At 32.8% G+C, this 72089-nt stretch overlaps 2 protein-coding genes and 1 pseudogene across 2 annotated transcripts; all 3 read right to left on the reverse strand.

The window, feature by feature from the left end:
* Nucleotides 1-1711: 1711 nt before the first annotated feature.
* Nucleotides 1712-4496, reverse strand: LOC149539164 (peroxidase 1-like). The gene is made up of 4 exons (XM_089799129.1): nt 4145-4496; nt 3798-3989; nt 3326-3491; nt 1712-2443 (listed from the first exon to the last, which is right to left on the reverse strand). The coding sequence occupies exons 1-4, from the start codon at nt 4352-4354 to the stop codon at nt 2040-2042; spliced, it is 972 nt and encodes a 323-aa protein (XP_089655255.1). The 5' UTR covers nt 4355-4496; the 3' UTR covers nt 1712-2039.
* Nucleotides 4497-18378: 13882 nt separating this feature from the next.
* Nucleotides 18379-20161, reverse strand: LOC149539165 (peroxidase 56 pseudogene; annotated as a pseudogene).
* A 17894-nt stretch (nt 20162-38055) lies between these two features.
* LOC149539166 (peroxidase 56-like) lies at nt 38056-40292 on the reverse strand. The gene is made up of 4 exons (XM_089799131.1): nt 40080-40292; nt 39640-39828; nt 39325-39490; nt 38056-38462 (listed from the first exon to the last, which is right to left on the reverse strand). The coding sequence occupies exons 1-4, from the start codon at nt 40290-40292 to the stop codon at nt 38056-38058; spliced, it is 975 nt and encodes a 324-aa protein (XP_089655257.1).
* Nucleotides 40293-72089: the final 31797 nt, after the last annotated feature.

Genomic DNA, 72089 nt, shown 5'->3' on the forward strand with positions numbered 1-72089 from the left:
TAGAAGTAGATCATAGTATATCCACATGAGATGTTAGAGCTCGTGTGGGTCTGTACTAGATATGATCAACCATGTTCTTCTCATCACTTAGGCCATAACCATAGTGGTAGTGCATGTCAAGATCCACCTATTGGCCAGTCTATTGCTATAGAGGGAGAGGTACATCATATAGACTCCTCGACTAGTGCAAGGCACTAGAGTTCAAATATTGGCCTTGATAATGTCATTTTCAACATGACAACCACAAGTTATGTAAAATTTTTGACATGTGATGATTCTACTTCCATGCCATCTCATATTGTTCGTCCCCTTTGGTTCATCATTATTATAAGGACATGTACTAACTAGTCATGTCGAAGATGCAAAGATGGGCCTAGATCAGACCCAACAACATCTTGATATCTTGGTGGGCATGATTGAGGCTAGGGATTATGATTATTATCAGATGCCAACATCTAGATAGGTAAATCTTATTTTTTGAGTAAACTAAATTTTCAAAAGATTTTTATGTAACATGAAAATTTATATTTTTTTATATTTGATTTGAGAGATGCCTCTTGTCACTCCTTCATTGTTTCCTGAAGGGAAGATAATCACTTAATTCATTGTATTTTTCCCCTAACAATGACATTTAGGTTATGGAATTTTTATAACTTAGAAAAAAATAGTCGATACAAATTAATATTATAATTTAGTTTCCTTTCCTACTTTCTATCAGACTACAAACAACTATCTTACACAATTGAAAGCAATCAAGAATTGTATCTAATCGAAGGGATAAATCATATTGGATTTTTTCATTAATAAATCATAAAAACTCTAGGTGAAAGAGAGAGGAGAAAAATAGACAAACTAAAAATCATATTAGTCAATCTCAAATATTACATCTTAACTTCAATTAATTTTGTGAACAAAATAATATTCAAAAACTCACAACTTAAGATTCATACATTCAAACTTATATATACCTCCACAGCTCTATGGAGCTAGGCTCTTTGTTGGTGAGAATGATTAACAATACACAGTCATACAATATATAAGAGGCAACACTATTTTCCATACTAGTCAAAAAGTGTGGGAGAACATGTATGGAAGCAAAGGTGTGTGGAATCACTTCCTACACTAATCTTTTAGAGGATGATTATGCAAATTCAAATAACTATTGCAGAGATCTCAAGAAATGCATGATAACATAATCAAAATAACAATAAACTCATAACACAATGATTACTATGGAGAAACCCTTCTAGGAGAAAAACCCCACCCTCTAAAACCCGCACAATATATTCTCAAATATGGAAGATTACAATACACTTGCAATGCAAGTCCTTACAGGAGCTTATCACCACAACTTGAACTCAGACTCGAACTTAGAGAGATACACCTTCTAGCACCAGTCTTGCAAACTGAACTCAATGATTCAAGCACCTCCCCAAGTCCTCCTTTTATAGTGATTTGCCACTTGGAAACCATCTATGGTTTTACAAAACCATGGGCTAAAACCATGGGCAAAACAACCATGTCACATGTTACCCATTTGTAATTTGTAACTACAAGAATACCATTTTTGTCCATAATTTTATCCTCTAGTTTAGACTCGCATAAAAATCATATAATGAGTTGTTCACATTCTAAAAATAGCCCTTCTAGAGTATTCTAGAGACTAAACACATTTTTAACAACTCATACACATTTTTTCAACTCATAAACATGTAGAAAACTACCATAAACAAATTCTAAAATTTTCTAAAAAAATTCTAGAGTTTTCCAGTTACAATTTTCTAGAATTTTCCAAAAAAGAACTTGGAAGGTTGAGACACAATTCTCAACAGAACATTCTAGAATATAGGACAGTGATAAGCTGGAAGAGTAAATTTTCAATCTTCTTGTCTGTCTAGCCTACAGAGGGTTTTAGAAAAGATTTTTACAGGGTGGTAGTCAAATTATTTCCAACACACTTCATACTTTTCATTATTCTTATTGATCAATTAATTTTGCATTGAACAATTCAGGGCTGTTTTCACCAACGCCCTGGAAATTTAGTTTAAGAGAGCACAATGACGTCTGATTTGCCCGGCTGTTCCAGTCAACACTTCAATTTCTGACATCTTTTGCATGGAATGTTTGAAGTTTTTGAAGAACATATTTTTGTTCACCTGATTATCAACAAGTTTTTTTGCAAGAGAATTTGTGAGAAGAGCAGCATCAGTCTGGAAAAGGCCCATATTTGATTTAAGATTAGTGAAGTAAACACTATCGAATGTGAGAGAATTTGTGGGATCCACTGCTACAGAAGCTGTGTTATTTTCCAGACTGGTGCATTCCTTCTTTAAAAATTTGGCATACGCGGGGTCTAGCGAAGGATCAGTGTCTCCCTTTCCTGTGAAGTTGTAGAGCCTGCCGCTGAAGAAATTGCAGAGACTTCTTCCAATGCTATGTGCGCCTATTCACAAAAGCAATATTCATAAAATTCATAAACAAATAAAATTGAGAAGTGTAGGGGACAGAATGATGTAGCTGTGCCTCCTAGTTTTGTGCTTTTTTTAATTTTATTTAGAAAATTTAAATCACTTCTATCATTTGTTTATAACTAGATTTTAGGACAGCATTATTAAATATGATGGCTATATTATTACACTTTTTTGTCATAATTTCTAATCTTGTATTCTCTTATTCTGATGATACATCATAGAGTGTAATTGGAAAGGTTAATGTTAAGAAAACTTGCAGAATAGAATTCTGAAATATAATACAAACATTTTAAACGGGATTGTAGAAATCAGATAATGTTAATTAGTATGTATTTTGTCATATTCAAAATAGTCAAAAAACCAAAAACCAAAAAAATGGAGACCAATAGTGAATGGACCCTTGGTCTGCTGGTGAAGTTGAATGGCTCACAAAGAGCCCACCAGGAGATCAAGTATTGCTGAGTGCAAGGGATGAGGCCGGGATGAGACCGGGATCATGCCATGTCAAAATTGGCTTATTCTTCCAAGCTTAATTTCTTCCTCAGTGTGATGTTTAAGGATGACCAAAAAAATATATTGTTGTATAAACTGATACACCTATAAATAGCTAATGTAACATGAAATGATATGATATATTTAGACTAAATGATACATTCAACCTAATTATAGATATGCATTATTAACAATAACAATTATTTCTCTAATATTATGAAAAAGATTAGATATTGAATCAACAATTGCAAACATTAAAATGAGTAAAATAAACAACTCTCATAATCATTACAACCTATTCAAATAATATATTTTTCTTTTCCCATAATTAATGAATACCCAATAATTGACTTGTTAGATACCTGACAGAACAACGAGGTCCTTGACATTTAGCCCTTTCCTTGCAAAAGAAGTTTGGAGAACGGAAAAGTTAGAAAAGGGCGATGGAATGTTTGTTAAGAGCTCATTCTCTCTAGATATAATTCCATCCCTGCGCCCTGTTCTCACATGCCAAAATGGTCCTCCACTCTACACAAAATTCAAACATTGAAGTTGAAATTTGCATTAAAAAACATATTCATAGATACTGCTTTAAAATAAAATAGGACAGGCTAATCTTGAGATTAAAAAAATATAGTAATTTTTCTTAATTTTTTTTTTTGTTTTTGACTACAAATTACACAAATTCTAAGATCAAATGTTGAAATTTTTTGAAAAATCTATTACATTTTTTATTTTTTAAAAATTGATCAATTATACAGTTTGTATGAAAGATAGCTGCGTCAAAATAAAATTGAATATATGATATTGTATTATATTAGAATTTGTACTTACCCCAACTACAACAGCATCTCGGGTAACTAGGGCTAGAATGTCAGCACATGATACTACGCCTGGACATCTCTTCTCTATTTCTTCCTTCGCCTCATCGATTACTTCATATCCGCGAAGGCTCAAATTTGGAAAGGCTTCTTTCTCTGCTGCGTTATTGACCGTCGAATTCACAAGCACTGACCCATCGCAACCCTAGTTCAACCAACAAATTAAACTAAATTTAAACATTACAAACTTTTTAAACCAAAAAACCAACCTAAATCTAAACATTACAATCTATTTAAGCCCTAATTACCAAAAGAATATACCGTTAACTATTTGGGTAGTGATGTAGAGAGTGTGCTGACCCGAACAAAACAATCATGGAAATTCATTCGTAGAAGAGGAGCGGCAAGGGTTCGATCCTTGGCTATGTATTTCTTCACAACATTCCTAATTGTGGGCTCTGCCGATGGGCAGCTCTTCTTGTAGAAATGATTCCTCAAACGAGATCCTTCACATGACACACACATGAATGCAATTAGCACTGGTAAAACAATTAAAGAACTTCTCGCCATCTTTTATCTTCTTTCCTTCCTCCCAATTGATCACTCAGGTGATTGTTTTGCAAATCTAAAACATAAAATGAAAGATAATCGTAAGAAATCACATATAATATCTCTAAATTTGACCTAGTCTGTAAAGGCTGCCTGGTCGTAATTGTTTTGCAAATTTAAAACATTAAAATGAAAGATATTCTTAAGAAATCCTATATGATAGCTCTAAATTTGACCTAGTCTGTAAAGGCTGCCTGGTCGTATGAAAGAAAAAGAGAGCAAGACAAACCTTGGGAAATTTTAGAACACACCAATTTAGACAAACGCAGTCTGAGATATTTATTAAGGCGACTTTTTACAATGATGTTTCATTTGTCACCATTTCTCATGCTGACTTACCACTTCATTGTGACAAAAAGACCAATCAAATTGCGGTTGTCATTTACGACCGGGCCCATATTCTGCGTGTAGAAAGTTTGTCAATGGAGTGTCTTTTCATGGGGTTTGTTTACTGGCCGTGTTGTTTGTTGGGAAGCATGCATATGCACTTCACATTAGAAGTCAAAAAGGCTTTGGTTAATTCCCAGATAAAATTCACCAAATAAAAGAAGTTAAATATGAATTTATTTTTTATTCACGAAAACAGTCAAAAATTTTCAATTTTTTGTTGTTTTCCATCACAAAATATAGAAATCATGAAGATCAAATGTTGAAAATCTCAAAAAATATCATTGTGTCTTTGTTTTTTTTGAAATTTGGTAAAAGGTGCAATTTGTAAGAAGGATAGCCACATTTGTTAAAATTAGTTCAATGTTCTTCCACCTTCAGATTTTTAGTGTGAGCATATTTGATTTCAATTGAAGGATAACAAATCAGGACATATTTTAGTTACTTGATTTGTGTTGGAGGATAAAGAAATTTGGGTAAGCATGTATTTAAACTATTTATATCATGGTTAAAGTTCTAAAAAATGATTTTTAAATCTCATATCGTCATCTTTATCAATTATATTCAATCAATTGAATCTTAATAATTTGTTGATATACAATCTTTTATTTAATAGAATAGCCTTTTAATAAATATTAAATCTTTTTTTATATATATAGGATATAAGGTCACTAATAATTGTATTTTCTATTAAAAAACTCAAATTATTTTATTTTATTAATAATTACCAAGAGTGGCAGGTAGCAACATTGCATTGACCTCTTTAGGGCGGCCACCTTTTGGGCGGGCAGAGGGTACTTTTTAATTTTGAATGAGATTGTTAAAATAATGATACCCCTTTCTCATATTTATTACTATCTTTGCAATATCCAAGAAAGGATAATGAGGGATTATGTTAGTAACAAAAGGACGGGCTTGTTAGCCCAGGCAAGGCACTAATATTTTCGGTGGTGTCAATCTTTTTTTTTTCAACCATAGACAATGAATTTTTAAAGTTAAAAAGTTATTGATTTTTTAATTAATTTTTATCAAAATTTCTTTATTTTTTATTGGCTGATGGCATTTATGTCAAGGGTAAAAATAATTTTTTTGACATCAAAAAATGGGAAAAGAAAATTGTAGAAACTTCTTTCCACTATTTTAATATGCATTTATTAAAAGGCAGTAAAAGGATAAATATCAGTACTGTACTCTTTGTTTGGAGTTAAAATACTGTCATTTTCTCGTCATCGAGTGATTTCTTTGTCAAATCACATTCTGTGAGAAACTAAAACCAGTTTGGCCAAAAAAGAATGTGATAAATCCACATCTACACCTTTTTACAATGGAGATTTATATCAATGATTTCCCATTTTATGTTTTTTAATATTTGATCTTTTTATTTTTATTATAATATGGATCAAAGTTCTTGGGCACAATGGTTGTAGAGTTTTACTTTTAGTAATTAAATACATATGTACATATCTGTTAAAAGGAAAATTAAGATATTGTATTTCTTTTTTAATTTGACAGAATATAGATTAAAAAATATATTTAATTAAGTGTAATCTATTATTCTCTTTGTTTTGAATGTTTGCATCATTTATTTTGATTTAAGATATTAATTATAACTTAGAATTTTATTAAATTATATATATATAGAACTTCTTGAAAATTTATCAATACTAATATATAATATCAAAATATCTATATTTAACTAAAAAATTCAAAAATATATTATAAATAATTTCATGGTAATAGATGAACTCTAAATTTGAAATGATTCAAACTTATTTTCATGCTTTTGGATAAGATTATATGCTATTCTCTCTCAAAGAGGGCTAAGAATAGGTAGGTCTAATAGATGGATGCATTATCAATTTATGAATGTTGACTTTATACTAGAAAAAAAGAGCTTTCAAAATGATATTCTTAAATCAAATTAATTTTGGATAGACAATTTCATTTGTCAAATGTTCATAGTTAAGAAGTTAAGGCAATAATTGTGAAGAGCTATGCAAACTAAACTAGTTGTCCAACTATAAAAACTAAACATACTTTCCAACACTAACTATGCAAAAAGTTTCTTCTCTTTTCAACCCTACTAGCACTCCTCAAGGCAGGGACTCCAGCTCCAATAGAGCTCTTGTTTAATAATAATGATTAGATGTGGATTTATGGAGCAAATTGGAATAATTTACTTTTGTGGTGGCATGCTAAATGGAATAATTAAATTTTTTTTATTATGTTTTTTCAAAGTGTCAAAGAGACTTGTGATCTTGGCACCATTCTCATAAAATTTTATTTATTAAGGAATTGTTTAATTGAAAAAAGTGGATTGTGAAGTACTCTAATTTTTGTTGTTATTGAGGTGGGGTTATGTCAGATTCCTCAAAGGAGATGGTTGTGGAATTAGGGGAAAGCACACAAATGAAGGGCAATCATGTGTGTATTGAGCTAAGTGATATTAAGGATTGCATCAAAAATAGTGAAACAACTTGGACTTATCTGTGTGAAGGGGGTCTAGTTCCCTTCATGAAATGTATCAAGGGCTATGATGAGAATGTGTCAATACACTTCATTAACTCTTGGAATGACTCAATACAATTCATTAACTTTGGAATGACCTGTGAGTCACTATTAATGGGATTTTATTTGAAATTAATGAAGAATTGATTGGTAGAGTCAGTTTGAGAAAATTCTTTTGCCTTGATGAAGAGTCAGATCGCATGTATGGTGGTTTTGAGAGAGAAGCTTTTCCACCTCTGTGGGGTGAGGTATGTTATGTTGACATGTGTTATATTATGCTAGAAGGTCAATTTTAATTATTTATTCTAGAGAAGATAATATTTCAAAAATCAAGAAGAAATGGAAGGAGGGAAAGTCTTATAGTGTGTTTCACCAAGCCTTCATGTTCTTCCTCTATAGTTTTCATAGGGCTCTTTGTCCCCCCTTAATCCATTAATGTCTAGGTCCTCCCTCCCAACCTGTCACCTTCTATTTCTACTCCTCAAATCTCTACGGAGATTGGCTTGGTTGTTGACACCAAATGACCCAATCCCTCTCCCTCCTACATTCTTCAACATATCAATATGGAGAAAGATTCCAATATTATTCATTTTGATCTTAAGGTTGAAGTGGGTAGGAGAAGATCCCTCGGATCTAGGAAGAATTTGGAGGAGGAAAATCCTAAGGAGAAGCAAGAGGGTACCATTAGTTCATACTCTAAGAGAAGTGCGAAGAATAAGAAGCCTACTAATAGGCAGATAAGGAAGGTGGATTATGGAGTATTTAGATGATGAGAAGGATGAGACTATGAATTAAGGAACTCAAACAGGGGGTGAATGTTGTCCTATGTATAGCCACTTGAGTCCTATGACCTCCCATGTTTCTAACACTCTCTAAGGTGAGACCCACTCTCAGAAGGCTACCAATACTATAGGTGATGGTGGGGACCCTGATACTATCACTTACCATGCCCATAAACAAGAAAATGGAAAGAATAATGAAAAAGGAGAGGGGATTAACCCTAACATTTCTACGAGACTTGGTGTTCAAGGGTAATCTAAGAATCGGGTTGTGCTAGAGGAGACCATCAAGAAACTCATAAAAATATGGGATAACCTAGATCTAAGGTTTAATGAGGTGGCCAAACACACTATCAAAGTGATGCACTCAACTGCCACCACTATTTATCTACTTCATGCTTTAAAATGTGGATTTGTTTCCTTTGCTAGTGTGGACACTACAACCTTGTACTAGTTCCTAACAAATTATTAGCTTCATGTACTACTAGAAAGGCTTGACAAATAGAAGAAAGAGAGCTAGCTCTATGTGCTTTTGTTTCTTTTTTGATGTTTTTCAATTTCCTATGCTCTACCCAGATGAGCTTCTATTATTATCTTGGTTGGACTCAACTAGTTTATGTTTATGGACTCTATTTCATTTATGTAAATTTTTTAATTTTAGTATGTTAGCCAGCCTATAGGCTATAGTAGTTGTAGGAATTGGGACATGTTAATGTGGAATTTTTTTATATATTAATAAAGGGGGTAGGATGATAATGTGTTGCAAGAGACTTTCTATTATTTTTCAACTTGTTGTTTTGGGTTAGGCCCCATTTTTGGCTACTACTTAATATCAAAAATAATTACAAAGAATCTATAGTCATTGAATATTTGTTTAATATTGTCTTTATTTTTCTTACGTATAGATATGGACACTATATTTACATAAAAATATATTTAATGTATATGAAAAACAATATAATGCAATTAGCCAAATTTAGAAGTATAGTAAATTACAACTTAAAATAAATATAAGTATTTTCCTTAAAAAATCATAAATTGTTCAAAATATTTATGTGTAGCAAAAGATGAATTAGTGAACCATATATTTATCTCTTGTCCAGTTTCTTGGAACATGTGGATGAAGATCTTTAAAAAATGAAACATGTGCTGGAAAATGCCAAAGAACATTAGGGTTCTCTCACAAACATGGAAAGTGTTTAAAGGTAATGTTGAGAAAACTTTTTGGATGTTGGTTTTCCCTCACATTTTGTAGAACCTATGGAAGCAAAGGAACAATAGGGTGTTTAGGGGCTTGTCTAAACCCTATACTATTATTGTAGAACATATAAAGAAGATTATCATTGGGAATCACAGTAGTATATTTAAGGAAAATGTGGATTTTGAAGCTGGTGGTAAGTCTAGCAAACTGAAGGATTTAAAAGAAGATCACAAACGCAAAAGGGAAAATGCAAGATGGGATTGCCCTCCTCTAGGTTGGATTAAACTAAATATTTATGAAGTTGTAAAGGGAAATTTAGGTCTGACTGGATGTGAGTCTATTGCAAGGGATGATTAGGGAAATATGATAAAAGCCTCGATGGTTCCTCTTGGCATACAAACCAATCACCTAGCAGAAGCTATGGACCTTTTGCAAGACTTAAAAGTTTTGCAAGTAGTCTCCACATGAAGCGAATTTGATAGAAGCTAGAATTTGCAGAACATATTAAGTAGTATGTCTAAATCTTTGGTACCTTTGTGGTATATTGGAAATGTTATTAAGGAATCAAAAAGTATAGTAGTAATTTTTTATAAAGTGTATACATCTCATTTATACATAGAAGAAAATAGTATAGTAGTCAACTTTGATTAAATCTATATGTCTCATTTATATAGGAGTCATCACATCTTAGAATCATGTGGATGAGATGAATAATGTCGTTAAGGATCTTATTAATCACAATTAAAAAATGTGGTCTTTTCACTTATTTCCTTACAAAATGAAAGTGCTTTGGAAAATGAAACTTAATTATTTTGGCAAGTACATGAGTTGTAATAGTGTGGTAATGAAAGCTTCACATATTCTATGGGTTATATTTGTCTTGTTTCTTCTCAGTGAAGTTAATCAATTTGATAGAAGTTCCATGAGTTCATCTCTGCAACTAGAAAATATGGGAGGGATATTGAGAAGAAGGGAACTTTGTAATTATGATAAATTGAAAAAGGAGAAGCAAGTTTGGAAAAAAATTAGAGGAAGGGGGACTAGTTCCCTACATGGAAAAAATGAAAATGGTAAAGCTAAAGGTTACAAAAATGTTTAGGAAAGGTTGATATAATGGAGAGGTTAACCTAGGTGGGTGAAAATTTATGCTTAATGTCATGGTAATGGCAAAAATAATGGGTCTCGATGCCCAAAGGTAAGATCTTCTTCAATGACCTTAAGCATTTAGAGACGGTTGTTTAGAAATTTCTAAATGATACAGATGATAAATTGGTTAAAGAAAAAGGTGGATTTATACAGTGTCATCCATTAAATTGCTACAAAGGTTATTTTTTACTATAATAATGGAGTATGTTTTTCTTGATGGGAGATATGATATGATACACACATACCATTTTGTGTTACTTAATCATTTTAGGTACAAGAAAGGGGTTTGTTTTCCTTTCCACCTACATTTCTCTCTATCTCACAACATTAAAGCCTAAAGTTCTAAACCATGTAAACCTATTTTATATGAGGGCCTAATGAGAATGATTAATAGCTATTAAGAAATTAGTCCGTGGCCCTGTTTTGAGAAAAAATCTAAAAAAGGTGGTAAGTCTGAAGTTTTGGGAGATATTTTGGGAAAAGATAAAAGGATTTTAGGAGAATTAGATATGGGTACCCCTAGTTCTTCTCAAAGGAATAATTCCCAAGTTAATTTAATCTTTCTATCATTAAATAATTATTTAATCAAACCTATGTTAATGGGCCGATTTATTTAGTATATCTCAGACCCATTTTTATTTAATTGTTTCTATAGGTTTGGACATCGGCTATCTTTGTAAACCATCGGGAAGTTTCTCCAAGGGGTATTTAAGCATGGAATGTAGGTAGTAGTAGGTATGTGATTGGATTATTTCTTTGTACTATGAATTCATGTTAGAGTTCTAGATTTTTTTCCATTTTGGAAGTGAAAGATCTTCCCTACTTGACTTTTCGATTTCGGTGGGATTTAACCCTCACCCTATTCCATCTATATTGTTTCGCTTATATTTGAAAAATCAAAGTGCTACTATTATTCGCAACTATATTATAGACCTAATTCCAAATTGATGTTTTGTGCATATTCAATCTTTATGGTGGATCTTACTTATTGGATCAAAGGCTATTAACATCCTTGCATGTTCTTCCCACCATCATCCACCATAAACCATCTAGTTGTAGTCCATACGACTACCTCGTACACTGTACGACCATCCTCCCAACCGTACTGTCATCCAACCTACACCATACAACCATCCCATTGCACATGTATGACCTCTCAAACTGAACCATACAACCACCTCTGGTCCCACCGTATGACCACCTCTTCTTCCCACCATATGGCCACCTCTTCTCTCACCGTATGACTACCTCTACACCCACCGTATGGCCCTCTTTTGCAACTGTACAACCCTTTGTTGAAACTATATGATCCATTTGCTATTATCATATGGACATTGGTTGATACCGTACGCCAACAGAGTTTCTAACAAAAGTAGACTATTATAGTGGTATCAAAGCCAATGATTCTTCCAGCCTGTGGAAATGAATGTAAGTATATACCCAAAGGAGAAGGTGAAATAACCTTGTTGATAGAATGGAAAATCATCAAGATCCTATGACAAAACTCATCAATCTTTTAAGAGAGCTCAGCAAAAACCAAATGCATATCAACAAAACCCAAAGGCTTATGTAGGAAACACTACAAAAATTGGTCGATGGAAAGACAACATGAGAATAAAATGGGCATAGCAATGACTCTATTTCAAGAAGGAAAAACTTTCAACCCTCTCGCTCTTGACCCTCAATACCCATCTTCCTTCCAAGGATGAAAGCACCACAGAAAGAAAGGGAGCCCACTTTTAAGGAATACAGGAAAAAATTTTAGAAGATTGGAGGAACACAAATATGGAAGGTGATATCTCTTATAGAGACTATTTTGATCTAAGAATGAGATATTCAAGTGGGGGAAATCATGGTTATTTTAATGATGATCTCAGAGGAAAGATCAGAAAAGTAAACTTATCACTATTTGATGGATCTAAGGAAGAAAGTAACCAACATGAGAGAATAAATGCCCTGATACAAAAAGTGGGTTCCATTGCCACCCTCACTACAATGGCTGAAAGTAGTGTCTTTAGGGTTCAAGGCACACTTCATGGGAAATGAGTCACAGTCATGATTAATAGTGGCACCACACTTAATTTCATCAATTCATATTTGGTCACTAGTAAGGTTGCATGTAGTAGAGCATGGAGGATTTTAGGTTAAGGTTTCTAGAGGAACCTTATTACCCTACACTCATGTGATCCCACGGCTAAAAATTTCCATGGGAAACTATACCTTGACAGATAATTTCTTTTTCATAGATTTGGTTGATACATATATCATATTGGGCATCTAGTGGATGGAGACCCTTGATCAGTACACCCAAAGTTTTAAGAGGATGGACTTTTCATTCGAGATAGATGGTAAAAGAAATGTCAAATAAAGGATCGAGGGAAGTCACAATCAAGAAGATGGAGGCCATTTTTAAACATGATAAGATCCCAGCCGCTACAAGTAAAGACATAACAATCAACACCTTACCCCATTCCTTGGACAAATGGTGGGCCCATCTATTGGTCAAGTATTCCAAGAACCATTTTGCATGCATGTCATTTGATGGATGGCTATATACATGATGAAAGATACAAAGTTATTGATGAATCATTTACTACGATGATAAGATCTACTTGGTATCTGACTCGAAACTGAAGAAGTTGATTACAGAAGGTTTCCAAGCATTGGATTTGCATTTGCTTGAGGACAAATGAATTTTGAAAGGACTGTAATGTTTCCATCATTAAATAATTATTTAATCAAACCTTTGTTAATGGGTTGATTGATTTAGTATATCTCAAACCCATTTTTATTTAATTGTTTCTATACGTTTGGTCATCGGTTAGCTTTGTAAATCATCGAGAAGTTTCTTCCAAGGGTATTTAAGCATGACATTTATTTAATCAAACCTTTGTTAATGGGTTGATTGATTTAGTATATCTCAAACCCATTTTTATTTAATTGTTTCTATAGGTTTGGTCATCAGTTAGCTTTGTAAATCGTCAGGAAGTTTCTTCCAAGGGTATTTAAGCACGACATGTAGGTAGTAGTAGGTATGTGATTTGGATTATTTCTTTTTACTATGAATTCTTATTGGAGTTTTGGATTGTTTGTCATTTTGGAAGTGAAAGATCTTCCCTGCTTAACTTTCCGATTTTAGTGGGATTTAACCCTCACCCTATTCTTTCTGTATTGTTTGGCTTAGATATGGAAAATTAGAGTGCTACTATTATTTTCAACTACATTATAGACTTGATTTTGAATTTATTTTTTGTGCATATTCAATCTTTATGGTGTATCTTACTTATTGAATCAAAGGCTATTAACATCCTTGCATGTTGTTCCCACCATCCTCCCCTATAAACCATCTAGTTACAGTCTATATGGCTACCTCCTACACTGTATGGCCATCCTCCCAAATATATGGTCATCCAACCTGCACCATGCATCCCTCCCATTACACATGTACGACCTCTCATACTGAACCATATGACCACCTCTTCGCTCCCCGTACGCCCACCTCTGCTTCCCACCATATGACTACTCTTCTCCCACTATACGACCACCTCTTCTCCCAATATACGACCCTCTTCTCCCACTGTATGATCCTCTACTGCAATCGTATGACCCTATACTATAACCATACGACCCATTTTTTGCTACTGTACAAACATATGTTGCTACCATACACCAACAAAGTCTCTGACAGAAGAAGAACATTATAGTTAACTATGCTAAATCTAGACATGAAGAAAATAAAAGAAGAAATAAGTAGAAAGAAGGAAAAGAAGGGTCTAAGGGCCATCGAAAAGTAGTGCTAGATATAGATAATTTGGAAGAAATTGAAAAATTATGATTCTTTTAAAAGATAGTTTAGGGTTGGTAATAACCCTTTTCATCCATGTGCTTGGTTCATAAGGAGTTTAGTACTTTTGATGAAAACAAAGAAAAAGACACCTAGACCACTTAATGGAAAGTGGAAGGTGAAGGTCTCATAGAAGCCATTAGTCCAGTTGACTATGATGAATATGTTGAGCACGACATAATAATGCTTTTGCATAATGTTGATATAACGAGGTTGAGAGCTAGGAATAGAGTTAGAAACCTAACAAAAAAATGGATAAGGTCTTCTGGGAGGAAAAAGAAAAAAGAAAGGAAAGGATTTCTATGTTGAAAGTGGTTGATGAGGAGGAGTTCAATGTCAAATTAATAGAAGATATTAATGATATGGTGGTTAATCCTCCTCATCATATTTTACAAATGGTAAAAGTGGTCTCCCTGTATACTCTCAGACTTGACAAATGGGCCTTCCATTCCCTTAAAATGTTGAGCCTTAAATGAAGAGCCCTGGAAGGTAAAATTGATGAGATACAAAGGAAAGAGGAGAGGTTGTGAAGGAGAAGGAGGTTGAGATGAGGGGTAATGTAGAGCTGATCAAGGAGCTTTAGAGAAAAATTATTAGAATAGAAAATGTGACCAGAGATGCTCTTTCTAGATTTTAGTGTCTTCTTGATGTCATCATTGATTGTATGAACAAAGTATTGGGAAATATGGATTTTAAAAAAAGAGGTAAATCTCATGCTTGACCTAGAGGAAGATGAGAAGGAAATGGATGAGCTAGAACTAGTCAATGTACCTACTACACTCACTAATGGGATAAATTTATCAACAATAGCATAAATTTCAAGTCAACTCGACCATCCCAACTACACTTACCGCTTCATCTCTACACATTGATCCAAACAAAGTTACCATAGAAATTCTATGAAAGAGGGTCTTCAACATAGCATACATCCAAGACCTAGAGCTCATAATCTCAAACATTAAGTATGATCTTACAATTCCAAATCCAAGATTCTACCAACAATGGGTGGTGGGAAGCAGAGCAGTTTTATCTTACCCTATTCTGAAAGTAGAGGATATGAATGGCTTTCTTGAATGGACCTCAACCTGGACTAGGAATCTTGATTTCATGTTTTATTTTCTTCATGTCTGGATTCCGCCATCCCCAAACTGGATTGGCATCTTTATAGTAGATGATCGTATTGGAGAATGGAAATGGGAATAGGATTAGGCTCTAAATAATGAATTTGAAGAAACTTCCTTCAATAGTCTATCAAGAGAACTAAAATTGTTGTGTTGTCTTAGGATGTATAATGGGTCACTTCTAAATTTAGATTACCTCTTATCAAGTTTAACATCTCCAATTTCATAAACATGACTTTGTATAAATTGGTATAGATTCAAAAATGTCAAATGATACATTAATCTACCTTTAATTATGTTTAAGATCTTTTTGGAGATTACGAATTAAAAAATCCTCCCACACATGTAAATAGATGAGTGAAGCACAAAAATTTAGTTGTGCTATTCTATACCAAATTCTAATGACAGATATTATGGCCTATTCACATGGCATTAAGGTATGAAATTAAGCCACATTTAATAAGAATTCAATCAAAGTAGTAAGAATAATAATTATAAGCATTAATGATTGTGAATAATCCTTCCTTTGGTCTTTTTAACCATCACGATATGGTTATCAACTCTCCTATTTAAAGAATCCCACCTTGCATTTGCAGCTCAATGTTTATGGCTGTTCTTTTTCGATTTAGGCTAGTTTGTAGATGTTTCCATGGATATGCCTATTTGCAAGAGGTCTGGGAAAAGGGAGATGTCAATTTTAGGGGTATTAGTGATCTTAGGATCTATAAGATGGTTAGTCATAACAATGATATCGTAATTAGGGCTATCAAAATTGGGGTTGGGGAAAATTTCTCATAGTTAATGGATAGACAATAACAAACACACACATTGTAGCCATGTTCATTGCTACTATTTTGCAAGTAGATAGGGATAAAGATTCCATCAGGGATTTCTGTAGAGTTGTCTTTAAGAAACCCATTATCATGAGCTCGATGTTGTATTGGAAAACGTAGATGACAACCTGTGTATCCCAAAATAGAGTGAGTAAGGGATTAATAATCGCCCTGTCCAAGTTTTTATATCCTGGAGATAAAAAATTCAAATAAAATTTGCAGAAAGAGAGGAAGAAATCACGTGTAATTGGATGTTTCTAATAGGTGCCACCAACAAATGCATGTGTGTCGATTGGAAAGGCATGGAGTGGTATCCTCAAGAGGAAGGATTTATTAACTAAGCCGAACTTGGGTTAGGGCATATTCTGGTCTGTTCACTATCATTACTACTTTGATCTTTCAAGACGCGTGTCCTTTTCTTTCTTTAGGTTGGCTCTTCTCCTTTGGGGTTTTGGTCTATTTTTTTGGTTTCCCATGCATTGTTATTTTCTTTTAGCCTTCATCTCTCTCTCATTTTTGTTCTTTGGGTGTGGCCTTGTCCGTAGGGTTGGCCAAATTTTTTTCAAGCCTTGGCTTCTTTCTTTGTTTCCTTTTCTGGTTTTTTTAATTTTTGGGCCTTAGCAAGTAATCTTTGGGTTTTCTAGGGTTTGTCCTTAGATCTATTTTGACTAGTATAAAAAATGTAAATAAACAAAATATCAATTATATAGGCATATTGAGATAATTATATGGCTTTATGGGAAACCTGTTTCTCATTTATTTGAGGATTGACATTTCTATCTTGTGATTTAAGCGTGCCCTAAATTATAGGTTTAAGATCATATTAGAAACAAATATACTGTGGATTATTTTAAAAAGGTCAAAATACTTTCTAAATTTTATTTTATATGCATTAGAATGCATTCAAATTATATATATTTGCTTCTTTGTTGGCTCCTAGTTTCATTGGTTAAGTTTGTTAAGTTTGTTGGTTCTTTTGGTATAATTAAATCCTACAGAAACTTAGGATTGCCCTCATTCTTTGGGAATGGTAGATATTTTGTTTGTTAAACACAATCTACAAATTTAAAACAAAAAATTGGAAGAATGATTGAGTAATGGCGATTTGAAACTTGAATGTTCAAGAAATCAAAAATTGTGGATATGGTATGATTTATGGATGGGTAATTGATTTATGTTTCCTAACTTCCCTTCACAATACAAAAGCTGGTTGAATTATGTTGTAGCCCTCTATCTAACTCACAAAATTTGGAATTCTTTATCATTCACTAATGATGGCATATAGGTATCGTTAGTATTGCATACGTTCTTGTGGGAACAATCCCAAATAGATATCTAGGTTTGAATGTAATCTTTATTTATATTCCCATTGGGTTCTAGATGATAGCTAAAGATTTAACTATCTCTTAACATTAAGTAGGCTCATCCCTATGTGCATCTTATAGCAGACTTAATCACATTCACTAAAAGGCCTAGTCTAAATGAATTTTAGGAATCTCAAGTTTATACAACAAGTTTATAATTAGTATTCATTTAGGGTTGAACAAGTGTGTTACTGATTTAAAGGAACCGCTTTTTTGGATAAATGGAAACAAGATTAATATACTATATATAGAAAAATCTAAAGAACAAAACTAAAAAAGATGATGACCATGTTTTTTATTGTACAGAGTAATTATGTTTAATCATCTTATTCCAATCACAAAAAGGACTCATAGATTAATTTTAACTCAACTACTCTAAATTGGCATCAATAAATAAAGGACCATAACTTCTAGAAAAAATCAAATCATCTCCTCACATACTAAGCTGAAACATAATTGATTATATTAAGAATATTAAGAGGGAAGAAGGAAAGATAGACTAGAGGTAACCACTATGAATTATAAAAAGTAAGGTTTTAACAAAATAGGTTCTGTTAAAATGAGTTGCTGATATTTATATGTTTCTGCTACTAATGAGAAATATTATTGTGCAAAGTCAATTGAACCAGTTATATGGACACTAACTATAATTTGATATAACTTCTAACATCGACTTTGACCAAGAAACTTGTGCAGATTAATCCAAGGTTAGCATATAAAGAAGATGTTGAATAAGGAAAGGAGACACAAAAGAATACTGTCAAATTATGAGGGAAGGCCCTCATCAAAATATCAATGTACATTAGTTGACGAAAGCACAGCGACTTCTGATTTGTCCCGCCGTTCCGGTGAGTACTTCAATTTCAGACGTGTTGAATGGAGTTTTTGAAATTTTCGAAAAATAAGTCTCTACCGTTCAACTGCTCGTCGACGAACTCTTTGGAGATGGAATTTGTAAGAAGAGCGGCGTCAGACTGAAAGAGACCTCTGTTTTGTTTGAGATTGGTGAAGTAATGGCTATCGAATGTCACTGAGCTGTCGGGATCCATCTCTACTGTCGTCGTATTATCAGCAAGGCTCCTGCATTTATTCTTCAACAGTTGAGCGTAGGTTGTATCGAGGGAAGGGTCCATGTCTCCTTTGCCCGTAAAATTGTAGAGTCTGTTGCTGAATAGATTGCAGTGACCGATTCCAATCGTATGTGCGCCTATGCACAATATTCGAAAATTGCAATGGAAATGTGTGAGTTTATAATTTAATCAAAAATTGTAATTTTATGATTAATATTTTCAGATTTTTACAATTTATTTGAATTGTATGATTTATTTTTAAATTTGATTGTGTATGTCTATTCTATTCTTACATTCTCTTATCTTGATGATAGGTCATGGAGTGTGATTGGAAACAATTAAGTCAGAAAATAAATCATGCATTTTATGATTAACTAGAGGTGAGGATTCAGTAATTGAGGGTCATCCTTAAAACATCACATTCAAGATATTGGATAAAGAGCCAACTAAATCTTAAATATATATAAAATTGTTTCGAAAATAAAATAAGTGTTCCCCTTAAGTTTAGAAATTGTAAGTTAACTTTGACTATTTTTTACATGGAAAAAAAATTGAGACCAATTGTATGTATTAGGATCTTGCAGCTGGTGAGGCATTACATGATTTCTTTTTAAAGCAAGAGATACTTTTTATTCAATTATAGATAGTTATCTTTAGTCAAAAAAAGAAATTTGAAGTCAACTGTAATACAATGTTATCAAATATATAAGACATTAAATCAGTAAAATATATATATATAATTAATTTCTGTTAGCACAATTATTATAAGGTGTTCAAGATACTAGCCTTTCTTGACTAATTCTTTTTATTAAAATTAAATTTAGAATTAATTGTATAAATTTGAGAACATTCGATTAAGCAATTGTTTTTGAAAAATAAACACTTGGATCATATTTCTTCTTGTTCTCGTCATGAATGAGAAACTATAATCAATTCCTGAAATATTACGAAGATTATGGGAGAATCTATGATTTACTATATACCTGACAGAACAACTAGGTCTGAAATGTTTAATCCTAGCAAAGGATGCCTGGAGCTGTGACAAGTTGAAAAATGGAGAGGGAATATTGTTCAAAGCTTCTTTCATAATTGATACCATTCCATCCCTTCGTCCAGTCCTCACCTCTCACAATGGTCCTCCGATCTGATAAATTATTTGAAATATCTAGTATTCTCTGTTAGAGCATCAGATTATTCTGATATCTTTTGTATGACTTATTCATTCTGTCCAAATCATATGGAATATAATTGAACATAACATCCCTCTATGTATTTGAGCACTTGAATTACAATAATCATAATGAACCAAAAATATACTCACATTATAAAATATATATATTTCGTTCTCCTCCTCTTGAATTTCAGCGTCAAGTGAGCAACAATGAAAGGATGAAAGGATATAGCTACCAGCAAACCTGCAAACATGGTGTATGCAATTTTAAATGGAACTCGTTGACATTGAATGTAATCTCTGTTCATAATATTTGTTAAGTTGTCAGTATCAAGTGTTTCCATGAGCAAGCAAAGGAAAAGAAAAGAAACGTTGCTTTAACAAACATAACTACCTATAGTTATTTATCAGAGTCAACCATACCATAGAACTTAGCTTTAGCTTGTGCCATCAGTTTTTATTTCATTTCGATTATTATATTTAATTTATATAATTACCATGTACCAACTTTAAGGCATGCACTTCGCCGGTAAGTAAATATATAAATTGAAGTTTTATGGTTACGCACTAAAATGGTACCTCCTTCATTATTTTTTTTGGTTAAATTATGTTCTTTTCATAATTTTTCTTATTTTCCATAATTAAATACGAAAACTCTACTTTAAATTGGCTTAAAGGAAAAAAAAATTGTTCATAGAATTTTATTGTCCAAGTTTTTTTTAATAGTACATAAAATTATAAGTGAAATCATTCCAACCTAATTTCATAAGAGAGGTGTCCATCATCAATCCTATGAACTTCAAAACAACAAATATATCTTCAACAAGAGCATGCATTTGTTCATTTATTTTCTTCCACATGAACTAGCTTTCGGCATTACATGTGCAATTAGCAATACCACACCCCAGTTCGCAACTAGCGTATCTTTGACAATGTTTTATTATTTCTCTCCATAAGAAGATAAGTTCTTTGTGCCTTCTCAATAATAAAAAGGTTGATGGTGATATGTGAGTGACAAGGATTCATACACTAGGTTAGGCGACATCACCCTTGACTTTGTTGAAATATTTAATGCTGCAAGTTGGTTGCCCCTGGAGCCAAACACCACCTATCACCTTGATGGCCTGAAAGAACGGTCAAAAATATTAATGCATGGTAGGTGAGCTCAAATTCAAAATGAGAGGGAAAACATTTTTGGCAAGAGAAAAAAAGGAATGAATTTGATTAATTCGAGTATGCAGAGGTTTTGGATTAGTTGTAGAGAAAAGAAGTGCAAGAGCACAAAGCAAAGAAGGAAGTTGATCAGCAGATCAAGTCAGAGTTCAGAAGATAGAAGGAAGTTCTAGTTTTGTGTTTGGAGTTGCAAGTGTTGGATCCTTTTGGTTATTCTGTAAGTTTAATTGATTCGACCTATGAAGTAGTGATTGCTCCAAGCTTTCTTGTATGCAGCCATTAGAGCTGTAAGTTTAAAGTTTGAAGTTTGAAGTTTTACTAGTTTGAAGATTTTAGATTTTTCTAGTTGAAGCTGAATGCTCCCAAATTTGTAATAGTTTTGTTGAATAGAATATAAGCAAGCAAGAAAGTAGACATACTTGGCAATCTATTTCTTTTCTTCTATTTATCATTGCATAGTATTTTGCATTTGAGAAGTTCATAGTTGAAATCTTCCTCCTTCAGCTCTCTGCATTTTAATGGTAGTCTGGTATACTGCTCACTCAGTCTAGTCTTTGACTAAGTTTTATCTCTGCAATTTGTGTCAAGCTCACTCGGCATACCTTGTTGCCGAGCTTCACCTTGCAAAGGTGACCGAGCTCACTCAGCATACACTATTGATGAGTTGCCCCTTTGTGCCAAGTTACTTGACTTTCTCTTATGCCAAGCTTACTTGACACCCACTTCCTATCACTTGGCATCCATTGGTGCCGAGAAAAATTGTCACTTGGCACCTTCTTGTGCCGAGCAAAATTTTAAGTGTTGTGATTTATTCCTCACATGGTATCAGAGCTTTGAGGCCTCACATCCACAGTGAGTTAGGGCATTTTTTTTTCTAGGATATCTGACATGGTAGGAGATGTAGGAAAGATATGCAGTAGCCACCGTCCTTTAATAGATAGAATTATGATACATGGGCAAAGAAGATGAAAACTATAATGGTAGCTAATGATTTGTGGGAGTTTGTGATAAATAGATTCAATGATGTTATAGTCCTAGCACTGTATGTTTCCCTCAAAAACCCACAAAAGACTCAGTTGAAAGAGTCAAGGAGAAAGGATGCCAAGGCATTAAGTCTAATTGAGGCAGCAATGACAAAGATAGTTTTTTCCCAAGATTGTAGCAAAAAATTATGCAAAGGAAGCATGGGATATCCTTGAGACAAAATTCAAGGGGATTGATAAGGTCAAAGTAGTGAAGCTACAGATGATCAGAAGAGAGTTTGAGAACCTTTAGATGAGGGACAATGAACCTATTGTAGAGTTCAACTCACAAATCTCCACTTTGATAAACTAGCTCAAATCAAATGGAGAAGATTATGAAGAGCAGAGGATTGTGGAGAAGATACTAAGGATTTTGCCTCAGAAATATGAAAATCTTGTTATGACCATTGATGAGGCAAAGGACCTCACCACATTGATCATGGATGATTTTATGGGAACTCTTCAAACCCATAAGCACCAAATAAATAGATCAGCAACAATCTCCCAATAGCAATCTTTCAAGGCTCAAGAAAATTCAAGAGGCAAGGGGGGAGAAAGAAATGGCTCTAGTAGAGGCTCAAGAAGTAGAAGTCATGGAAGGAATGGTCAAAGGAATGCTGGTGCAGAAAGCTCAGGACGAGCAAGCAACCAAGAGGGAGCAAGCATCTCTCAAAATAGCTCTAGAGGAGGTAAGAAGAATTACAACTCCAACAAGGGAAATGTTGAATGCTACTACTGTCATAAGTATGGGCATTATGCAAGTGAATGTTGGAAGAAGTAGGGTGATCAGTCAAAGCAGAATGCTAATGTGGCTAATGTAAACATGAGAAATGTAAACAATCCCATAACCTTCATCATGTGTAACATTGGTGAAGAAGACAGCCTTGAGGTATGGTACCTAGATAGTGGTTGTAGCAACCACATGAGTGGTAACGAAAGTTTATTTTCTTTCATTGATAAGACTTTTAAGTCTAAAATTAAGATGGGAAATAATGGAATCATTCCCATAGTGGGCAAAGGATCTATCATGGTCCGCACCAAGGAAGGTGAGAAGAAGGAGATACATAATGTGTATTTTGCCCCCGATATGAAGCACAATTTGATGAGTGTTGGACAACTCATTCAAAATGGATACAAGATGCTGATGGAAAATGCCAAGTGTGTCATTCATGAGAAGGATGGGAGTAATAGATTACTTGCAGCAATCCAAATGACAAAGAACAAAATGTTCCCATTGAAGATAGAGACATGTTTCTCTTCTCAAGTCAGTCTTCCACCTCCCAAGCATGCATGTACAACAATACATCAGCAATCAACTCTTAGGAGCATGATTGAAGACCCCTCAAAGCTTTGGCATCTCAAGTATGGACATCTTGGCTTTGTTGGTTTAAATTTGTTAACCAAGAAAAGAATGGTAGATGGTTTGCCAAGCATAGTAGATTCTTATGACAAGTGTGAGACTTATATTTTGTTTAAGCAACATAGACTTCCCTTTAATTCTAAAAATTCTAGAAGGGCCAAAGCACTATTAGAATTAGTGCATTCTGATTTGGTAAGCCCCATGCAAACTACTTCAATTGGGGGAGTACTTATTTTATGATATTCATAGATGATTTCAGTCATAGAACATGGGTGTATTTTTTGAAGAACAAATCTAAAGCATTTGATAAATTTGTTGAATTTAAAGCCCTGGCTAAAAAGAAATGTGGGCACTTTGTAAAGGTCCTTAGATCAGATAGAGGAGGGGAGTATACCTCCAATATTTTTGTAAATTTTTGCAAAAAAAATGGCATAAGGAAAGAGCTTATAGCCAGTTATACTCCACAACAAAATGGAGTGCCTAAGAGAAAGAATAGGACCATTTTTGAAATGGCTAGAAGCATGATGAAAGAAAAAGGGCTCTCGACTGGATATTGGGGAGAAGCTATAGCAACAGTAGTATATTTGATTAACATGTGTCCTACAAAATTAATTTGTGACAAGATACCTCTTTAGGCTTGGTCAAGGAATAGATGGACAGATGAACACTTGAGAGTGTTCAGATGTGTATCATATACACATGTGCCTAAACAACAAAGGCAAAAGCTAGATGACAAAAGTGTGAAGTGCATCTTCATAGGGTATAGCTCAGAATCAAAGGCCTATAAACTTGGCTCATCATTGGTTTTGCTAAAGCCATTGCTCATCAAATATGATTCAATCCTGTTGTACCATGCTTGTGGAGTTTTCTTGAGCCCATATAGAGCTCTCTTCAATCTATACACTTTGTGTTCTTCACCTGCAACTTCATAACTAGGTGGTTGCTCCACACAAACTTCTTCTTTCAATACACCATTCAAGAAGGCAGACTTCACATCCATTTGATAGACCTTCCATTTGTGTTGGACTATAATTGCTATGACAATATGCACGGTTTCCATTCTTGCAACTGGGGCATATGTCTCATCATAATCCCTACCATACTACTTCTTGTATGCCTTGACCACTAAACATGCCTTATGCCTATCTATTTTTCCTTCAGCATTGCACTTGGTCTTGTAAACCCATTTCACACCAATTACTTGCTTCTTGGGAGGCAAAGTAGTTAGCTCCCTTGTCTCGTTCCTTTCAATAGTATCTATTTCCTCATCCATGGAATTATACCATTTCTCTTTATTCATAGCTTCCTCAAAATAAATTGGATAACTATGAGAAAATAATGCAAAATTTACATTCTCATCATAATCTTCCTCATACCTTTCATCTTGGTATATCTCCCTTAGACTTTTAGTCTTTCTTGGCAATAGGGAGGCAAGAGTGGGATCTTAATTCTTAGTATTGCTACTACTCCTATTTTGCATACTAACTTGGGGTTTTCTTGATGTGCTTGGAGCTATTGCTCATCTTGTTAAGGGTTGCTTCCCTTTTTTCCTTTGTCTACAATCCATGTTAGCTAATCCATCTTCTTGCTGATCACCAATGTCATCTTCTTCCTCTTCAATAGTAGGCACTTTGCTTGAAGTGCATGAGGATTCATGTGAGCTAGAAAATTGATTTCTCAAGATTAAATGAGACCAGAGTTCTGAACCTCAATAAGGGTGAACCAAGTGAGAAACGAGAAACCCATATCTAAGGGAATAGTAAAATACTAACCCAACCTAAACTAGGAGAAAATCACAGTAAGTGGTCATCACTCTTTGGTTTCAAACCTTTCTAGGTAAATCCTTTTCTCCTAATATAGACAATATTTCAAAACCAACCAAAGGGGTTTTTTCTACTTTGATTCTTGATTGTCTCATTGGCCACTCGGTCTTGGCTATGAGTAAAAATACAAAAATGTGTCACCCTTTTACAAAGGAAAAGGCTAACAACATAAAAAGTGTTAAACTTTAATGACATAAAAGTGATATTTTTATTTTGAATTTTAAGACAGTGTAAAGTGATGAAATGTGTATGAATGGATGGAGTTTATGCCTACTATTTCTTTAAAAAAATTAAAAATTGAAAATAGTATTTTTTAAAATTTTCAATGAAAATTTTTTTAATTTCTCAAAAATACTGCAAATAGTTCCCAATGCAAAAAAAAAAAAAAAAGTTTTCACATCTAATTGTAAAGCATGTTTTAGATGGCATATGTATCTAGCACTATCAAAAAGAAAGATTAAATTATGTTGTATATTTTGCCTATTATAGCTATTCAAAATTTGACTTTTTAGAAATTAATTATTTTTTCATTCCCATGATCTTTTCCATAGAGAATCTATGTCAATAAATGAATAACTTATATATTTTTAAAGAGGACTCTCTCCTCTAGCACAATTGATAATCTTTTAAATAATTGGTATCACCTAATATTTTTTATGTTTTTCCAAATGCATAATTTCTTGAACATTGAAATACCTACTTGGACTATATTGTAATTATTATATATGACATTTATTCAAAAAAATATAAATAAAATATGTGCATAATTTTGACTCTGAGTTGTACCAAGTGGATTTTTTTTTTTTTTTTTGAAACCCTAATTATGATGTTGAAATAGGTTTGTAAAGTAAAAGGTTTTGCAAAGTTGCAATTTTTGGTAGAAAAAGTGCCACATTGGATGACACATAGGACATTCTAGCCAAACTCGATTCAACAATACTCAGTTTAGCTAGATTATCACTGAGCCTACATGGTAGCGTGCTCGCTTAACTGCCTAAAATGGCTTCAAAACTTTTTTTTTTTAAAGTCAATGTATTTTTTTGAAAATAATAATAATAAATTTTAAGTTTTTTAATTTAATTATATTATTTTCAATAGATCTTTTTTATTATTTTTAAGTGACTATTTATTTTTAATAGTTTTTAAGGTACTTTTTAATTTTTTATGTATTTGATAAGTGTTTTTAATTTATTTAATAAAATTTAATCATTAACATTTATTAAATATTTTTTTAATATTTATTTTCAAAATTTAATTTATTTCAATTACTTGATTTTGTAAATTTTCTTACTAGATTTTAATTCGATTGCAGACTGATGCATAGTTTTGTTGCAGGCATGAACACTAATGCCAATGGACTAATTTGCTTCCAAAACCTGTAGAAGGTAGTGAAGTAATAACAAAGATAAAACAATATTATTGAACTCAAAATTTCCTTTGATCCTTTGATGTGCTTGTATTAATAGATTTTGATGCTTTATTTACTTCAAGAAAATTGGTATATTTATCAAGTAGAAAGGGTGTGGGGATGAATGTTCATGTCTCCATTTAGATACATGACCATTCATCCACACACCTATTCGGAGATAACTAATCTTCACGATTTGTTACAGACTATAACCAAAGTAATCAATGTATAACCAATCATTAAGATCTGTGGCCTAATATAAAAGATAGATCAATAATCATCTAAATATCAAAGGAATCAAAAGCAGTTTTGATCATGCCTTAATGATCTCAAAAAATATATATGTCATCAGTTTCAAATTATGAATGATCATATACAACATGTATGTATGCATATATGTATAACAGTATGTGCATCATATTGTTGTACATATATACATATGTATATGCTAATGAAAGTGATGTCAGACTGAAGCTACATGCATTAACACTCCCTCTTAGCTAGGGAAGACAAAGTACATATATATATAAGTTTTCCTTATTTAAAAATTAATAGAGCCTCTAGATATATTTAAGAAAATCAAGTCTCATGATAGTCTTTCCAGTTATGGTGTGTACATAGATATCAAGTCACATGATATCCACCATAAAAGATCATAATATATCCATAGATATTATGTCACATAATATCCACCATGAGTTTGAACATATTAATCTTCAACAGATATCAAGTGACATGATATCCATCAACATGCTCTTTTAAATGTCATGATTTCTCCATGAATATCAAGTCACATGATATTCATCATATAGTAATCTAATAATCATAAAGTTATCGCCTTATATTATTAGAATCAACATTTCATTATAAAAGATTTTCACCTTTTAAATAATGAACATAGGGTAGGCACATGAGTCAACACATTTGACAAAAGAGTTTACACTTTAAACATCTTTATTTACAGATTTAAAAAGTTGAGACTCAATCTCATAATATTACATTTCAACCAAGCCAAGTTTCTTTCTAAAATGATCAACCTTCACTTTAGGAAGAGCCTTGGTGAGAATCTTAGTTGTTTGATCACCTATATTAATATATTCTAACTAAATAGCTCTTCTTTCCACCATGTCTCTTATGTAGTGGTAAGGAATTTCTATATGATTGGATCTATCATGAAATACCAGATTCACAGATAACTTGATACAACTTTGGTTATCACAGTGAATATTGGTAGGTTTCATAGGCTGACAAAACAAGTTAGAAAGCAACTTTCAGAGCCACATTACTTCTCTAGCTCCCATTGTTGTTGCAATATACTCTGTCTCGATAGAACTCTGAGAAACTGAAGCTCACTTTCTATAGATCCAAGAAATCATAGCTGATCCTAAGCTGAAACAACATCCTGATGTGCTTTTCTGGTCTTTTATAATTCTAGCTCAATCAAAATCAGTATGTCCATGTAACTCCAAGCTGGTATTCTCATATTTAAGTTCATACCCAATAGTACCTTTGAGATACCTTAATATATGCTTCAAAGAAACAAGATGAATCTCATGAGGTTCACACATGAACTAACTTAATGCATTCACAACATAGTAGATATCAGGTTGAGTATTTAAAAGATACATCAGGGACCCAATTATATGTCTGTATAAAGTGGGATCAACTAGTCAGGATTCAACACTTGCTTCATTTAGCTTGTGTAGGTTGGTTTCCATAGGTGTAGACATAGGTTGACAGTCCCACCTTCCAAATCTTTTCAAAATATTAACAATATACTTCTTTTGATGTAGAAAGATATTCCCATACTTCTGATATACTCCCAAACCAAGAAACTAGTGAAGAATTCCTAAGTCCTTCATTTCAAATTCAAAAGCCAAATCTTTCTTACACTAATTAATGAGATGGTCTTCCCCTATAATCAGAAGGTCATCAGCATAAATAATTATAATTAGCATATCACTTTTAGTTACATTAAAGTAGAGATTTGGATCAGCCACATTCTTGGTGAATCCAAGGCTTAAAAGGTATTTTCCAATCCTTTCATACCAAGCTTGGGGAGGCCTGTTTGAGTCCATATAGAGCCCTCTTCAATTTACATACATAAGAGGCAGCATCACGAGTAACAAATCCTTCTAGTTGTTCCAAGTATACTTCTTCCTCAATTTTTCCATTTAGAAAAATAGTTTTTAAATCCATTTGATGGATTTTCCAACCTTTGGGTGCTGCAATGGCTATTATAGCTCTAACTAAGGTGTACCTAGAAACAGGTGCAAAATTTTCTTCAAAGTTGATTCCTTCCTTTTGAGAAAAAACGCTAGCCACAAAACGAGCTTATTGTTTTTCAATGCTTCCATCTATAGCATACTTAACTTTGAAGAGCCATTTTGAAGACAAAAAAAATTTTCCCTTGGGTCTAGAAACTATATCCCAAACATCATTTTTTATTATCGACTGATACTCTTCCATCATTGCATCTCTCCAAGCTTGGTGTTTAAGTGCTTCTAAAGTACTTGAAGATTCAAGGTTGGACAATTACACATGAAAGAATTGTATGTCAATTTTCTAGGTCTCTTACTTTCCCAAAAAGTCCTTGAAGGTGTTGTGAATCCATCTCCTTTCTGTATAATTTTCCTTGCCCAAAGTGGCCTTTTAGAATGATCAAGACTCTCTTCTTGAATCTCAGGAAGTATCTAGGTTTTATTTGAAGTCTCTTTGGGGTACTCCCTCTGAATCTTAGGAGCAAGAATCTCTTCTTGGGATGTGTCAATTGTAGCTAGTTCATTAGAATTTTTGACTCTTCTGAAGGCAATGTCTTCTTCAAAAATGACATCTCTTCTTAGTTTTATTTATTTCTGTCCAGGTATGTAGACTCTATATCCTTTTACTATTTCACTACAACAAATAAGAATTCCTTTTCTTCCATAAGATTCTAACTCTTTCCTTTTTCTCATTAGGTAAATGAACATACATAGGACATCCAAATATCCTTGAGTGACTAATGGTGAGTTTCTTTCCTGAAAATGCTTCTTCAAGGGTATTTTTGTCCAAATATGAGTGAGGACATATATTCTAAATATAGACTATTGTATTAGATGCTTCAGCCCAAAATGACATGCTCAAACTTTGATAAAAAATCATAGCCCTAGTAGCTTCTACAATAGTTCTATTTTTCCTTTTAGCAACTCCATTTTGTTGAGGATTTTAGGGGACTATGAACTCCCTCTTAATCCTAGAAAATTTGCAAAACTCTTTAAATATTTCAAAAGTGTACTCTTTCCCATTATCTATTCTTAGAACTTTAATTTTCTTTACTGAGGAGGTTTTAGTGATTATTTTGAATTGTTTAAATTTAGAAAGAATATCTTCAGATTCTTTACACTTAAGGAAGTATATGCATGTCTTCCTTAAAATATCGTCAACAAATATCGCATAGTACAGGAACTCTCCTATAGATGGTAAAGTCATGGGTCCACATAGATCATTGCAACACATCTTAAGTTTTGCTCAAACTATGAGGGAATGAATTTTTACTGTTTTTCCCTAAGGCACAACCTTTGTAGGATTCATTGTGAATATGGTTTAATTTGGGCATTCTGGTTACTAAATTCTTCATGGATGTTAGGGCAAGAAAGTTGATATGACCTAATCTTCTATGTCATATTTTATTTGAATCTAAAGTCTCATGCAAAAGTGAAAAGTTTTTCTTAGTGCATAGCTCATTTAATAGTCCTTGTTGTACTCCTATTGGTAGAGCCTTCTTTATGGTTGAATTCTTAGGCCAAGCTAGTACCTTACCTTCCATGATTGCAATTCTATAACCGTCATCTTCAAGTGCAGATATTTATATTAAATTCCTTGTAATACCTAGTACATAAAGAACTCCAGAAAGCTGAATAGAATTTCTTGATTTCAATTTGATGGTGTAGGTCCCAATTCCTTTTATGAAATGTGCAAAATCATCACCAATTGTAACTTCTTCATCTATTTCTATTTGCATGCTTTCTAGGTTATCCTAATATCTAGTGAAATGTCTTGAAGATCCGTTGTCAACTATCCAAGTGTTAGATTTGGTTGAATTTGATTGGACAATGTTGAATAGAAGGTATATTTCTCATATTCATGTCCTTCATTTGATTTATTAGATTTGGTAATTGATGCTTGAGGTTTAGATCGATTGGGACAATTTATCACATAATGTCCATATAGATCACATCTGAAACATTAAATTTTGGACAAGTCTTTCTTCTGTTTGACGCTCCTTTTCTATGAAATTTTCCTCATGAGTTTGGGCATTTTTTCTGGGTATTTGACATGGTAGCAACCACCATCCTTTAATGGATAGAATTATGATACATGGGCAAAGAAAATGAGAACCATTATGATTGGTAATGATTTTTTGAAGTTTTTGATGCCTGGGTTCAATGATGTTACCGACCCAACACAGTATGTTGCTTTCACAAACCCATAAAAGACTCAGTTTAAAGAGTCAACACGGGATGCAAAAGCATTAATTATGATTGAGGCAAAAATGAAATAAACTATTTTTCCCAAGATTGCAGTAGCAAATTATTCAAAGAAAGCATGGGATATCCTTGAGACAAACTTCAAGGGGATTGATAAGGTTAGAGTAGTGAAGCTACACATGATTAGAAGGGAGTTTGAGAACCTTCTAATGAAAGATAATGAACTAATTGTAGAATTCATCTCAAGAATCTCTACTTTGATAAACTAGTTAAAATTAAATGGAGAAGAGTATGAAGAGAAAGGATAGTGGAGAAGATATTGAGGAGTTTACCTCAAAAATATGACAATCTTGTGATGACCATTGAGGAAGCAAAGGACCTCACCACATTGACCATGGATGAGTTGATGGGAACTCTTCAAACCTATGAACATCTGATTGATAGGTCAACTATATCATCCCAAGAGCAAGCTTTCAGGGCTCAAGAAAATTAAAGAGGTAGAGGGAGAGGAAGAAATGGCTTTGGTAGAGGCTCAAGAAGTAGAGATCATAGAAGGAATGGTCAAAGGAATGCTGGTACAGAATGCTCAAGACGAGCAAGAAATCAAGAAGGAGCAATCGCTCTCAAAATAGCTCTGGAGGAGGTATGAAGAATTACAACTCCAATAGGAGCAATATAGAATGGTACTACTCCCATAAGTTTGGGCATTATGCTAGTGAATGTTGGAAGAATCAAGGTGATCAGTCAAAGAAGAGTACAAATCTGACTGATGAGAATATGGGGAATGCAAAAAATCCCACATCCTTCATCATGTGTACATTGATGAAGAAGGAAGCCCTGAGGTATGGTACTTGGACATCAGTTGTAGCAACCACATGAGTGGTAATGAAAGATTATTTTCTTTCATTGATAGGAATTTCAAGTCTAAAATTAAGATGGGAAACAATGGAACCATTCCCATTGTGGGTAAAGGATCGATCATTATCCACACCAATCAAGGTGAGAAGAAGGAGATACAAAAAAATTATTTTTCCCTAGGTATGAAGCACAATTTGATGAGTTTGGGATAGTTCATTCAAAATGGTTACAAGGTGCTGATGGAAAATGACAAGTGTATCATTCATGAAAAGGAAAGGAGTAAGAGAATACTTGGAGCAGTCCAAATGATAAAGAATCAGATGTTCCCCTTGAAGATAGAGACATGCTTCACTTCTCAAGTCATTGTTTCACCTCCCAAGCATGCATGTATAGCAGTACATTAGCAATCAGCTCTTAAGAGTGTGATTGAAGACCCCTCCAAGCTATAGCATCTCATGTATGGACATCTTGGCTTTGCTGGTTTAAATTTATAGTTGTCCAAGAAAAGAATGGTAGCTGGTTTGCCAAGCATTGCAGATTCATGTGACAAGTGTGAGGCTTCTATTTTGGGTAAGAAACATAGGATTCCCTTTAATTAGGGTAATTCTAGAAGGGAAAGGACACCATTAGAATTGGTGTTTTGATTTAGTTGGCCCTATGCAAACCACTTCTATTGGGGGGAGTACTTATTTTATGACATTTGATGATTTTAGTCGTAGGACATGGGTGTATTTCTTGAAAATAAAATCTGAAACATTTGATAAATTTTTTGAATTTAAAACCCTAGGTGAGAAAGAATTTGGACATTATGTAAATGTCCTTAGGTCAGATAGGGAGGGGAGTATACCTCCAATTTGTTTATAAAAATTTTTAGGAAGAATGGCATCAAGAAGGAACTTACAGCCAATTATATACTCTATGGCAAAATGGAGTGGTTGAGAGAAAGAATAGGACCATTGTTGAAATGGCAAGGAGCATGATGAAAGCAAAGGGACTCCCAGTTGAATATTGGGGAGAATTTGTAGCAATAGTAGTATATCAAATAAATAGGTGTCCTACAATGGCAGTCTATGAAAAGATTCCTCTTGAGGCATGGTCAAGACATAGATGGACAATTAAGCACTTAAGAGTGTTTGGATGTGTAGCATATACCCATGTGCTAAAGGAACAAAGGAAAAAGTTGGATGAAAAAGGTGTGAAGTGCATCTTCACAGGTTATAGCTCATAATCAAAGGCCTATAGATTGTATGATCCAATCACCAAGAAGACCATCATTTCAAGAGATGTAGAGTTTCTTGAAAATCAGTCATGAGATGGCTTATTAGATGAATCTTCATAAACTTCAAGAAAAGTGTCGAGTATTGATGAAGAAGATGAATTTGGTGATCAGCAAGATGATGGAGCAGTAAATATGGATATTTGTAGACAAAGAAAAAAGGCAAGCAACTTCTAACATGTAGAGAATCAACTCCTAGCAACTCTAGATAGCCCCAAGTTGGCATGTAAAAATAGTAGCAGCAACAATACTAAAAATTTAGATCCCACTCTTGCCTCCCTATTGCCAAGAAAGACTAAGAGTCTAAGGGAGATATGCCAAGAAGAAAGGTATGATGAATATTTTGATGGGTGTTAGTTTTGCATTATTTTCTCATAGTGATCCAATTTATTTTGAGTAGTTAACTATTTTGCCTCCCAAGAAACAAGTAATTAGAGTTAAATAGCTTTATAAGACCAAGTGCAATGTTGAAGGAAAAATAGATAGGCATAAGGCATGATTAATGGTCAAGGGGTATAAGTAGTAGTATGGTAAAGATTATGATAAGACATATGCCCTCATTACAAGAATGGAAACCACGTGTAATGTCATAGCAATTGTAGCCTAGAATAAATGGAAGGTATATCAAATGGATGTGAAGTCTTCCTTCTTAAATGGTGCATTCAAAGAAGAGGTATATGTGGAGTAGCCACGTGGTTATGAAGTTGTAGGTGAGGAATACAAGGTGTATAGATTGAAAGAGCTCTATATGGGCTCAAGCAAGCTCCACAAGCATGCAATAGAAGAATTGAATTATATTTGATGGGAAATAGTTTTAGCAAAAGTGATGGTGAGCCCACTCTCTACATCAAGGCAGCATATGGTAAGGTCTTGATTGTAGTTTCTAGGCATAGAAGTAAAACAAATGCATGATGGCATCTTCATCTCTCAAGAAAAGTATGCAAATCAGATCTTAGAGAGATTCAAAATGTACAACAGTAAGACAGCCCCAACACCAATAGTAGTAGCTCTAAAGTTGAGCAAGGAAGATTGCAGCAAAAGTGTGAATCCAACATTATACAAGAGTATGGTTGGAATTTTAATGTATTTAAAAATGAATCAGCCTAACATGATGCACGCAGTTAGTTTGATTTCCAAATTCATGGAAACATCAAAGGATTCCCATTAGCAATTGAGAAAAAGAATCCTAAGGTATGTGAATGGTACCAAGGGATTTGGTATTTTTTACATTGAGGATAATGATTTCAAGTTGGTTGGTTATATTGATGGTGATTAGGCTAGAAGCCTAGAAGATAGGAAGATCACTTCTGGGTACATGTTTCATATGGGCTTAGGTGCAATATCATGGGAATTCAAGAAGCAACCTATTATTTCTCAATCTACAATAGAGGTTGAATACATAGTAGCAAATGCAATAGCATGTCAAGCTATTTGGTTAAGGAGAATCTTGATAGATTTAAATGAAAAGCAAGAGGATGGAACCACAATCTTTTGTGACAACATTTTTTCAGTTACATTGTCAAAGAATCTAGTCTTCCATGGGAGAAGAAAATACATAGAAATTTGATATCACTTCATCAAAGAGTTGGTGGAGAATGGAGACATCAAAATGAAATTTTACAAGTCTAAGCAACAGCTAGCAGACATTTTCACTATGCCATTGGGCATAGCAACTTATGTGCACCTAAGAAGTAGTCTTGGTGTAATTGATTTGGATCTGGAGTGATCCTAGCTTGTTTGACTTGGGACAAAGGGGGAGTGTTAAAAATGGTCAATTGCCCTTGATCCAAATGCGCACCTACCTACCTGACACATTAAACTCGATAAGTGAGTTTGAAATTTGAAATGAGAGGGAAATTTTTTGAGACAGGTTAAAAGGAAAATATGCTCATTCATTCAAGGGTTAGTAGATCTGAGGAAGAAATAGAAGGAGAAGGAATAGCAGAAAGTTCAAAGAGCAGGAGGAATAGGAAGAAGATAGATGTTTCAGTAGTACAGTCTTTGATCTTCTAGTTCTCTGTAAGTTCATCTTGATCATCCTATGAAGTAATGATTGCTCCAGGCATTATTGTATGCAACCTTGTTGTGCTATAAGTTTATATCACAAGTAGAAGTTGTAAGTTAAAGTATTTTGTTTCTGGTAGAAATCATAGGCTCCCAAATTTGTAATGGTTAAATCAATTTTTTGAATAGAATGCAAGCAATGCAAAAGGCATATTAATCAATCTCTATATGTTTGGATAGTTGGTGATTTCATTTCTATCGATTTCATATTAGGCTTAGTATTTGTGATTTTCTCTGTTATAACCTCTATGTTTTAATGGTGGAAAAGACCAAAAAATAAGTCTGTTATTAACTTTCTTAGTTCCTTTGTTAATCGAGCTCTCCTTGTGCTAATTTGGTCAACATATATTTTTTTGTTCCTGCTGAGTCACAATAGAGCTTTACCAAGCTCACTCGGTCCCTTCATCGACTGAGTTTACTCAGTCATAGTGTTGGTCATGTGTTGAGTCTGTCGAGCTCCACCTTCCTTTGGTGACCAAGTTCACTCGAGTCCCATTGTTTCCAAGCAACTCAACATTTATTGTTGCCAAGTAAACCTCCACTCAGCTCCTTAATGTGTCGAGCTTACTTGGCATCCATTGCGTGTCACTCAAAATTAACTGTTTATTGAGAAAAAATTGAAGTTGTGAAGCTATTTTTTTCACATTCTCTATATGTGAAAGACCGGTCTATTACACAAGCTTTCTTGTGGGAAGAAATAATGTCACAAGTTTGCACGTTTGTCAATACTTCTATATTCAACCATGTGAAAAACAAAATGGACTGCATATATTAAGATTAAATATCAGTGTCCTTAAAAATTTAATTACTTATAAAGTAAGCAATCATGCAAAGATTTCATTTCATAAGTTCTGATAATGTCCAGCATCGAGATCACAAAAATGCTAACTTAATAGAAAAAGAAAACTGAGAGAAATGAGATTACACAAGATCTTCTTTGAAACTTCACATGGCACTCAATTCAGGATTGTTTTCAACTATGCAATGAAAGGTGAATTCATTTCTAAAATAAATATAGACTTCACCCTTGAAACTTATCTGTGGTCCATTAAAATATTGTTCTCATATTCATTGAGGTAAGATATTTATGGCAGTACAAGGACACCCAAAGTTACTTATGATATTTGGTCTTATTATTTATTAAATATTGAATATATTTTTTAATTTTTTAAATAAATTTTTAAAAACTTTAGATTACCTACATATTACAATTTGTAGGCATTTTATTTATGTTAAGCTATAAAATTCAAAAAATCAAATTATTCTCCAATGTATCCCACTTTTAGACATCATACGTATTTTAATCTATAAGGGTCCATTTGGCTCCGGGAATATAAAAATGAGAATAGGAATACTTATTCTTGAATAGAAAATGGGGTTACGTATTCCTATTCTTGTTTGGTTCACCCAGAATTTGATGCAGAATTCACAGACTAAAAAATGTATGTTTTCTATAATTAAAAAAATTGGAATAGGAATACGTATTCCAATTCCACCTATTTAGGTGGAATAGAAAATCCTCATTTTTGGGCCAAAATTGGAATACTTATTCCTATTTTATTCCTATTCCAATTCTGATTTGGTACGTCCAAATAGAGAATTCAAAATTTTAAGAATATACATATGCCTATTCCACTTGTATTCTCGTTGTCAAACAGGCCCTAATTAATTTAAAAATAAGAATATGTTTGTTCTAAATTTTCCATTAATTAGAAGCACACTCAATGTTGATAGTCAAAGATTGGGAATTTATACCATAAAATTTATTTATATTCCTTTTATATATCACAAGATTAACTAGGGCTACACATTTTTAAATATAATCAAATTAAAATAGTTAAGCAATTTGTAGGGTTTTTACTTATAGAGTGGATAAAATGCTTTTACTGGAAGTAATGCTACCATGTCAAGGTTAATGTGGTTAAGTGCTGGGAAAAGAAATCAAATGTGACATTTTTTCAGTGATTGATGGTCTTATTAGGTTTTAATTCAAGGTGGCATAAATAAAGAGAGATATTATAGGTTTTAATTCAAGGTTTTAAAAAGTCAACTTATCCATTTCATTAAGGAAATGATAGTTAGATGGATAGGGAGATATAGGGAGAGATGAGGGGAGGGATGAAGGGAGAGTGAGTGAAATGAATAATAGAAAGCGTATCAATAGAGATAAAAATGAGGGAAATATGTGTGTGTGTGTGTGTGTGTGTGTGTGTGTGTGTGTGTGTGTGTGTGTGTGAAGAACAAAGCATGAGATAGAGAGGTAGTGAGAGAATGATGATAGGAGATATGCAATGACATATTTTAATATAAGTATATTGAGGTAGCCTTTTCTTTAATTCTTTCAACATAAAAAGGAATTCACAACTTCAAGTTTGGCTTGAAAAAAACTCCAACCAAAATTGAAAAATCCATCTCTTCAAATAGGTACATTTTACTTATGACATTGAAAAATCCATCTCTTCAAATAGGTACATTTTACTTATGACATCTTTTAAATAAGGATTAGTCAGCTTTTACATGTATATAGATAACACTATCAACCTAATCATTGCAGCCTTATACCATATATGTTTTCTCACTAGTTGAAAATCTATCTTAACTCCACCAAACATGTGGAATATCAACCTAAATATTCTGAAAATATTTTATTAATCTGCATTGAAAAAAAATCAAATTGGAAAAGCCCGTACAATTTTAACAATCCCCTTACAAATTACATAGATAATGCCTGCATGAAGACAGACTTATTGGTCGGTGGCTCCCTCGTTTCCATGTTTTTGAACGCACATTAGTTGACGAAAGCACAGTGACGTCTGATTTGTCCCGCCGTTCCGGTGAGTACTTCAATTTCAGACATGTGTTGAATGGAGTTTTTGAAATTTTCCAAATATAATTCTCTACTGTTCAACTGCTCATCTACGAAATCTTTGGAGATGGGATTTGTAAGAAGAGCGGCGTCGGACTGAAAGAGACCTCTGTTTTGTTTGAGATTGGTGAAGTAATGGCTATCGAATGTCACTGAGCTGTCGGGGTCCATTTCCACTGTGGTCGTATTATCAGCAAGGCTCCTGCATTTATTCTTCAACATTTGAGCGTAGGTTGTATCCAGGGAAGGATCCATGTCTCCTTTTCCCGTAAAATTGTAGAGTCTGTTGCTGAATAGATTGCAGTGACCGATTCCAATTGTATGTGCACCTATCTCAGCATATTAAAAAAAATTGTAATGAAAAAGAATGAGTTTATAACTTAATCAAAAATTTAATTTTATGATTACTTAGGCGAGAAGATTTAGTAGTTCAGGGTATTGGCTAAATAGTCAACTACAACTTAAATGTATAAAAAGACATTTGGAGAAAGAAATTAAGATTTTCTATATGAAGAAAGAAATTGAGATCAATTGTATACGTTAGTGACTTGTGCAGCTGATGAGACATCACATGATTGCTTTTTCAATATTAGATAGTAAATCAGTAAACATAGATATTAAATTAACATCTGTTATCACTATTATGAGAAAGTATTCAGGGTAGTAGCTCTATTTGACTTCTTTTTTTAAATGAAAAACAAATTTAGAATTCACTATATAAGGGGCTATGGTTCACAAGACACAATACTTGGTAAAGGTTTTGCAAATGAAGTTGCAAGCAAGTGGATTTAACTATGGAGGAAACTCTGGAGTTAAGCGCACTTTCTGGAGAGTACTAGGATGGGTGACCTACACAAATGTTTCACCTCCGAAAACATCACCTAGATCCAGTGAGTGCTAAGTGTTCCATTCATTCTCATGAAAGATGAGTTCATGCCAACCACGACTCATGAAGTATAAATGAATAAATTTGACTCAAAAACTACACTCTTAAATCTTATAACAATATCACAATTTAGAAACATCTATTTAAACAATTATTTTTGAAAGAAAATATTACTCATATCATGTTTCTTGTTCTCATCATAGCATTTATAAATTCTTCTCATCATAGAATTTATAAATAGAAAACTACAAGCAAATCCTGAAATATTACGAAGATTATGGGAGAATCTATGATTTACTATATACCTGACAAAACAACTAGGTCTGAAATGTTTAACCCTTTGCTTGCAAAGGATGCTTGGAGCTGTGAGAAGTTGAAAAATGGCGAGGGAATATTGTTCAAAGCTTCATTCATAATTGATACCATTCCATCCCTTCGTCCAGTCCTCACCTCCCACAATGGTCCTCCGCTCTGATAAATTATTTCAAATATTTAAGTTAGTATTCTTATATATATATATTCATCTTCTTCTTTTTCTTTCTTGACTGAATCCACATACTCTTAATCTTTCAGATAATAGAAAGATTACTAAACATGATAAGTTGAGCTATGTTTATTACCGCACAAACCACAGCATCTCGTGCAACCAGTGCGATGATGTCAGCACATGAAACGACGCCTGGACATTTCTTCTCTATTTCTGCTTTCACATCATCAATTACTTCAAATCCGCGCAGGCTTAGATTTGGAATGGCGTCACGCTCTGCATTGTTCGTTGTTGAATTCAAAAGCACTGACGCATCGCAACCCTAATTTAAAATCACACCTTTACACATCAGCTTTGCAATGTCTATATATTGATTATTGACAGAGAAAAATAAGGATTAAAGAAAGCAAAATGTACTGGTGATTATAAGATTTTGTTTTTCAGCTTTTGTTCTTCAGAATCTCTATGTTTTATAATTGAAAACGAAACAAAAATTGAAAAAAAATCACTGGAAAAAAATTTGACTATCAAATGAGGGGATTAATAATTAATAATGAATATTGTATTACTGACTCGCACAAAACAGTCATGGAAATGCATGCGCAAGAGAGGTGCAGCAAGAGTTCGATCTTTTGCAATGTGTTTCTCCACCACTGTTTTAACAATCTCCTCAGCAGATGGACAGCTGTCTTCATAGAATTTATTACTCAGCTCAGATCCCTCACACACAATTACGATTGCCAAAAGGCCAACAACAACAAGAAGAAACCACATATTGCTCGACATCTCTGCTGTCTTGTCTTTAATTCGTTGTAGTAATTGTATGGAACAAATACTGAGTAGGCTTTCAATTTATACCATCCATAAGGAAGCTAACTTTACATGTATTCAGCACTAATATTATATATTATTTAAGTACATGACGTTTTGGTTGGTTTGATTGGTCATCAGTAACCATGTTGCTTGGCATCAAAGATTGCCATGAATATGGATAACGCTGACTAAACCTAAATTATCCCTTGCAATCTTCTAATCTTCTAATGTGGTGTTTTATATTGTTCTCTGTTAGAGCGTCAGTTTATTTTGATATCTTTTTTTAATGACTTATTCACTCTGTCCAAATCGTATTGAATATAATTGAACATACCATCCCTCTATGTATTTAAGCACTTGAATTACAATAATCACAATGAACAAAAAATTCAAGTTTCTCACATTATAAAATATATTTCGTACTCTTCTTGTTTGTCAGCGTCAAATGAGCAACAATGAAAGGATGAAAGGGTATAGCTACCAGCAAACCTGCAAACATGGTGTACGCAATCTTAAATGGAACTCGTTGACATTGAATGTAATCTCTGTTCATAATAATTGTTAAGTTGTCTACATCAAGTGTCTCCAGCAAGCAAATGAAAATAAAAGAAACGTTGCTTTAACAAACATAACTACCTCTAATTATTTATCAGAGTCAACCATATTTTGGGTTCACTTCAATTATTATATTTAGTATCTATAAGAGGCATATACCAACTTTGAGGCCCGCACTTCCGTTCAGTAGATGTATAATTTGAAATTTTATGGTTATGCACATAACTGGTACCTCATTTTGGCTGCTTCTTTTCGCTTCATTATTTCTGTTAAACTTGGTTTTTTCCATAATTTTAATTTATTTTTTTAGTATTTGCAATATTTAAATAAGGAAAATCTACTTTTAAATGTTTTAAAGTCAAATTTTTCTTATCTATAGAGTTCTATTGTCTTGATTTTTTTCCTAAATAGTACATAAAATTTCAAGTGGAATCATCATCCCAAACCAATTTCATGAGGTATCCATCATATCAACCTTATGAACTTCAAAATAAGAAGTATATGTATAACAAGAGTATGTTGTTGTTCATTTATTTTCATCCATGTGTACTACTTTCCCACATTACATGTTCATTTATTTTCATCCACGTGTACATGTGCAATTAAAAACACAAGGTCTTGTTAATAGAATTGAGAATTTGGAAAGAAACACCTCTATTTTGGTCAACAATTACTGGAAGTTATTGGAGGTCATGGTAGAAAGTATGAATAAACTTTCTGGAAATGTGGATATGCAGGCGGACAACGTCATGGTGGACTTGAACGAGCCTAATTGAATGGGAGAGACATCGGGTAAGAAAAGAACTAAATATATTACCAGGAAGTTGAAGGCCAAGACCAATGAATAGATCAAAGAGGATGTAAAAGTTGTTGCCAAGAAGATTAAGGAAAAGAAGAAGGAGATAGCGCATGAACCAACATAAAGTTGGGTTGGTTCAATTGTCCTCTAAATTTTTGTCTTTTGTGTTTTTACACATAGTATAGTCACTTGGTTTTGGTGCTCGTGCTAGTCTCAGTTTGTTTACTGGTCTTTAGTGGGTTAATAGTTTTCTAGGCATGTTGGTTGTCTACTCCAACACTATTTTTTTCTAATAAACTTCAACTTTTATTTTGTAAAGACAATTGGGGTTTTGGGTCCCGTGTAAAATACTTTTTTTAACCCTTAATCGAAAATAATACCATATTCAAGTTTGCAACACCTAATGTAGATAATGAAAAAGTGATCAAGCTTAATTTGCTAGACCAACTCATGAAGTTTTGAGTGAAAAACTCAATATTTGATCGTACTTTCTTGTTTCTCTCCATAAGTAGACGAATTTTAACAAAGAAAAAGTTTTCGAAGGAAAAATTGTACCTTGAAATAGTAAAATGGTTTTTAATGATCTTTGAGTGATGAGGATAGTGGTTCCCCCTTTTTCTATCTTGATCTTGTGATTCTTGACTATTTACCATAGGGTCATAGTTCCAACATTGGATATTTGTTTATGGGGTGGTTTTAGTTATAGGTGTAACGCCCCACTAGAGAACTCAAAAGGTCAAGACTAAAAGCTTCTAATTTTAAGGGATAATAGGTTCCCTAACATTGTCCTTTAACATATTTCTTTGTTTCTAAATTCAAGAGTTAGTTTTACACATCCAACCTACTCAACAAGTATTTCCTAGTTGTAAGTGACTTGTTTGTTAATCACTTAATTTCCCTTTAAAGTAAATGCACAAATTTGTGTCACCCCTAGAGCTAACTTTCAGATTCTTGCCAGAACCATTATGTCCATAATAGTTTCCACCATATCAAAATGGCACTGACTAGGCACTAAATGGCATCTATGTGTGTAAGGAGGTTTTGGCCAAAACCCTTCTGGCCAGACCTAGTCCTGTTACAATAGAAACCCCAAAAAACTATATAAATAAAAAATTGTACATTAGTTACTCATTTGAATGAGAGGCATTCCTAGGATTGTGGGGGCTATAGTTGTGTTTTGGTTGAAAATAATACAACAACTTCTGCTTTTTTAATTTTAAAAAAAAATTATGTTTTATTTTTATTTTTTAATTAATATAGTAGTTTTATCTATAAAAAAATTTAAAATTAGGGTTTTAAATGGTTAAATTAATTTTTTAATAAATATATATTTTATTAGGTTAATTTCTACAAATATATATGTTATATTGTCTTAATTATTTGATTTTGTAATATATGTCTAATATTTTGTGTAATATTAGGAAATCTAGAAAGGTTTAGAAAAAATTAGAAAAGATTACAAATGAAAAGAAAATTTTATTAAAACTAGAAAATATTAGAAAAATTTGAAAACTTTAGAAAATATTAGAAAAAATTGATAATATTTGAAAACATTATTTCCTTATTGTTAGAAGAATTAGAAAATTTTTGTTCATTATTGTTAGAAAAAATTAGAGAAAATAATAGAAAAATTAGCAAACATTACTTCATTATTGTTAGAAAATATTAAAAAAATTAGACAAAACTTTTGAAAATGCTAAGTATAATACCCCAAAATTGGCTTCCTAAACCAATTTTGTTGATTAGTCTCAAAACATCAATATGCCAATTAAAAAAGTCCTAATTTAATAGGCATTTCTAAATCTCTTTCACTACTTAACATAAGTGTTAATTGTAAAAAACCCTACGTTTGCAATAATTCTATACTCTTATTTAATTCCTAAAAAATGACTTGGTTTAGCTAATAAACCCTCTTGGTTGAATTAAATTAAAAGTCCTAATACATTTAATTTAATTTAATCACCCCTTTAGGCTAAATAACACATGAAAAGGAATTAAATACATTTAATTAAATATAATCCCTCATTTCAATTATTGTATTTAATTATTCATTAATTGAGGAAATCATCAAATATGAGGTAATAGTTAATTAAAATCTCAAATATCTTCCAAAAATATCCTCTTGAGTTAAAAAATGGAAACTTTGATTTAACTTGAAAAGAAAGCGAAATAAATCAGTCAACTAACTCTCAACTAAATCTTATTTCCTAGAAACTCTCAAAAGTTTCTCTCTCAAAGAGAAACTTTGATTTTGAACTAGACTCAGTCAATCCCCACCATTCATCTAATTTGATATCTACCATTGATTTGTTCTAGGTTTCTATAAATTGGAAACTTCTATCTCTCATAGAGAAGGATGCAATTTGTGAGTAACAAAACTCTATTAATTTGAGTATTCACTATTTGTGCATTCGAGCTATTTCATTGCTAATGCTTATTTTCTTTATAGTTTCCTAACACTTTCATTCTAGATTAATCTTCATACATTTAGTTTAAATCTTTTCTTATTGTTCTTAGATTAACTTGCACATTCATAATAGCTTAGCTTCATTTATTTGCATAGAAAAATCTTAAAAATCTAGCTTTATCTTGCATTCATAATGCCAAATCCTTCTATCTTAGTTAGTCTCTGGTTACTAAGCTCTTGATTTTGAGAGTGTACATTCAAATCCCAACTAGATAGAAGGTCACAGGTTGCCATGACTGGATCTTTTGGGATGAACAATTTGATGTTTATTCTTGGATGAATCCTTCATAGAATGACCATGTTGAAGTGTACATTACTGACTACAATCAGCACATACATTTCTCTAACTTGGAATGAAAAATGTCACCTTATCCAAAATGCTTCATGGCACATCATCATAGCTAATGACTTGTATAGAAGGGGTTTGGATGGTACACTCCTTAGGTGTCTAGAACCCAATGAGTCTAAGATTGCATGAGCTGATGTACATGAAGACATTTGTATATCCCACGCAAATGGCATGGCACTAGCTCAAAAACTTATTAGAGCTCATTACTATTGACCGAAAATGGAGAAAGAAGCTATCTAATATGCTAAATTATGCAAAGAGTACCAACTTTATAGTCATTTGATTCATGCTCCAACCAGGGAGATGATTCTTTTCATCACATTGTGGCCATTCCAAAAATGGGCCTTCGATCTAGTGGGTTAGATTCACCCGTCTTCCTTGAATGGACATAAGTTTATCATGATAGCTACAGACTAATTTATGAAGTCGATAGAGTCAGTATCTCTTATTGAAGAAAATAGAAAGTATAGTGTACCCTCCTCAATCATCACTAATAATAGGGGCAGTTCAAAAACAAGGATCTAAAAGAGCTATGTGCCAAGTTCAAAATCACACAGCATTGTTCTTCCATCTACTACCCCCATAGTAACAAACAAGAAGAAGCATCCAATAAGACTAGCTATCCTTAAAATTCTACACAACACAGTAAAAAAATATAGAAGGGATAACACCTTCAAATCAATCTTTCTTTGTGGGCTTATCATACCTCCATTAGAACACCTACTTAGGAAACTCCCTTTGCTTTGGTATATGAAGTGTATGTTGTACATTTGATTGAGGTCAAAATTCCTACTCTATGAGTCTCTCTGAAAGGCCTTGTCACTAATGATGATTATTGAATAGCTCAGTTACAAGAGGTAAAAAAATGGTTGAATGTTGACAAGTAGAATTTGATCATCTAAGAGCTTACCAAAAGAGGATTTCCAAGAGCTACAACAAGAAAGTAAAACCAAAGTGGGTGGGCCCATTCTGAAAGAGAACCCAAAGAATTAGCAACATTGAGTATAGAAGGCTAAGTTTGAGCCACCAAACTAGCTTGGTCCATACATCATCAGTGCAATATTTGGATCAAGCACCTACCAACTATCTACCACTAAAGGAGAATTGCTTAAAGAGCTGATCAAAACCCCTCACCTGAAGAGATACTCTAGTTGATACATTCACAGAAGCTCTTTTGTACATAGCTAAATGTCTTGAAAAAAAAATACAATATGCAAAAAATCCTAAAAATTCTATTATCCTGGTGAAAACCTAACAATAGGTGCCTTGATAACACCAAAAAAATGAAAGAAAATACCCAAAAAAAAAAAATGAAAAAATGAAAAAAAGAACAAAAAAATCAAAAAAGAAGAAAAAGTGTCACTAATGAAAACCTAGCAAACAAGTATCACGGTAACAAAAATAGAATCATTGCCAAGATGGTGAAAACTTGGTAAACATGCACCTCTTGTTCAAAATGATTCATTTATCATTACACCTCCTCGCTCTTGTGCAGTTGTATTTTTTGCTTTCACTTTCCTTCTTTAGTTCATTTTTCTTGCTTATGTATAGCTTTCAGTCATGTTTGAGAACTGTGTGAACCTTCATGGATTTAAATCGGTAATAACCTAGGGGAAACCTACCAATCTAGGGGGGCAATGTCCTACATTCTTAGGGAGTCTCTTATGTATCACTTACTCACTATCGTAGTTGTGTTCATTCGGCTGTTGATGCTCGATTTCTCACAAACACTTTGAACATCAAACACATGACATCAATCCCTTGAGTCTAAAATTGAAAACTAAAAACTAAAATTGTGTGAGCTAATTTGAGATTTTCTTTTTGTGTTGTTCTTTTTTTTGTTCCATTCCCCTTTGAGTAACTCCAAAATGTATATCTTGACTAGAGGAGAAAGGAATAGAAACATGGTATTTTTCTTTGTTTTCTTCTTGCTAGCTTAGTGCCAATGATCTCAAAGGTCCAAATAAAAGGGGTGTCTACTATAAGTCCCTCTAGATTGTGTTGGATGGTCATGTGTACCTTGAATCATTTTATCTAGACACTTTTGTGAGGTTGGTACTTATCCTTTTCTATTTGAGAAACTTCTCTATGCTATTGTAAACATAGATGTCAATCATGTGAAGTGAATGTAAGAGTTACTATAGCTACATCAAGAAGACTTTTATCCTAGGTTAGGAATGATAAAGGGTCATTGTAGATAGAATACTTATTGTTCATTAGCTTGAGAAGGATCTATTTCATGTCTGGCATGCTTCTATGCAAGAAACATTCTGGTCATCCTGGCATTTATGTCTGATGCTTATGTTTGCTTGCTAAATCAACATGAAAAGATGTTCTGGTCATTATGGCTTCTTGTTCCTTAATGCTTACATCTAATTCTAAAAAATATATGATTAATGTTATATTCATATTCTCATGATAGCATTATCAATGAGGATTGTATGACATCCTATGGCCTTACCAAAATTTCTCAGTGATGTAAACTATATCTCAATGGTTAGTGACCAAGTCATAAGATTGCATTCATTATAGGTTTGTGGGTGGTCCCACAATAATGGTTCCCACTTTTAGGCCAACTTTGATGCTAAAACATATATTTTTAAAGAAATCTTCACTTCTAAATGAGTATTACTAAAACCCATAAAGAATTTGAAGATTATGTAAACTAGTAATTTTTAGAATTTTCTTTTTAATTTCTAACAATAATATTTAAGTTTTTTTCCTGAAGTGGTTGAAGTCTATTTTTCTTTCTCCTTTGAGAAGTGGTATATATGAAAAAAAAACATTTATAAAGAGAGATGATTGTTTTCATCAACATAACTTCTTTTTTTTAAATATGATAATAATAAAATTCTTTCAAGACTAGAATGGTAACATTAATACCTAGCAACTTTAGTTGGTTTCATTCAATTTGTTAAAAAATGTAGATTCTATTTAATGGTAAAGTGGCATTAATGATAAATTAGATATAGGTTTATTTTTGTCAATATAATTTCTTTTGTATAAATCAAAATGGATTTTTATTTTTAAAGGTAACAAACATACCTTTGTACCACATATTTTTCAAAACTTATTCTCTTATTTTCTATTTTTCTCAAAGCTTCAAATAGAGACATGTGAAATGTCCAAACAACCTATATTTAATATAATTACAAGTAAAAAAATCATAATAAATACAATGTATATTAAAATTATAGTCATTACAAAGATTTTTCAAGGTACAATGATATGATTTTTTTTTTAAATGAACCTACTTAGCGCTTGTTTGAGCCCTCAGAAGGGAAGAATTTGAGAAGAAAATTTAAGAAATTTATAAAAATCTATATTTTGGGGGCTTTAAATGAAGCCCTTATAGAGCCTTTGAATGAAGGGAGCTTCGAATAGAGCCCCTTGGGGTTATGTGGGTGGCCCAATGGGGGCTTCCAATAAAGCCCTTTGGGCACTTTTTTGCAACAATAGGGGAAATAGGGGCTTCAAATGAATCCCTAGGAGCTTCTACTGAAGCTCTGGGGCTTCATTTGAAGCCCCTATTTTAACTAGGGGGCTTCATTCAAAGCCCCTATTTTGACCAAGGGTGATTGATTCAAAGCCTCGAGTTTGACCAAGAGGCTTCATTTGAAGCCCCTAGTTTGATAAAGAGGCTTCATTGGAAGCCTCCCTAGAAACCCCTACGCCAAGCTTTAAATGAAGCCAAGGGCTTCAAATGAAACCCCTAGTCTTAAGGCTTTGAATGAAGCCCTAGGGGTCCTTCATTTGAAGGTAAGACTTATTTCAAAGCCTCTTAAAAATGGAATTTGTGCATTCCATCTAATTTCTTCATGATGGAAAGTGGGAACCATTATTATCACCTCACCCTTGCATCTCATTTTAGACTTTTACTTTAGCATGGTTCCAATGGCTCATTTGGTTGCATATAATGAGATGAGAGATAGATGACTCCCTATATGCATCACGCTTTCATCCTGACTAGACAATTGTTTAATCCCACACCCGATCTTCAAAAACTTGATCGAGCATCTATCATGAATAAACAAGGAAGAAACCTACATGAGATGTTATTAAGCATATTCCATTTTGCATATACATCCATCACTATAAAACAAGAACATAAAAGGAATATCTACATATTCATTTGAAACTCACATCATATTAATACATAGGAGAAAATAAAACATTTCATCATGCACACATCTCACATACATAAAACAAAAAAGAAGACATCATAGAACTACACCTCATCTACTGCATATACATCCATAATAGTTGCATAATCATATAGGAAAGTAAATATAACATCTATGATACATCTTAGGTACAAATCATGAACACATGACATATGCAAGAAAATCAAAATTATCTATCATGTGTGTTTATCAAATGTCAAAAATGGATGTGATAAAAAATGAGTGCTACTTGAGAACTATTGATGTTATGAGTTCAAAATGATAAAAATGTGATGCTACTACATTAGGTATGTTGTAGAATACATAAAAATTCAATAGAAATAGGAATCTAGCTACATCCCTCCTCCTCATCTCTTGGAGGTAGAGTTGCTACCTATGACAGAGGTGTTGCTTCATTGGAAGCTCTGATGTAGTCTTAATATATTGCCATGCACCTCTCAACAGGCACTTCCACTACTTATGTTGCATAGTAGTATGCTACCTTAGCTAATTGATGGAAGGCATCATCTCATGCCTCTCCTATCTAGATCTACAACTACAAAATCTCACTCCTAAGCTCCCCTAACTCATGACCTCTAAGATCATAAATCGCATTATCGTTCTCTACCAACTGTGCATCCCTCATTGCTACATGTATGTGTAACTGCTTGATCTGTTGCTAAGAGTTCCTTAATCTATCATTTTCTCATTATAGAACATCCTCTCCGTGTGCTAATATGTCTCTTGTAGATGGGCCCTATGGCAGTTGGTCCAATATGTCCCCATCTCATCCCCCGTCCTTTTATTTCTCTCCTTGAGCTGTCTGCTATGTTGTCTCATAGACCGTCTATCTCTGGGTATCCTCTCCAACTGCAACTAGGGTGCCATCTCCCTTGAGTCTAAACATGAGATATATGTTTTGATTCATTATTTCTAGAACCAAGATCAAATCTAACCTCCTAAGAAGGAACTAGTTGGATCACTCTCAACCACTACAGAGGTATTTGTGCCTATTGTACATCTAGTTGTTGTGCTCTACCAATAGCTCTCACAAGATTTGTGAGCCTTAAAAATGGATGAGTCACCATATAATCCCTACTTTCAGGAGTGGATCTAGCATCTGTAATCTTAAAGAAGTATTTTCATCTCATGATAGAAATCGCACGATCATCTACAATACATCTCCCATGATCTAGTCTTAGAAACCACCCCTTCTTCACCTCCTTGATGAAGCAGGCATAACTACAATACTCCTACAAGATATCTTTTTGGTACCAAAACTATCTCTAGATAGGGGTCAAAGAGAATCTCTCAATCTATTGTACTAAGCATCCAATCAATGGTTGAGATACCAAAATATAGCCCAACTAAGAGTGGGCCTCATCCCATGACTCTATGTCTCTCCATGGCCTCAATGTAATTAGCATTGAATTTTCCAATTGTTGCTACCTATGATTTTTCTTACCCAACCAGGGTTCAGTTATCTCTCCACTATAATGACATATATAGCTTTTAAATGCTATCAGTGATCCTCAAAGATAAGCCTCACAATGGGTAGATGCTCGTAAGTCTACACTTGTAGTACAAACATTGTTGTTGTCATGATCTTTGCACGATATTATATGACCTCGTACATCTCATAAGAATATAAGACAAAATGTAGTGGCCCCATCCAAAGTGAGTTGGATGATTTATCATCCTCTATAGCACCCTACCCCACCCATATGTGAGGTCATGATGTCCTTTGTCTAGCAATAAATAAATGAAAGCTCCCAGAATAATAGTCAAGTGATTATTATCCCCATATCTGTGGATTAATGCATCCCATGGAATAGCTTTACTTAGAATCATATCATCCTATAATATCTCTCTAAGGGCCTCTACCCTAGGTTGTGATTATGAATCAAACTCTATACAGGGACTATGGAAGGGAATCCTCAAGATTTGATAAATATCCTCAAAAGTCACTATCATCTCACAAAGGGGAAGAGGGAATGTGTTCATTTCACTATGGAAATGCTCTGCAAGTGTTGTGAGAAGACCATGATTCACCTAAATATTGGGATATCACATAGATGAAATAGGCCCAAAGTATTAATATATGCTACCTTTGCATTAGATAGCTATCTGAAAAGACCTTTGATAGGTGGATACGCAAAGTAGAAGATAAAATTTGGAATGTCTACCTATAGTAGAAAAATAACATGAAAAGATTTAGTGCTTGGTCATTGAACAGCTGGTCAAAGAAGTACAAACTATGCAACACTCATACACATAGATCTTACAAAAGACTAAAGTAACTAGAAGATGAAATCTACAAAAAAATTAATGTTTACCAAAGAAACTAACTCTCATTTTTCATGCAAGTAAACAAGATTTTTAAAAATGGCCCAAAATCTTGCGTGAGAATTTAGTAGTTCCCACATGAATAAAAATTACCATGTGATCTTTGTCACTAGGTGATGTAACAAAAGACTTACTCTAAGGCTCTTCAGGTGATAGATGGGTATCCTTGGTGTGAAACTTAGGGGATGCTCATGTGAGACTTAGTGTTGTTTTCCAAGTCTCGCAAGAGTTTTCTCACTATGCAGCATGAGTAAATGCAAAATCTAAGATAAAAATGTGCAAAAAGCTATGAAAAAATTAACAAAAATGCAAAACATTTGAATTGGTGAAGAGGTATTCAAGAACTTACTAGAGATGGGTAGTCTGTGATTCGGCTATGACATATGGAAAGCTCGAATCAATGTGAGTGCACAAGAACCACCATGATGACTTAGAGTTCAAATCACAAAAGATAAATAAGAAAATTATTTGAGAATGACCTTTTGAGTCCTTATATAGGTTTTGACCTTATTTGAAAAAGTGCTTGGGTTGGAAAAAAAAAACTCACCCCTACCTAATTTGATGGTCCTGGAACCATTTTTCGAAACAAAATGAAAATCTAACACTCATAATTATCTCAAAACACAATTTAAAATTTTGGGACCAACGTGATAATGGGTTTCTATTATTTTTCCAAGATTCACTTAAGCATTGGAATAATGGGTTTCTATTATTTTTCCAAGATTCACTTATATGCACCAAATAGGCCTAGTAGACCTAGTTGAATTAGGCTTCCAAAATGATTTTTTCCCTCCTAATGTTGAAATTGACTGAACAATGCTAGGATCTTTTCACCTTCCCTGACACCCATTTAATAGATTCAAAAAATTTCACAAAATGGGATGTGAGTATTCCCATTAAGTCCCTCAACCCAAATTTAGCCCTTTTTAGCCTAATTAGGCCTTCTAACAGTCACTTTCTTCTTTGAAATTGAAATTAGTTTCAATATCACAACCTTCTCTAACCAATTCTTAAAATAGGTCTATCAAAGATGAAAGAACATGATTCTAACCCCTAATCACACTACACCATCCATTTGGCTATAACTAAGGGTTCTTTTCTCATCTCCCCTGGCTCAACACCAGACAATTATGGGCCTAGGGATTTAGTGTAAAAATACAAAATCAATGAAGATTAAAAAAAAAAAATTTAAATTTGGACTTCTACATCCTAACCTAACATTCTACGAAGGCATGTAGATTTCTAATTGTGGAATGTCAAATTTTGAGCCATTTCTTCATCATAACCTTGATTTTAGAGGGTTTGTGACTAGTTTGACTTGAAAATCCTATAAATTTTACCTATAAATTCTTCAAAACTTTTATAAAAAAAAAAATGAAAGATGACTCTCTAATCTAGAACCTCCAATCGAATTCACTACCATAAGGTACAATGTAGTATGAAATATATATGGAAAGAACACAAGAAAATAGAGTAAACTTTTAAAACTTATCTTGAATAATCAACCAACCATCAAAACCAATTTTTTAAAGCCTTTTCATTCACTTGGATCATGTATGATATTTCTTAATTTCTTGTCAGGTCTAATGTTACATTTTCTTTATCTTGAGCAAAAAGATACAAAAGTTGTCAAGTTGCATCTTTGACATTTTGTTACAACTCATTATGGAACTTACTCCAAAGACTCCAAAACCTTTTAGGATTCATCTAAACATTATTTAGGACCTCTTACATGAATAGTTCTATAGTTTGATTCACTCTTGACTATACTTGGTGGATTTACACCTCAATTTGCTCCACAACTTTTAGGATTTTCAAGTCAAAATTGCACTCCATTGGCTCACTCTAACTAAATTAGTTTCTAAATGGATTGTATTAAACAAAAATAACTCAAAACACACCAAAAATTTCAAAATACCTTAGGTGCTCTTGCAACATAGTCCTAGGCTAGGAAGGAAACCATTTCTCATGAGTTATCATAACTTGAATAGTCTTTCTATGCTTTATATTATATATGACTCTTTCATCCAAGTTCCTTTAGCATCTAGTAGATTTATGCACTTCACTAAGTATTCTTTGTATACACCCATTCTAGTATTCTTCATTGTCTTATGATCCAAAATACATTTTGACTACATAGGCTTAGGAGGTGGTATGTATGTCATCCAATATACTTCTTTCTTTCTTTTGCATTTGTGTGGAGTTATCTATTATATTTTTACCTTTATAGATATATAAATCACTAATATTGAAGATGGGTGAGAAACCAAAACCAGGAGGCATCTCTACTTGATATGTATTTCTTCCAAACTTGTGTATTATTCTCAAAGGCCTGATTTTTTTATTAGTAGCTTAGCTAGATCACCCTTGGGAAATCTCCTCATTCCTAAATAGACAATTACTAAGTCACATACCTTGAAATTTAACTCTCTCCTTGACTTATCTATCTGGGCTTTATATTTATCTGCACTTTGTTGTAATGCTTTCCTGACTTGTGCATGGGTGTCTTTAACATTCTCTATAAAGTTTTCCCCCAAGTAATTTCTCTTGTCCATGGTTCCTATGTCTCTCAACTCCATACCCTTGGTATGATATCCATATAATATTTCAAAATTACTCCATCATGTACTCATGTTCACTGAGTCATTATATTATTCCTGAGTGATGACTAAATCATGAACTTTTACATGTTATTTGGTCAAAGTTATTAATAGTTTGCCTAGTGACCTATTCACAACTTCATTCTTTCCATATGACTTTGATGGTATGAAAAATAAAAACCCAAATTGGTTCCTAGCCTCTTCCAAATTTTCCTCTAGAAATTTCCAACAAACTTTGAATCTCTTTCAGTGACTATACTTATTGGAAATCTGTCAATTCTCACAATTTCTTTGAACAATAGACCTAAAATATAGGAGGCATCATTGTTACCTTTGCAATGTATGAAATGGGCAATTTTAATAAACCAATCCACTACCACATACACATTGGCATAGCCTCTTACTACTTTGGGCACTCCTAATATGAAATCCATGATACATAACTCCCAAGGCCTAGTAAGTATAGCTAAAGGTGGGAATATATTTGTATTGGATGAAGTTCCTCTTTCTTATTAACAGATATCTCATTTCTCAACAAAATATCTAACATCCTGATTCACTTTAGGTCAAAAATAGAATCTAGTCACTTGCTCAAGTGTTTTATCTATGTCAAAATGGACTCCAAGGCTTCCTTTGTATTTTCCTTTGATGGTTTTTCTTCTCATAGAGCCCCTTGGTATATGTTATTGTTATCCTTTGAAAAGTAGTCCATCCCACAATATATAGTCATCATACTCAACATTAAAGACAATAAAAACATTAGAGAAAAAATTATGAATGTCTGCAAAATCTTTGTCTTCAACATAGAGACTTTTGAGTGATTCCAACTCTATACTTTGTACTTTAACTTTTTGTAAGGCTAGCACCCTACTACTCAAAGCATCAACTACTTCATTTGTATTTCCCTTCATGTTTTTTATTACAAAAGTATAGGCTTGAAAATATTCAACCCACTTGAGATTTTTTTGGTTCAACTTTTCTTGTCTATTATGGAAGTTGAGGGCATGATTATCATTGTGCATTATTAATCCCTTAGTCATCGAGTAGTTCCTCCATTTCTTAAAGACTTGCACCATTGCATATAGCTCCAAATCATAGGTAGGATTTTTTTTTGGCCTCATTTAGGTTCTCTATTCAAAAGAAATCCACAAGGTGATCCTCTTGACTCAACATTGCTCCTACAATCAACTATCTAGTGTCACACTCTACTATGAATATTTATTATTGTCAAGAATTTTAAGGCATGAAAACTCTATTACCTTCTTTCTGGGTAAGTACACAAAGATGAGTCTCAATTCTATAGAAGTTTGTGGACTTAGACATGCTCTTCTAGAAATGGGCACATGTATTAGGCTTAGATGCTTGATCCAAATTTCAAAAAATGGGTGCTAGTTTTTGTAAAAAAATTTAAAAATTTAAAATGGGCACTCAATTTTTTATTTTTTTTAAAGGGTGCCCATTATTAAAAAATTCAATTCTTTATTTTTTCGGGGATATAAAATGAGTTTTACACATTGAAAATAGTTTTTCAAAATGGGTACCCATTTTTTGAATTTCAAAAATAGCTCCCCATTTCTTACATGGGGTGGGATTTTTTTCTCTTGCCTCGAACTTCAGTTTGGGATTGGCTTGGTGAGACCAAGCCAATGCCTTCACCTCTAAAGATTTTCCTAAGGCATTGAACTAACAAATTCAGGCCTTGCAATAATTTTTAGAGGGTCTTTCTGATCAAATTTTTTTACGAAAGAAAAGCCCATTAGAGTTCTCACTATCTTGATTTCAGAAATATAAATTTTATAGTGTTATGATTTTATTTACTATTTTTGCATTATTTTTTAATCAAAGGTGTTACCTAAATGTAAAATAGCGAGGTTCACTAAAATTTTAATAACTTTTTTATTTTTTGGTTTTTCTTAAATTAATTTATATGTCATTAACTACATACAATTCTTTTGAAGTTTTAAAAAATTTGAAAAAAGTGAAATATTGTTCAAATTATGGTGTCCATACATGAGAGGTTTTGAAATTTATCTTTATGGCCAATTAAAAATTAAGGAAAAATATTCTCATCAATATTTGGTGTGTTAGGTAACTTTCTTTAAAAGGATTTACAAAAATTAATTTATTAGTGTCAAATTATGGTGTTAGTACATGAGTGTAGTATGGTCCTGAAACAAGCATTTTCAAAAAGTGGGTTTTAGAAATCCATACCAAAAAACAAGTCTATCATATGGGTACACAAATAAATTACATATTCAAAAAGTAGCTTCCAATCACTACAATCTTTATTTCTTAAGTTTATTTATAGTCAATATCTAAATGCCTCAAATTTTGACATCAATTGATGAGAAATTTCAAAAAAAAAATAAAAAATACTTCCACTTTTTGCCCAAAAGTGAGTCCCAACTTCTTGCACTTACACTTTTTAGCATTTCAAAACTCTCATCATCTCTAGGAGCCAATACAAATTGACATTTAATCCCCTATTTGATGGTATTGAGTATAACTAAAGTTCCTTATAAACTTCTATAAAATGGGGACAACTCATGAAAAATTCTAACATCTCTCACTATCCTTGTTGTAGTCCAATTGAGTATTGATTATACTTTAGAAGGATCTAAACATCCTTGACATACAACAAAGCCAAGGTATACCAACTCAGTTTTGAGAAACTCGCTCTTTTCTAGGTTGATCATTTTTTCTTAATGCAAGTTCCTTAATACAATGTCCAAGTGTTTCAAGTGTTCCTCCTTAGTCCTACTAAATATTAGTATATCATAAAGATAAAAAATCACAAATCTACCATTGAAATCCACAAGTACCTCATAAAGTTGCTAGGTTTATTTTTGAGCCCAAAAGGCATCACCAACATTCATATACACATTCATTGGTCTTGAAAGTTGTTTTCTACTCATCCCTTAGTCTGATTCTTATTTGATGATATCGTGACTTTAAATTCACTTTAGAAAAGTAGTTTTCACCTCCTAGATAGTCCATCAAGTCATCAATTCTAGGAATGGTAAACCTATAGCATATGGTGATCTTGTTGATGGCCCTTGAATGAGTGCACATCCTCTACTTACCATCCTTTTTGGGCACTAGTATAGTTGGAACTACACATGGGCTTAAATTTGTCCTTATGAGCCCCTTATCCCATAGTTCTTACACTTTCTTCTCTATCTCTTCATTTTGTGTAGGGGTCATCTTGTATGCATGCTTGTTTGGTAGAGTATAGTCTAGAATAAGGTCTATTTGATGGTTAAAATCCCCCATTTGTGGCAGGGTATCTAGTATCTCTTTCAAGCTATGTCTTTGTACTAGAGTCCAATATTTGTTTTATCTTTATAGGTACTTCAATGGGGGTTTTAGTCCTACATTCCTCCTTTGGTTTCACTATGATAGAATATACTTTCCCTCCTCCACTTTTCAATACTTTAAGAAACTATTTCCCACTCATCATCATGATAGGAGATCTTGCCAACTTATCTTCCACCTGATCAGGAAAAGGATCCATTTGAAACTTTTACCCCCCATGGTTATCATATAGGAGGTCTATGCCCCATCATTCATGGATTTAACATCATAGTGGCATGGATGACCTAATTAAAGGTGACATGCATCCATAGGAAGTACATTTGATATAACTTTATTCGGGTTATATTACCATATCTCAAACTCTACATAGGCTTGTTCATCTACTCAAACAACTTGACCTTTATTCAACCAAGATATTTTATAGGGGTTTACATGGGGCAGTCTTTTCAATTTTAATTTCTCTACCATCTCTAAAGACACAATATTTTTTTAACATACTCTAAATCTACTATGAACTTACATACCTTCTGTTGGGATTTGCATCTAGTTCTAAACAAAGTCTTTCTTTGAGGAGGCTCTTTTATTTTGGGTACCTTCAAGAGTGTCATTTTTAACATTAGGTTCTCTCCTTCAAAAAATGGTCCAATTTTTCCAATAGGTGAGGTCAAACTAGTAGTTTATTCTTCTTGAACAATATGTGTTCTCCTTTCACTCACATGTGAGCTTGAAGCTTTTTGATGTACAATATTCCCAATTTGACCACACTTATAATATTTTCCAGTAAATATTTACATAATGATGTCTAGTCCTCCAAACTTGCCTTTGGATTTTTTTCTAATCCTATAACCTCCTCTCTAAGAAGATCCTCTTCCACTACTCTCTTCACTACCTTCTACTAAAATGATTTCTCCACTCTTATTAAAAGATTGTTTCCTAACAAAAGATCCTCTTCATCTATATACTATGTTATCTCTTCCTCTCTATTTTTACTCTCCTCTTCTCTTGTGTTTATCCTCTACTCTCAAATCTGGTTAAAAACATGTGTGCACTGTATTAGGTTCCAAGATATTGATTTTATCTTGGATATAATTGTTTTAGCCCATTTAGATACCTAGTCGATTTCTCTACTTCACCTTCTTTCCTTTTTTACTCAAATTGAGTTTTTGGAATTCCACTATATAAAAGATAATATCAAAATCCCTTAAATTAAATTTTCATAACTTCCTACACAATTGCACCCCATAATCAATAGGAAGCTCAATTAATTTTTTAGTCTAATTTTCATCCTTTCCCAAGAAGTGATTTTCTTCTTCCTAGCATAATTCACTCTCTCCTCTTGCATATTAGACTTGATCCCTTCAACCTTTCTTTGGATACACTCACCTTCTTATCTTCATAGACTACTTTAAGATCAAAATGATTATTTAATGCATTAATCTAGTCTAATAACTCCTCCCCATTGAGATTACCATGAAAGATGAGTAGGCCATAAAAATGATCCTTACTAATTGACTTAAAAGAATCCAAAAAGACCTTTTGTTCTTTAGCTAATTTAGGGGACACAATGACTTTTATTGAGGACTTTATTCTTCTTCTTCCTCCTCTTGATCAATTTCATCTCCCCATTTTATTAATTTTACCATCTCCTTACTCCTCTCTACTTTGACTTATTTCTATTGTACTTCTAACATTTCTTGAACTAGCTTCTTCAAAGCTTTAGTACTTAATTTTTTTGGAGGCATTGTTCCAACTTTTAATTCCTTAGGGAACATTAATTATTTAGTGTCCATCATACTCTATAGTTTCACTTCAACTTGACTTTGATACCAATATGATGCAGAGGCACTTGTGGGGTTAAATAAGTTCACAATCCCATTAGTTTTTCAAGATTCAGTTAATACCAAATATTCCTAGTAGACTAGTTGAATTAGGCCTCCAATTTGATTTTTTCCAACCTAATTTTGAAATCAACTAAACAAGGCTAGGATCTTTTCACTTTTCTTAACACCCATTTGGTAGATTATAATAATTTCATAAAATGGGATGTAGGTTTTTTCATTAAGTTCCCTAACCAAAATTTAGCCCTTTTTAGCCAACTAATTAAGCCTTCTAATCATCAATTTCTTCTTTGAGTTTAAAATGATTGTCAAGATTACAACCTTCTAAAACCAATTCTCATAATAGGTCTATTAGATACCAAAGAACATCATTTTAACCCTTGATCACACTACAACATCCATTTTCCTATAACTAAGGGTTCATTTCCCATCTCCCTTGGCTTAACACCACATAGTGATTAGCCTAAGGCTTTAGTGTAAAAATAGAAAATCAATAAATAAGAAACTAAAACTACCAAAATTGGGTCCTATGCATCCTAACCTAATATTCCATCGATCCATGCAGATTTATAATTGTGGAATGTTAGGTTTTAAGCCATTTCTTTGACAAAACCATGATTTTAGAGGGTTTGTTACCAATTTGGCTTCAAACTCACAAAAAAGTCATCTGTGAACACTTAAAAATTTCAAACAAAATGAAAATGAATGATAACTCTCTACTCTACAACCGCTAATCAAATTCACTACCAAAAAGTACAATGTAGTACAAAAAATGTATGGAAAGAACATAGGAAAATAAAGGAAAATTGTAAAAAATATCTTGATTGATGAACCAATTATCAAAATCTATTTTCTAATAACTTTATGTTCTCTTGGATTTGTTAGTATAGTTCCTAACTTCTTGTTAGGTTCAATGTGACATTTTTTCTATCTTGAGCAAAAAGATGCAAAAGTTGTCAAGTTGCAACATTGCAACTTTGACATTTTGTTACAACTCTGCATGAAACTTACTCCAAAGGTTCCAACACCTTCTCAAATTCATCCAAAAATCATTTAGGACCCCTAAAATTACTAACTACATTTTGACTCACTCTTGACCGTACTTGGTAAATTTACACCTTAAGTTGCTCCACATCAACTTTCAGGATTTCCAAGACAAAATTTCATTCCATTGGACCAATCTAACTAGATTTGCTGCCAAAAATAGATCTTATTACACAAAAATACTCAAAAAACACCAAAAATTGCAAAAAAGCTTAGGTGCCCCTACACCATTAAGAGCCTTTATAGCAAATTAAGACTCTTTAGGATGCATTAGGTCCTATTAGAATACCCTAGTACCCCTTGGAACCTCGTAGAACATATTGCTTATTTTACAATACCCTTGTGATACACAAGTGGTTCTAACATATCAAAGTTTTCCTAGGACACATTAGGACCACTTATGACACATTACAAGCCTTATGATACATAATGGGACTTGGTGTATATAAGGGAACTAATAAATGTGTGCATATATCTAATTTAATTCTAGTTTTAGTTAAATTTTAAAAACTTATAAAAAGAAATGCCACCCCACTTAGAAATGGGGTTATATTTTAGCTTTAAAATGTCACCCTATTTTATAATGGGACCCTATTTCTTGGAAATGTAATCTACCAACATACACTTCAGGAACAAGGTAACATTTTATAAATGTGGCCCTATTTTACAAATTTTGAAATTTCCCTCCAAATTTCCTTTGGACTTAAGCTTTGGAAATGTCTTGTCCAACCAAACCTAAGATTTGGATCTAGTTTGACCTGAATGTTGGAGGACATTTCAACCTACATAAAAATTTTACACTTTGGACATGAATTAGACTAAGTTATCTACAGAATTTCTTAACAAAAGAAAATCCCATTATACATCAACGTACACAAATTCTAAATATGTAAATTATTTATATAATTTAATTTTTCTCTAAATTTTTGTTGAATTTCTAGTTAAATAGGTTTTTAAAACTCTTGAGAACATGGTACTTTATTATTTTAAGAAATTTTTTATTTGAAAGTTCTTTGAAAACATTACATGACATCAAACTAGAGATAATTCTAGACGATTAAAAAGAAATTAAAAATCATGTGTCTAGGTCACAATATGATTGTTGTATATAACACTTTATCAAAAATAATTATGCCTAATAATATATATATATATATAATATAAAAATACAAAAATAAAAAAGTAACATCAATCTTAACTAAGTTACATACCATTCCCTGAAATAATTCAAAGAAATATTTTCATTTAGATAAAAAAAATTCTTGATGTACACACTGACATGGTATGGTCTTGAAACAAGGACTTTTAAATTGTAATTTTTTGTAATGCCTATTCAAAATTAAAATTTATCATCTTAGCATTAAAATAAATTTTATATTTGGAAAGTAGGCCTTGAGTTGTATAGCATATATTGCTAACTTATTTAGATTCAATCTCCAAGTGCTTCAAATATTGAGCTCAAACAAGATGAAACTGAAAAAGAAAAAAAAAATAGATCCACTTTTTGGCCAAAAATTGGCCTCAACTTCTTACACCCTCTAGGTGTGGTAGAAAAACTATGAATAGTTGCAAGAGGATAGAGAATATATGATATTCACATTCAATAATGAGTACAATTATTATTGTTAGATGTTTTACCCTAGGGATTAATCATATTTTTATTATCATTTTATTGAGGAAAACTATGAGAAATGTAACAATCAAGAATGCGGGTATATGTGGGTGCATTCAACTTTATGCCACTTATTGATATTAATAAATTTGATGAAGATGAAGATGAAAATTTTAATGAAATTTCATTGATTTCTTCTAATTATGACCATATTTTAGGATTGGTAATAATTGTTGAGCATAATTTAAATTTACACATATATATCCACATTTAGATTGAGTTAAGTAAATTTTTCATGTATGAATTTGTGATGTAGGAGACATCTTTCTAGTGATTGTAGAGCTTGGAAATGTAGGAGGAGCTAGTTAAAAGTTATTGTATTGAACTACAAAGAGGATTACATTAATTAAACCTAAATAAAGTGGTTTTTTTTTTTCTACAAGTTTTAATGCTTTACATTTTGAATTTATTTGAATATGTGTTTTTTTTTTTTTTTTTTTTTTTGTGTGTGTGTGTGTGTGCGCGCGTGCGTGGGCGCATGTGCATGTATGTAGGTAGGTAGCTCAGTACATATTCATATAGTTTAATTTTTAATTTTTTTACGTTTTTGGACTTCTTTGCCTCTAAATTGTTCTTACTTGTTTCTTTATTGTGTGCATCTTATAATAAATAAGTACAAGTTGAAGGAGAAGCTTGGGTAGGAGGATCACCCCAAGTTGAAGAAATGGATATTAGAGAAGGCTCAACCTAAGTTCTAGAAATAAATGTTGGACAAGGATCAATGGAATCCCAAGAAATGGATGTTGGAGAAGGGTCAAGATCACTTCCTCCTACTAGTATGGATGAAGATATAATTCTAGCTCAAATTATAAAGAGAAAAATGAATTGTAGAAAGCTACGCTATTTACATGAAATGGATGAGGAAAAATTGAGATCACTTGCTAAACAACCTTCACCCTTGAAGAGAAGGTCAATGAATAGCATGAAAAAGGAAATAATGGCTTAATTTGATAGAATTGAAATAATTAAACAAGACCAATTTATTTCAATTCTACTTCTATAAAACAAGTTGTAAGAGTCAATAAATTTGTTGCAAAAGTATTATTTTGTTCATCAAAAGGTCATTTAATGAGAATGCTATTTTTCAAAGTGGGTAGCTATTATGGTGCAAATGTGTTATTAAGATGTGCAATTGGATTTGGATGGTGTTGATAGTACATTTGAAGTACATCCAATTAAGAAAGAGTATTGGTTTTATATTACAGGATGATAAAGAGGATGCCACTCATTATGTAGATCATTGGATTGTAAAAAAATTAAAATTAAAATAAAGGGACGTGCTAAAATTGAAAATATTTTTTTTTGATTAGATAGATGAATAGAAAAATTAAAATCACCTAGGTTATTTTATGCATTATGTAGATACCATCATAATGTAAACATACCATATCTTTGGAGTTTCTTTGAGATTGGACATGGAAATGGCAATCGTGATATTGTTGTAGCTTGCATTAAAAGTGTTTTATGAAAGTAGCAAATGAAATATCAAGGGGTTGTATAAAAGATACACATCATGTTGTTGAATGGTGTAAAACACATTTTGCATTCTACTACGATGCTAGTACATCACCAAGAATGAGTCAAGTGATAACACATATAGTACTCTTTATAGGCATAGATATATAAGAGTGACTATCTTCAGATAAAAACATCTCATAAACAAGTAGCTCTTCACCTTGGACTTCCCCTTGTACAATATACAAATATTTTATTTGATCATATCCTTAAAGACAAGGTATACAATATAAATTGACTAAGATATTAATGGTGGATCACCTTATCCTTCTAATAAAATGACCTTACATTGAATGAATAGTTATGACTAAATTTCTATATTTTACCTTTGCCAAAGAAATTAATGATCTTATATTAATAAATTATAAAACTATTAATTTACATAACTTAAATACTGAACTGTAAGTCAAATAATTTAATTTAGTGGCTTATCACTTTATATATATATATATATATATATATATATATATATATATATATATATATATATATATATATATATATATATATATATATATATATATATATATATAAGATCCTACATCTACTGCTATTGTAGGTTGGAAGATAAGTATCAAGTTACTAAAATCTAAGGGCTACCTAAGAATATATCAATGGTCTAAGTGATGAGAAACATGCAAAGGAGCAAAGGAGACGAATCAATCATTGTAACTTTATAGCTTTAAGCCAAATAGATGAACAGGTCTTTGAAGAAGCTTTACGCTAAGATGGAATGAACAGATCTGAGAAGGGTTGCATTATTTACTGATCCTAAATTAGATTAAGCTCAACTAAACTACTAGAAGAAAAACATGAAATTTATCATAGCTTCCTTAACTAATCAGTGAGAACATTGAAACTTACAATATTATTTGAAAGATTAAATTTGAAAAAATAGAATAATTTTAAGTATTTCAAAAATCAATTTTGACTATCTAATATTTTCAGATCATAAATCAGTGATTAGGGTATAATACTTACAGCTTTAATAATACTTTTATGTTTTGGTAATCTAAATATTTTTTGTAGATGGAGGGTTCAGATCTGTTAGGCAGTTCAAGGCCTGCAAGCTACCAATCATCCGTCAAAATCACATAGGCTACAATTCCCAGCCTCATCCCTTATGATGTCGGAGCCTTGCACTGATCCATGGTGAGTCATTCAACTTCATCAATAGACCAAAGACCCACTGACCATATCCCAAATATTAAAATATTGTCCAACCAAAAAATTTAAAGCTACAAGTTTTTTCACATATTAATAAAGTTGGCATAACCTTTTGATATCCAACCAGAATAATAGTATGGAGCTGATAAATATAAATGAGTATCTCTCACATTTCATTTAAAAAGGAAATGCAGAATCCAAAACCCTCCTACTCATTAATGATAACACATGAAAAAAAAACTTGGTCTCTGAGATTTCCAAAAAAAAACATATAATGGATTGCCTCTGTAATAATTAATACAGATGTTGTAGTTATGGATCGTGAGAGCAAAGCAGCATTGTGATACATCGGCGTATGATGTACAATTTGGCCCTCGTCTCATTCACCTTCCGTATGCAACGCCTTGTAAAGCAAACCTTCTCCTCCTTGTTATCGCTGGATGACGATGAACTTTTATAATAAAAGGAAGCTTTGCGGATTTTCTGGTTGGAGGAAGAAGAAGAATTATTGTTCATAACAGAGACACACATTTTGGGGGAAGCAGAAACAAGCAGCACATGAAAAGAATGAGTTGAATACATTTCTCCCTCGCAAACTCATATTTATGACAATCTCATGTGAAGAGAGAATGAAAAATGAGCATGCAAACGTGGACGGTGGCGGAATTGCATGCAATCCTACTTGGTGAAGGAAAGCTTTGTAAATTGTTAAAATCAGATTTTGACTTTGAACATGGGCTGTGCTTCATTGGGACTGGGAAGTTGGCAGGAGTTGAAATTTGGGTTCTCGAGGGGCATCGCCCATCAATTCAGTCAATCATGCAGTTGGCCTCGGGACTATTCAATACCTGCTTTGCATTTATCAACGGTTTGTGGGTCAAAGTCACTTTCTTTTTCAAGTGGAAGCTAGGGGAAGGGTTTGGGGTCTAGTAGTGATAACATTCTAGGTCATTCTTTATATGATAACTTAAACTTTTAGTACAATAAGTGTCAAGTGTTTCACTTAGAGGGGAAGTTCTCGTGCTTCATCTATATGAGAATCACTTAAATGTAATGAGTGCTAAGTGTTTTATTCATTCTTATGAGAGATGGGTCCATGTGAACAGTCTACTCATGAAATTTGGGTCAATGAGTTTGATCAAGGAAACTATGCATTTCAATCCTCATAAGAATATTACAACTAAAAACTCATTGAAATAAATTTATATATATTATAGCTATTATATTCAATAGTTAGAATTTGTAAGTTTTGATTGGAGAAGTCGTGCAACTTTACTGGCACCTTTAGCATGTGACTGTTAGTCACTTGTATGCAAGGTTTGGCAATTTCTAAAGTGGTTGTAGTGCATGGTTATTGAGACATTTTTAAGTAGTTATCAAATGACTACATTATGACACTTGAGTATATGAAAAATCCCACAATATGTGTCATTGCTATCTAGAATCAAGAACAATAGCTATAAGAAATTAAGCCACACATGAAGAAAACTCCACAAATGTCAAAATTTGATGTACCATTTTAGATTTGTGAGTGCACTAAACTATCTATAATAACTACCAAGCACTTCCAATAGGTCACCCTTAAACATCACACACTAAGGGAAGAATTAAGCTTGGGTAAAAAAAGTCAACTTTGACTATTTAACACTTTTGGTCTAGGAATTAAGCTTAGTGTATGATGTTTAAGCCCTTCCAATACTCAAATATTGAAGAAATGAGATGTTCAATAAAGCAAGACCAAAAGGATTTCCCTATTTCTTGCAACTTCATGCTAAGCTAAAAGCTATTCATAGAGGTTCTTTGCACAAATTGAATTTCACAATTACAAATTACAATATTAACAAAAACACATATTCATTAATTATTAAAACAAAATAATCTTTAATCATTTACGAATTTGGCCTTTTCATTTGCCTTTTAATCTGCATTATTACTAAGTAGCCACATTCTCAACTCTATATATTTCCACCTTTGCACTCCCCTCTCTATTTTATCTAGAGATAAAACTTCTACCTTTTTTTACATGTGCTCACTCTTAATGTGCATTTCTCCCATCAAAAGTTTTGCAACCCCACATCCCCTTGCAATTGGGAGACCAACATTACCTCTTTACTATTACTGCTACTCATGACAAAAATATAACAAAAATAAATATCATTGTGAATCTTCATCTCTTCTTGTTTTGATGTTCCCTCTTCCATCATTTGGAATATTTTCAAGAGAAATAGTCTTGTTAACTCCTCTATAATAAATTGTGACCCTCTCTTAGTCCTTTCTCCTGACATTTCATCTTTTGTGCTCATGAAATTCAATTTTATCTTTTGATGAAAGTTCTCAACTAATTTTATTTTTCAATTGTTTCAATGACTTTGACACGTTCATTTTTCTTGGTTAATCTTCTTTCTGATTTATCATCAATGCCATCATATTGAATGTTGTTCTTCCTTCCACACTTTGCTAAATCTCATAACTCTTTACACCTCTTTCATATCTTCTCTAAATATCAATTTAGGCCTTTATAGTCTGACTTTCCCTCCTAGCCCATTTTATCTTTGAATAATGCACATATAGATTGGAAAAATCATTAGTGTGAGAATATGAAAACTTCAACCATAAAAATCATATTCAACTTATCGCAAATCATTCCACAAAGCCATTAAATTAGATTTTTAAAAATAAATAAAATAACATGAGGATGTGAATTCAAATTATGCAAACTCTCTATAGCACTCCATTATTCTTCTTTCTACTTCAAATTTAACAATCTCTTATTAACAAGCTCCCTATCAATTTTCGAAAATCAAGTATAAAGAAAATAATAGCATGCAAGGATACTTGAAATGTGGTTAACCCAAAATGGATGAAGAAGATCATTTATTACATAGAAAAAAAACTTGAAAATGAATAGACATAAACGATTGAGTAAATAATCAGAGGGGAAGGAATTGAGCCAACAATAATTAATATCTCAATAATAAAATTAATTATTAATTTCCCATCAAAAGCCTAAAGGTCATATAAATAAAAATATCTAAATGCAAAATGAAATAAGATGGTAAAACTTTATTTGAAGTTGAAAATGAAATAAAATATAATTAAATGATATTAATTTATGGAAAAGGGGGATATTAGAACATAAGGACATTAATTAAATAATTATGAAAATTATTCAATTAAACTTAATATAAAATGATAAACTAATTTGGATAAATGAAAACACAATAATAATACATGATAAGTGAAAAATATTTAAAGAAGCTCAAAATTGATTGAAAATAGCTAAAATTGATGAATAAGACAAAAGACAACAAAAAATATGAGATAAGGGTGATGATCATTTCTAGGTGTCAACATTTTTCCCTCTTTGGAACAATACAATTTTGAGCATTGTTTCAAAGAAAAAAGGAACCCATTAAAAAATTACTTAAATAAATAGAAAAGGCCATGAGGATGCCCCCTCAAAAAATTGGCTGAAAAACTTGAAATAAGAGGGAAAATTTTTTGAAACATAAGCCAAGAAATCAAGATCAAAAAGAAACAAGAATGATCAAAGAGAGAAACAAAACAAGATGAATGGAAAACAAATCCAACTTGAAAGGACATGAACCAAAACTAAAAGGGGAAATGAAAGTAAAATCAATATTTTATTTTATTTATGTGGTAGGGGGGTTGGAATCAATAAATTTGTTAATGGAAACTAGATGAGATGAGTTCATTAGTTAAGCATCTTCACCCCAAGACATTCAATACAAAAGAAAGAGGGACTTCCATACATAACTATCAATATATCTCAAGTTAGATTAGAAAAACCTAAGTAAAGTGAATGGATGTCAGTATTGAACTCAAATTATACCAATTAGTATGCAAGAAAATCCTCTTTCATGTAGTGTTCATCAACCTTTAGATTTTGAATGTAATCAGGCTGAATTGCTTGATTAAGAGTGAGATTAATTAACCTATCTATGGTTAATTGATTCAAACACATGTATAGTCCTTATAAAGCATGAAATAAGATCTAAAATATGAGAGAGAGAGAGAGAGAGAGAGAGAGAGAGAGAGAGAGGCCTCTTTGCTCAAAAATTAGTAACTAGAAATATTAAAACAAAATTTGGTTGCATATTTGAAATCGGGACAAAAAAAGCCAAAAAAAAAACCTAAAACATGCAAACCACCGAGCACAGGTCAAGCTAGTCATATATATTCTACCAAGTCAATATTCTCTCAGAGGATATAAACATATTTAACCTTAGATCTCCCAAAATCTTCAAATTGTAGGTTTATGAATCAAAATTCACAATTCCAATAACATTTTCCTGCACACAAGAAAAAAAAAATTTTGTTGGGCGGAAGACTTGCCTTGTTCAAGACCTCATTTAAGAATTAACCTTAAAAGAGATAGGAATGTAAAATTATGTAAAGAAGTAAGACAAATGCAACCCTTACCTTACTTGATGAAATCTTTGTTAGGAAGAGTTTCATTATGCTAGATATTGTTGATGTTGAGTCTTTAGTATGAATGTAGGAAATCTCCACGAAATGTGATGGATCTAGTCAATACCAAATCATGGAGACATGGATGTAGATGTGTACAAAAGAAGAAGAATGATAATTCCACAATGTATATCTCTCCTACCTTGATGTCCAATAAAATGGTAGATCTTGAAAAGGAAATGCTCATAAAGGATACTCGAATCATGAGAAAAGATTGAGAATTATCTTGAAATTTTGATGAATGCCTTGAATATTATTACATGATATCCTTAGATGTGAGAGCTCTTGTATTTTTTTGTGTGGATTGTGAAAAATTAAAGTGACAAAGATCGCTTATATACTATTTTTCAAGATCAAAAAAAAAAAAAAGTTGATGGGGTCACAATATTTTATAATTTAAATCTATCCCTGAGAGAGGCTTGGGTACATGTCAACTTGGTTAACCTATACTAGTAAAGGTAGATTTGGTCAGCCTATATTTGTATAGATCAATATGGTCGAAGTATACCAAGATTATCCCAAGGAGAGATAATCTCAACATCTCAAAAACTACACATAAGGAACTAGGAAAAAGAATCATTTGAAAATAAATGCATCCATGGACCATAAAATTACTAAAGGGTGAGATCTAGAATGTCTTAAATAATGGGTACTTTCATTTTAAGATGGTACACTTTATTAGTGGTTTATTATCTTTTGTAGGGATTTTTGATAGAACAAAACAGATGTGTCACATTGTAATATATAAAGAGTCAAAGAGATTATGTGATTCTTTTTGCATGAGATCAAACATAAAGTAACAAGAAATGCTCCAATCCCTTCTGGAATACATACATCATGGGTGGAGGTACATGCTCCAAAGAACATCCCACAAACATAGGAAAAAGATCAAATAAATAACCATGAACCATCTTGGCCACTATCACTTGTTACTCCTATATGCATTTGATTGTTGTCATTAATTCTAATTTGTGATGCAAAGGAAGTTAGGTTAATGTAAGACAAAGTGGTTAGTAAACCTTGATATCGAATAAAGGCAGTTACTAAATGGAGGTTAAATCAAAAAATAGAATGAGTATCAAGCATAGTACTAACCAAGAAGTGTGATACCTGAGTACAATTATGACCAAGTGTGTGTATTGTTGAGGGACGACATATTACTAAGAAGAGAGGACAATATTTGTCAGGTGACAAAAAATGCACATAAATGTTTGTAATTGTACATAATTCTATTTGTTTGATTCCTACCAAGCTAGGAAATGGTTTAAATGGATTGAGACAAAGATTAGGTAAGATTTATTAGAAATGAAACATGACTTTATGGATCCTAAGGGATAGGTTTAAACTATTGAAAATAAAGAAAGTAATTTAGGTAAGAGAGAATGAATGAGGGTTGTTGATCTAATTAATTGAGCATTCTACAAGGATCTAAACCCTTATTAAGTCAGAAATGATGGAAGCTACAAGATTCCTATATAAGGATGCATCAAGATAAAATTTAAAGTTGTTGAAGATATGTTGGTGGAATGAAAAGTTTGAGGATTAAGCTAAGGATAAAAAAGCTACCAAGTAGTGAATAAGGGCATGTTAATTGAAAGTAGGCATAAGAAGGTGATATTAGTACAGATTAGACTATATCTAGATCTATAAAATTAAGTTGCATAGTGTTAGATCGGTTTACTATTACTTTCATACCATTGTAGCATAAAATCTCCTAACATAGTGGATTTAATAATCTTTATGTAAAATATCCTAACCGAGTGCCAACTTGAAGAGTGTTGCTAAATTATAGAACAAGGTGAACTTTAATAGGTTATGCCATATTAATCTTAATAGGGTAAGTCACTAGAAGTGATATTTTTGTATTCCCTAACAGGCAACCTTTTTACTATAATTTTGAAGGATTTGTGGGTGTCATCCCCACTGCATTTTTTCCTCTAACTAGGGGTTTCTACATTGCCAAATCTTTGTGTCAAATTTTTTAATGTGTTAATGAATGCTTTTGATGTGATTACAGTTACAGATACTAGATTCAAGATTAATGTCATTTAGCATATGTTAGTTTGAATATGCATGCAAACCAAGTTTAGTAATCAAGAGGGTAAAGTTTATTAAGGGTTAAAAAAATTTAATGAGATACTGATTCACCCCTCCCCCCTCCTCTCTACATCTCATCTTTCCTAAACTTTCCAATAATTGGTATTATATCCTAGTCTCTTGATAAGGAGTTTTACCACTTAAGAGGAAAGATTTGAAGAGATGGAAAGGTATAGGCTTGATATGTTAATTGAGAACCAGAGATTGGAACTAAGGATTTCCCTAGATCAAATCAATGAAATGAATGAGAAGTTGAATGATTCCTTACTTGAAAAAAGGAAGGAATTATCAAATCAATAAATTAAAATTCAATATCAAGAAGAAGAGTTTAGATGACTATCAGAGGAAAACATATCTAATGAGTTTGAAGCTTCTATATCAGATTTGATGGGAAATAATCAAACCCTAATGGAGTAGGTAAAATCAATTAGAGAGAACAAGAAGGTCACTTAGTGAGAATGTGTGAATTCAAAGAACAAAAGAGATTTTGAAGATGACAAGAGAATGGCTGAAGAAGATAAAATGAACATGACTACAAGAATGGATGAGAAAGATATTGAAATATAGAAGTTGGCAAAAAATTGTATGACATGGTAAACTAGCTACTTGGTTCTAGTAATGAGATTGCTAGAAAGATGGAAGAGCTACTAGATTGAGGTTAAACAATGAAAAATTAAGAAATGAGATGAAGACTAGGAAGCAAACCAATGAATAGCTAAAGAGATCTGATCTAGGAAAGTATCAAAAATCTGGATGAACAACTGAGAGACAAAGAATACCAAGAGATATCATTGGGTTGGGTTAAACTAAGAAACCTAGAACTGAGCAAGGAGAATAATCAAAGAAAAATGAGAAAAGGAATGTGTACATGCCAATCCTAAAATAAAGAAGTCGACATGCTATCATTGTGGAGAACTTGGATACACGGCCAATGTATGTTGGAGTAAGGTTGATGTGACTTATGTTACACCTAAGTCTGATGGTTACTATTATAACTACAATAAGCATGGTCATCAAGAGTTTGAGTGTAGATCCAAATCAACTAGCATTCCAAAGCAAAAAAAGTTTCAAGGGTCTTGCTACACATGCACTAAGTATTGACATAAGGCACACAATTTCATATCATAGAAAAAATATAATTGGAAACCAAGTAGACTAGGTAATATAGTCAATTGGGATTAGAACACATGGGTTACATGTATAGAATGTGGAATATATGGTCACATTACAACCAATTGCATGAGGATGCACATAAGAGGTGGATCTAGAAATTGGAAGAATTTTAGCATGGCATATTTTCATTGTCATCGGGTTGATCAACTAAGAAAGAATTGTAGATACTAAGCATTTGT

This window comes from Cupressus sempervirens, chromosome 9 (genome assembly GCF_028749045.1).
Source record: "Cupressus sempervirens isolate cs-2001-9-10 chromosome 9, ASM2874904v1, whole genome shotgun sequence".
NCBI classification, from domain to species: domain Eukaryota; kingdom Viridiplantae; phylum Streptophyta; class Pinopsida; order Cupressales; family Cupressaceae; genus Cupressus; species Cupressus sempervirens.

What these genes read in the sequence shown, in the direction of transcription:
- LOC149539164 (XM_089799129.1), bottom strand. Translation starts at nt 4,354, where the DNA reads ATGGCGAGAAGTTCTTTAATTGTTTTACCAGTGCTAATTGCATTCATG. An exon ending in TCCATGATTGTTTTGTTCGG is followed by an intron (nt 3,990 to 4,144) that starts GTCAGCACACTC and finishes TGGTTGAACTAG; the next exon opens with GGTTGCGATGGGTCAGTGCT. An exon ending in GGACCTCGTTGTTCTGTCAG is followed by an intron (nt 2,444 to 3,325) that starts GTATCTAACAAG and finishes TTTTGTGAATAG; the next exon opens with GCGCACATAGCATTGGAAGA.
- LOC149539166 (XM_089799131.1), bottom strand. Translation starts at nt 40,292, where the DNA reads ATGTCGAGCAATATGTGGTTTCTTCTTGTTGTTGTTGGCCTTTTGGCA. An exon ending in TCCATGACTGTTTTGTGCGA is followed by an intron (nt 39,829 to 40,079) that starts GTCAGTAATACA and finishes ATTTTAAATTAG; the next exon opens with GGTTGCGATGCGTCAGTGCT. An exon ending in GAGATGCTGTGGTTTGTGCG is followed by an intron (nt 39,491 to 39,639) that starts GTAATAAACATA and finishes ATAATTTATCAG; the next exon opens with AGCGGAGGACCATTGTGGGA.